This window comes from Fistularia commersonii, chromosome 3 (assembly GCF_037954325.1).
Source record: "Fistularia commersonii isolate RoL2024-O1a breed Wild chromosome 3, RoL_Fcom_v1.0, whole genome shotgun sequence".
Lineage (NCBI taxonomy): Eukaryota > Metazoa > Chordata > Actinopteri > Syngnathiformes > Fistulariidae > Fistularia > Fistularia commersonii.
This window is the reverse complement of record NC_141286.1, coordinates 14,894,702-14,964,338: the sequence shown is the minus strand read 5'-3', so window position 1 is coordinate 14,964,338 and position 69,637 is coordinate 14,894,702. Positions and strand designations below refer to the sequence as shown.

General features: G+C 42.1%; 7 protein-coding genes across 8 annotated transcripts; 2 read left to right on the top strand and 5 right to left on the bottom strand.

Annotated features, from left to right (window-relative positions):
• Positions 1 to 426: 426 nt before the first annotated feature.
• LOC147235642 (chymotrypsin A-like) lies at positions 427 to 2,006 on the bottom strand. Its single transcript, XM_086139464.1, has 7 exons — positions 1,955 to 2,006; positions 1,771 to 1,874; positions 1,599 to 1,678; positions 1,405 to 1,483; positions 1,155 to 1,335; positions 928 to 1,061; positions 427 to 650 (listed from the first exon to the last, which is right to left on the bottom strand). The coding sequence occupies exons 1-7, from the start codon at positions 2,004 to 2,006 to the stop codon at positions 489 to 491; spliced, it is 792 nt and encodes a 263-aa protein (XP_085995590.1). The 3' UTR covers positions 427 to 488.
• Positions 2,007 to 3,597: 1,591 nt separating this feature from the next.
• Positions 3,598 to 6,234, bottom strand: LOC147235641 (chymotrypsin B-like). Its single transcript, XM_086139475.1, has 7 exons — positions 6,183 to 6,234; positions 5,033 to 5,127; positions 4,867 to 4,946; positions 4,588 to 4,669; positions 4,137 to 4,308; positions 3,932 to 4,062; positions 3,598 to 3,823 (listed from the first exon to the last, which is right to left on the bottom strand). Exons 1-7 carry the CDS (start codon positions 6,232 to 6,234, stop codon positions 3,665 to 3,667), a joined length of 771 nt encoding a protein of 256 aa, XP_085995601.1. The 3' UTR covers positions 3,598 to 3,664.
• Positions 6,235 to 11,837: 5,603 nt separating this feature from the next.
• galr1b (galanin receptor 1b) lies at positions 11,838 to 14,317 on the top strand. The gene is made up of 3 exons (XM_086143779.1): positions 11,838 to 12,611; positions 13,173 to 13,238; positions 13,840 to 14,317. Exons 1-3 carry the CDS (start codon positions 11,940 to 11,942, stop codon positions 14,155 to 14,157), a joined length of 1,056 nt encoding a protein of 351 aa, XP_085999905.1. The 5' UTR covers positions 11,838 to 11,939; the 3' UTR covers positions 14,158 to 14,317.
• Positions 14,318 to 16,847: 2,530 nt separating this feature from the next.
• Positions 16,848 to 35,120, top strand: LOC147235639 (transient receptor potential cation channel subfamily M member 1-like). Its single transcript, XM_086143777.1, has 28 exons — positions 16,848 to 16,931; positions 18,404 to 18,480; positions 18,651 to 18,855; positions 19,540 to 19,753; positions 19,829 to 19,953; positions 20,054 to 20,225; positions 20,562 to 20,736; positions 21,127 to 21,250; positions 24,006 to 24,078; positions 24,158 to 24,258; positions 24,472 to 24,642; positions 24,726 to 24,860; positions 25,824 to 25,874; positions 25,998 to 26,138; positions 26,593 to 26,622; positions 26,698 to 26,990; positions 27,091 to 27,319; positions 27,620 to 27,751; positions 27,848 to 27,988; positions 28,771 to 28,899; positions 29,058 to 29,309; positions 30,330 to 30,504; positions 31,495 to 31,515; positions 31,649 to 31,793; positions 32,483 to 32,685; positions 32,879 to 33,011; positions 33,703 to 34,043; positions 34,120 to 35,120. Exons 1-28 carry the CDS (start codon positions 16,848 to 16,850, stop codon positions 34,692 to 34,694), a joined length of 4,647 nt encoding a protein of 1,548 aa, XP_085999903.1. The 3' UTR covers positions 34,695 to 35,120.
• A 967-nt stretch (positions 35,121 to 36,087) lies between these two features.
• Positions 36,088 to 40,537, bottom strand: tppp3 (tubulin polymerization-promoting protein family member 3). Its single transcript, XM_086143780.1, has 4 exons — positions 40,450 to 40,537; positions 38,270 to 38,468; positions 37,737 to 37,890; positions 36,088 to 37,048 (listed from the first exon to the last, which is right to left on the bottom strand). Exons 2-4 carry the CDS (start codon positions 38,455 to 38,457, stop codon positions 36,854 to 36,856), a joined length of 537 nt encoding a protein of 178 aa, XP_085999906.1. The 5' UTR covers positions 38,458 to 38,468; positions 40,450 to 40,537; the 3' UTR covers positions 36,088 to 36,853.
• A 2,913-nt stretch (positions 40,538 to 43,450) lies between these two features.
• Positions 43,451 to 51,655, bottom strand: zdhhc1 (zDHHC palmitoyltransferase 1). Of its 2 annotated transcripts, none has more exons than XM_086139443.1 (11): positions 51,185 to 51,655; positions 49,526 to 49,742; positions 49,090 to 49,265; positions 47,407 to 47,508; positions 47,193 to 47,317; positions 46,763 to 46,918; positions 46,466 to 46,578; positions 46,285 to 46,373; positions 46,026 to 46,140; positions 45,641 to 45,737; positions 43,451 to 45,552 (listed from the first exon to the last, which is right to left on the bottom strand). In XM_086139443.1, the coding sequence occupies exons 2-11, from the start codon at positions 49,739 to 49,741 to the stop codon at positions 45,077 to 45,079; spliced, it is 1,665 nt and encodes a 554-aa protein (XP_085995569.1). In that variant the 5' UTR covers position 49,742; positions 51,185 to 51,655; the 3' UTR covers positions 43,451 to 45,076. The 2 variants fall into 2 exon arrangements, with proteins under 2 accessions (XP_085995569.1, XP_085995577.1); XM_086139451.1 differs by having other exon boundaries at positions 45,641 to 45,734.
• An 8,635-nt stretch (positions 51,656 to 60,290) lies between these two features.
• Positions 60,291 to 68,271, bottom strand: hsd11b2 (hydroxysteroid (11-beta) dehydrogenase 2). Its single transcript, XM_086143776.1, has 5 exons — positions 67,842 to 68,271; positions 62,339 to 62,551; positions 61,949 to 62,134; positions 61,634 to 61,771; positions 60,291 to 61,432 (listed from the first exon to the last, which is right to left on the bottom strand). Exons 1-5 carry the CDS (start codon positions 68,125 to 68,127, stop codon positions 60,957 to 60,959), a joined length of 1,299 nt encoding a protein of 432 aa, XP_085999902.1. The 5' UTR covers positions 68,128 to 68,271; the 3' UTR covers positions 60,291 to 60,956.
• Positions 68,272 to 69,637: the final 1,366 nt, after the last annotated feature.

Sequence of the window (69,637 nt, the reverse complement as noted above, 5' to 3'; positions counted from 1 at the left end):
AGTGATATGGAAATTATTCTGATGTGTAAGTGTTTGTCAGTGTGAGTGTGTATGTGTGTATAGGTGGAAGTGGTAACCATACAGGAGCAAAGACGGAATTTTCCTTTTCAAACCGAGCATTTCATGTCATTTTACATACGTAAATTTGCTGCAAACCTTCTTCCGGTTTAAAAGAAACTGCTTGGTCACACACAACATTGTATCAAATACATTTTAAGATTATAGACTTTAAAATCGATGCTGATGATGAATAAAAAAAGACACATATTTAATCCCACATGGAAAATGTATGCCTATGCAGGTCAAAGAGTCCACAGGAAATTCACAAGGGCCCGCAACAGTCGGCCACAGCAGGGCAAAGCTCGTATCCTCATTCTAAGTTTGTTGGCTGATTGTGGAGAAAAAAAAAAAAACTAGAGGCACATGTCCAGATTCAAAGTTTAATTTTAAGTCACATAGTGCGGTGTTACAGGAGACAGAGGATGGGCTCAGTTAGCGGCGATGATCTGGTCCACCCAGGCACGGAGCTCGGTCACACGAGCATACACACCGGGGATGGTGGGAGTGCAGGTTCCGCTGCCCCAGGACACAATACCCACCAGGGTCCAAGCTCCAGCCTTCTGACACACCAGAGGGCCACCAGAGTCACCCTGAAGAATACACAAAACATAGTTATCAAACAATTTGAATCTCCCTCACACATTTCTCAGAAACAGCCACCTTAGATTTAAAATACCTGGTACCATGTGTTGATATCTCAAAGTATAGATACTGAATGAGGACAGACATTTAGGCAATGTTTGCTCATAGTTGCTCATTGTGGTTTGTTGTTTGGTTGATTTTTTTACTTTTTTTAAATTACAGAAACCACTGTGTTTTTCACTTGTCAGGTTGTGTTTGCATTTTATGTTATGCAGTGATGCCCACCATGCAGGATGAGGCTCCAGAGGCACCAGCGCAGATCATCAGGTTGCTGATCTTGTTGCCCCAGTAACGACGGCACTGCTCATTGGTGAGCAGAGGGAGAGCAGCCTGCTGCAGCAGGGCGGGGGTGTCGGGTGCTGTAGAATGACACCATCAAACTCATCGATGAGGAAACACTCATTTTCTCAATGAGTCCAAAATGATCAACCAGATTAACTGGAGCTTCTCACCGTTGTGGCGTGTCAGACCCCAGCCGGTGGTCACACACTTCATGCCACCAGCGAAGTTGTCGCTGGTCTCAGCCAGGCACACGGGTGACACCCGCATGTTCATCTGGGCAGGGCTTGCCAGTTTGATCAGAAGGATGTCATTGTTGATGGTGTAGCCGTTGTAGCGGGGGTGCTTGAACACCTGAAGGAATATTCAATAATTAACTTGCGATAAGTCCTGGCAAGGCTAAAACCAAGCAGAGGGACTCACCTTACCAACCCTCATGACCTGGATGTCTTCGGCATTAGAGGAGCGGTCATGCTCTCCGAGAATCACACGGTGAGATGTCCTGCAAGGGGGAGGGAAGGCATCAACAGCACATAAGTTGAAGAAGATCAGTCGTTTTTCCTGAGCTGTCAACTTTGTTCAGTTTGATGGGTGATTAGAACAAGGTCAAAGGTCACCTGACACTACAGTGAGCAGCTGTAACAACCCAATTTTCATTGATGAGCGAGCCACCACAGAAATGGAAGCCGGTGTAATCCTGTGACAGACAGGCAACATTTCATGACATTACAAGTGTTTTGTGTGTGTGTGTGTTTGTGTGTTTGTGTGTGTGTGTGTGCATTTGTGTACCTGCAGCGACACCTGCCAGGGCCAGGAGTGAGGCACCGCCTCCTCACCATTAACGATACGAGAGTATCCGGTGATGACAGGGGGGATGGCAGGAGTGCCACAGCCTGATGGAAAAACCATGACAATATCGTTACTGTAACATTGTCACAGTATGAAGATGCAGAGTGTTAGACATGAGACTCACCGTAGGCAGCGCCGGCGAAGGCGAGGCAAGAGAGGATCCAGAGGAAGGCCATGACTCGAACATGATGGCTTCCACTCCCGACTACTATTTATGCAGAGCACAGTGACCTGATTGGATGAGGCGAGGGGAGGGGATGCGCTGGGCGAGGCTGGTTATCAAGCAGGGTGGGAGATTGAACAGGTGGTCCTGGCTTATACTTGAGTAAAACACTGCCAATACTTTTTAACCCTTATTATTTTACTTTTGAACTGATTAGCTTTCTATATAACTTTATGGAGTCAGTTTGTTTGTGATGACAGTAACACACAAATACCACAGAGGAAGAACTTTCTCAATCAGGGCCAGCGGCAAAATGCTTTTTATTTCCTTTTTTTTAATTAACATAGAGTTAAGAGCCTTATTCTGGTGAAGAGTAAGCACAAGAGCAATGATTCACAACTATACAATATGAATATCAACATCATTAGCTGTTGTGCAATTCCAAGTGTGGGAAATGTTACACTGAACCCCATTCCAAAACATAATGTACTAAAGTTTAAGTGAATGAGCAGAATTTTATTACCAGAATCGTATTTTCAGAAGAGATAAAACACAGTTGGTTTAAAATTAGTATTCTGTTGCTATTCAATAAAAACACTTGGAGAGTTTATGGATTTTAATCTATTCCGATGTTGTTATTGTCAACTACAGTTCAACGTGAAGAGTGGCATAATTCTGTCATGTTATTTATAATTGTGAACAAGTTATAGAATTCAACTGCTGAATAGAACTGAACTGAATGGACCTTTATGTCACTGAAATCATGAAGCTGTAAGGATGAATTTGATGTTCTGAGATGTAAAAAGATATTTTTGTAATGTTCTGGAACATTTTAAAAAGACAAGATGGACAAATGATGTCTGCTTTGGTAAATCATCCCAATGGCAAGCATTGGCAGAGGTAATATAAGCCTGTTTTTGATGCTGGTGCTGGAAAAAAAAAAATGTCAAAGTGGTGCTGAACTTGAGCTATTAGAATTTTTTCCACCAAATTCCCACCAGAAAGTGATATTAAGACACAGGAAATATCGTCAGGATAAACTGGACAGTAATGTGATTACTGTGTTGTCAGCGTCTCAGAACAGCATCAAGCGGATCCGGCTCATTCACAATCCATGTGGTGAATGCAACGATGAGCTGAAGCTCTGAGCTGAAAGCTCGGTCGTTACAAAGAAATAGTGTTTTGCTCTTCGGCAACGCGCTATTTTGAATGTACTCCACTATTCCAGACTATGTAAGTGTCTATATGGTGATAATGTATATATGAATGGGGTTAGCTGTAGAAATTCCTTTAATCTTTGCAATCGCTCCACCAGTATTTGTATGATCAGGTGATATTAGCGCTGACACTTTTGATGAACTTTCGACACCGTGCTTCCACTGTGGCAATCTTTTGTAATCCAGTCAAGTGCACTCACTTTAGATGGCTATTCTTACAGGAGTGAGCCCCGGAAGAGGCAGTTTTAATCTCAAATGCAAGCAGTTCCGCATCAGGAGGTTTTGATGTGTAGAAATGTCAGTCAGTCATTCAGGACTGACTGGAATAAACGTCCGTCACAGTACACAGCAAAAGATCAGTCAAACAGTCACTAATATAGAAATTTTTATTGACATGATTTTCAAGATTTGATGATGCCAGTGCCTCAGACCCCGGGAGAGTCCAGGTCAGTATTCAGACAGCGATGGTCTTGTCTATCCAGTCACGAAATGCTGACACACGAATATACACGGCAGGTAAATTGATGGGGCAGTCATGATTTCCCCAGGAGACAATTCCAGCCAGAGTCCACTCGCTGTTCATCTGACAGACCAAAGGGCTGCCTGAGTCTCCCTAGAGTGACCATTCAGAAATCAGCATTAGTGTCTGTGTCGAATCTAAGAACAGGCATCAAAGAGAAGGAAATTAGAAATGAAAAAAACAGTAATCAAGAGGATACACCTTGCAGGCAGCAGAGCCATTTGCTCCAGCACAAATCATTGTGACGTCATAGGATGGCAAGTGGCTCCGACATCTTGGCTCATCCAACACTGGGGTGTAGGCCTGCTGCAACACATCAGGAGTAGTAGTAGCTGTCGGAAACAATGCCGTCAACAAATAAAACCTCTGCCATCACAGTGTTTAATGTAGCAAGACAGAAGCTCACCATCATGCTGGACCACACCCCAGCCAGTGGTAATGCATTCCATATTAAATGGTTGATAGTTTGTGTCAGGCAGACAGATGAGGGACACATGGGAGTTCAGGGTGGCAGGAGTGACCAGCTTGATGAGGGAAATAGCATTTTTTTTGTTTGTATTGATCATATGGATAAAGACCTGCAATGGAAGAGAGGCCTGGGGTCAGAAGCCTCATTCTGATGATTCATCCATTTGTAATCTGTACTATCCCATCTGGGGATAGTAAGGCAAAGATAAACCAGACTGGTTGCAAGTCGCTCCATTCACATTCACTCTCACTCACACCAGTGGACAATGACCCCCCCCCCCCCCCCCCCCCACACACACACACACACACACACACACACACACACACACAGAACCTAAAGAGAGCCCACATGGGAAAAAACATGCAACCTCTGTTTTGGTATTTCACACCTGCTGAGGTTGGAGAATTTGGATCTTATCCATAGAGCTCTGGCCCTTATTGTGAGCACCGACGACCACACGCGTGTCTAACCTGAAATTGTTCGGAATGATGATAGTTACACATTATAAATGTTATTACAAAGAGCAACATCTTTTTTGTTGTAGGTTAAATTTCATTTCTCAGTCAGACCTTGTCTATATTCTGTATTTTTAGTATATTCATGTCGAGTTACAAAACTCTTGAGACAAGATTCAAACAAAGAGTCCGTCTTTGGGCTCTGCTCCCACCTAACTTCACAAACAGCCGCAGTCAATACCCAGGAGGCTGCGATCAGAGATCCTCCACAGAAATGGAAACCGTTCACTCTCTGAGAAGCAAAAATTGGATGTCACTGAATAGAAGTAATGGAAACAAGTAGTAGAAGTTATCTGAGTTGGAGCTCAGGCAGCTCACCTGCAAAGACACCTGCCAGGGCCACGAGTGAGGCAAAGCCTCCTGTCCTTGGATGATGCGACTCAGCACAGGGGTAATGGCGGGCTTCCCACAACCTTACAACACATTTAGAGGAAAATTCCTGTTTTCCCTCCATGTTCTTTATTGAAAAGTTAAAAAAAAGATGATGAGAAAAATTTGAATGGATTTCTTATTGATAGATAATTAATTCAAACTCAATTATGAGTCAGTTTTTAACCCCTTACGATGAAAAACGAATATGTCAGATGAAAACTTATACGGACTTTGTGCAGGCTTTGCTGTTTTTCCTTTCTTTTTTGCCAGATGTTTGATGTTGATCGATGTTTACCGACTACGTTAATAGAGTGGGCATTACTACTCAATTTGCAGTAACAGATGCCAAAAATTAATAATTCAAAGATCCACATACATGCTTAATTGGATGATTCACAATTAATGAAGTTAAGTCACATAATCAATTTTTAATTTCAAACTAAAACAAGTTTGATGGTTGCGTTTCCCACTTCTGCCTGAAGGTGGATATCCAGGAACATTTTGGGTTTTATCAAGTTCCCAACAAGTATCAACTGGACAAGTTTGCAATTGCTATTTATAAACTTTGCCGTGCAAAAATAAAATACGTCAGTAATATCCCCTAATATGAGGAACCACAGTAGCCGATGGCCCGCTGAGCTAATGTTAGCCTCAGTTAACAATGAAAAGACAACTAGTAACCCGGCACAACCTAAGACTGACGAGTCTGTGAAAAGTTGCCATCAAAGTCCAACAGAGCCCAGGTGTTAACTCAGTCTGTGGGAGCTTTCATAGAAGAGGACTTAAGTCCTTATACCATTGTCAAGAACGGCAGATTTTACCAGCTGGTTAAGACCCTGCATCGTATAATAGAATCCGACTGACTTGTAGACTCGTGAATCGTAATCAAATCTAAGCGGGAGGGCTGTGAAGATGCAGGCATTAATAGGCATTAATAGACATTAACATTGTCCGGTTGTCTACATCGGCTATATTACCATGATGCGGATTCTTTCTGTTCAAATAAAAACGTGTAAATGGTTGAATGTTGAATTTTCCTGACCACAGTATTGCTACTAACGTCATTGTCCTGTCAGGAATAAAAGTAAAGTCTTACCATAGGTGACGCTTATGAAAGCTAGATAACAGACAATCCTGAGGAAGGCCATGATGATGCCAGTAATGATGACGAAGCAATCCTTTTATCCCCCAAACCCACCAAGCCTCAGCAAATCAAGGAAAACCGTAGCTTATCCAGACCAGTCGTCACCCTGTTGCTTTGGTGACTGGCTGTGCTCTGAGGTCACATACACCAACCTTTGGCTCCCATGGTTTCAAGTCAAACCTCGAGTAGGACACGCAGAGAAGAGTGAGAGAATCAAGATTTACAAATCAATCAATTTATCCCTCATATTATGTCAAGGGTCAATTTGACCCATTGGGTCAATGGGTGAAATGGGTCAAATTGACCCTTAACATAATATGAGGGTTAATATAAGACAAGTCTTTAAACAGTCTCTTAAAAGTGATCACTTCTGTTATGGTGTAACTGACCAGTGTCTATGAAACTTATCAATAGATAAATAGCGATAAACTGGATCAATGATCATAATGCTGTAAAATCTTTGCGTTGTATAAACTTTGAAAGTTTCAACCAATCAGCTGCAGAGTTTTTATGAGACCATGTGTGTGTCTTCACACGCAGTGGGCCCTACCCAAGGCAGTGACCTTGGCAATTTTTATACACCACTCCCCCTTCTATTTAATCTGTATCTAACTTTACCTGCTGGACAAATTACAAACAAATACCAAAAAAAATCTGAAAAATAGTATAATACCCTGACCACAAAATAATAATCTTGTGGATAAATAAATAAACAAATAATATAAACAAATAAATAAATTATCAATACAACAAGGGGGTAGCATCAATAAATGCACCCCTCACCCCATTTGGTATTTGGTATTAACATACACAGTAATAGTAATTAGGCATTGCTTTGATATTTAATCAATATGCACTTTTCCATTGTAAGAGTTAATATAATTAACTAAGTATATAACTAGTAACTAGTTGTAACATGATTATATTGAAGGTCATTTTTTTTTCCCAATTCTGTGACTCCACCTGAAGCACAGCCCCCAAAGAATTGGCTATGTTGCCTGGTCGGCCAGCCGTCTGTGTCCACACGCTGATTAGAGTTGGCTGCATAACTACTGACATGTACAAGTCCACCCACCAATTTTCTGCCTCTTATCTGAGGCCGCACTGCAAGGGCAGCAGACTAAGCAGAGAGACCCAAACTTCCTTCTCCCAGGCTTCTTCTAAGTAAAAAAATCAAGCTGTTCCCAGTCCAGCCAAGAGACACAGTCCCTCCTGCTATGTTGGGGGTCATTCCAGGAGCCTACTTCCGATGTGACATACCCGGAACACCCCATGGGAGGCACCCAGGAGACCTCCTGACCAGATGCCGAACCACCTCATTGGGCTCCTCTCGATGTGGTGGAGCAGCAGCACTTCTATGAACCCCTCCCACAGCTTCTTACCAAATCTTGAAGAGAGAGCCCAGAGACCAAGCAATGGAAAAACATTCCAACCGCTTGTATCCTTGACCTCCTTCCTATGCTCATGGCCAATAACGCATGACCATTGGTGAGGGTAGGACTGTAAATTTGATCCATAAATTGAGGGTTTCACCTTTTTGCTCAACTCCTCTTTACCACAACAGACCAATGCTGAGTCTTCATCGCACATCGCACCAATCCAGTTGAGGATCTTTCACATTCTTCCCTCACATCTGGACAAGACCCCAAGATACTTGAACTGCTCCACCTGGAGCAGGAACTCATCACCATTTCAGATTGGGCACTCTGCCTTTTTCTAGCTGAGGACCACGACCTCAGATTTTGGGACTGTAATTGTCATCCCAGCTGTTTGACACTTGGCTGCAATCTGCTCCGATGAGAGCTGAAGACCTCGGTCAGATGAGGCCAACAGAGCCACATAATCTGCAAAAAACAGAGACCCAATCCTGAGGCCAACAAAACTGGGTCCCCTCAACACCCTGGCTGCGACTAGAAATTATGTCAGTTAAGGTTATGAAGAGAATCAATCACAAAGGTAACAAAAGGCAGCCCTGGTGGAATCCAACCCTCACTGGAAACGCAGACCAAGTTCTAACACAGGTTGCACAGGGATCTAACAACCAGGGGAGCATCTCCAACAAGACAGCCCAAAGGTCACAGTGGAATGCTTCTTCGGGGTCTACAAAGTACATATAGACTGGGTTGACAAACTCCCATGCACCCTACAGGGCGCTGCTGAGTGCGTGGAACTGGTCCACTATTCCGCAACCAGGACAAAACCACACCGCTTCTCCTGAATCTGATGTTCGACAATCGTAAAGACACTACTCTCCAGGACCTCCAAATATACATTACCCAAAAGGTTGAAAAGTGTGATCCCCCTGTAGTTGGAACACACCCTACAGTTCCCCATTTTAAAGAGGGATACAGTCATTCCAGTCTTCAAGTCCAGAGGCGGTGTCCCTGATGTCCATGGATTGTTACAGGGGCATGTTAGCCTCAACAGTCTCACACTGAAAAAGCTCCCCCTTGATACAGAGGTTTTGGTTAACTATAGACTCATTTCTAACCTCCCATTTCTCTCAAGATTCTAGATAGTGATTGCAAATAGATCTTTTTTTTTTCTTAATAGCAATAGGCTAATAGAAGTTTACCTGTCAGGCTTTGAAATGCATCATAGCACTGAGAGACACCATTGGTTGAAATTACAAATGACAGTTTACTTGCTTCAAGATGGAAAGAGTACTTTGAAGAGCTGATGAATGTAGAAAATGAAAGAGAGGTAAGAGTAGAAGAGGTGACCACAAAGTAGCACAGATTAGTAAAAGTGAAGTGAGGAAGGTGTTGAAAAGGATGAAGAGTGGAAAGGCAGTTGGTCCTGATGATATACCTGTGGAGGTGTGGAAGTGGCTAGGAGGGGAAGCAGTAAAGTTTCTGACTAGATTATTCAACAGGATCTCAGAGAGTGAGAAGATGCCTGAAGAATGGAGACAAAGTCTGATGGTGCTGATTTCTAAGAATAAGGAGGATGTGCAGAATTGCGGCAATGATAGAGGGATAAAGTAAATGAGCCACAAAATGAAGTTATGGGAAAGAGTAGTGGCAACTAGACTGAGAGCAGAAGTCAGCATTTGTGAACACCAGTATGGCTTCATGCCTAGAAAGAGTACTACAGATGCAGTATTTGCTTTGAGAATGCTAATAGAGAAGTACAGAGAAAGAAAGCGGGAGCTGCAATGTGTTTTAGTAGACCTAGAAAAAGCATGTGACATGGTGCCAAGAAAGGAGCTCTGGTATTGTATGAGGAAATCTGGAGTGGCAGAGAAGTATGTTAGACTGGTGCAGGATATGTATGCTAGCTGTGAGACATTGGTTCGGTATGCTGTAGGGGTAACAGAGAAGTTAAAGGTGGAGGTGGGACCCCATCGGGGATCAGCTCTGAGCCCCTTCTTGTTTGCAATGTGATGGACAGGCTGACAGATGAGGTTAGACGGGAATCGCTATTGACCATGCAGAAGACATTGTGAACTGTAGTGAGCAGAGAACAGTTTGAAGGAAAATCTAGAGAGGTGGAGGTATGTGCTGGAGAGGAGAGGAATGAAAGCTACTCGCAGCAAGACAGAGTATATGTGTGTGAATGAGAGGAACTCAGGTGGTATGATGAAGCTACAGGGAGTGGTGATCAAGAAGTTGGAGGATTTCACAGACTTGGGGTCAACAGTCCAGAGCAACGTAGAGTGTAGAAAAGAGGTGAAGAGATGGGCTCAAGCAGGTTGGAATGGGTGAAGAAAAATGTCAGGGGTACTATGTGATAGAAGACTATCAGCCAGAATGACAGGAAAGGTGTACAAGTGAGTAGTTACACCAGCAATGCTGTATGGTCTAGAAACAGTCACAATGACGAAAAGACAGCAGGCAGAGCTAGAGGTTGCAGAGATGAAGATGTTGAGGTTCTCTTTGGGAATGACCAGGATGGATAGGATCAGAAATGAATCTATCAGAGGAATAGCACATGTTAGATTTTTTGTAGAGAAGGTCAGGGAAGCCAAACTGAGAAGGTTCAGTCATGTACAGAGGAGGGATCGTGAATATATTGGTAGACGGATGCTGGAATTGGAGGTCTTGAGGAAGACCAAAGAGAAGATTTATGGATGGAGAGAGAGAGAGAGAGAATATGAAGGTAGTTGGTGAGAGAGAGGAGAATATAGAGAATAGGGGTAAGTGGAGAAGGTTGATTCGCTGTGGTGACCCCTGAAGGAAAGAGCCGAAAGGAGAAGAAGTTGAGGGACTTTTCACTGTGGAGACTTGTCCATTTCTTCTCAGTGCTGCATTTCATACCATCCCCTATCAAATGTTTTTAAAAGGGTTGGCCTCTCATCTTTTTCAGTGAGAGAACTTGCACAATTGCTGGCTGACCACTGCAAATACCTTTTTACCCCACTGACCATAAATGCACCGCACGAAGCAATGGTGTTCCTCAAGGTTCTGTGTTTGGACCAACACATTTTACCCTACATTTGCTTCCTTTGGATACTATTGTCAGGGGACACTCCTTAAAGGTTCTCCTCTTTGTATATGAAACCAAGTTGTACCTGGCATTGAAGTCAGAAGAAAATAACGGGTTAACTAAGTCTGAGACAGGTCCTGAGGGAATATATACATATGTACAGTAAATATACAGACATATATATATATATATATATATATATATATATATATATATATATATATACATGGATGAATACTGATTTTTGTTACTTAACTGCCAAATGGAAGTCATCATTCTGCGCTTTAACAGCATAGGAACACCTTAACAATGATATAGCTACTCTGGATGGTGTCACATTGGCCTCCAGCACCATCAGTTGCTGTGATCTTGCGATCTTGCTAGGCATCCACCATTGTTATTTCTTTTGTGAATATTAAATTTGTTAAAGTATCTGTCACCATTACTGTTATTTGTAGTCAAGGAGCATTTGTACCTGTCCTTTCCAACCTCTCCTACCCCCATTTCTCCATTTCTCACCTCCGTTTGTTTCACACTGTTGATATCGATCACTCTGACCTTCTCTCTCCCTCTTTCACTCTTGCTCTTTTTTATTTCACCCCGACTAGTCGAGACAGAAGGCCGCCCACATTCACTTCTGTTCTAGCTAGTGTTTCTGCACCGGTAAAAGACCGCATTTCCTCGTAACTGTCGTCAGAGTGCTTGTTCGTGGAAGTGTTGGGTTTCTGTAAATGATTTTAGAGCGCCATGAGATAAGTTCATTGTGCTTTGGCACTATAGATAAAATCTGATTTGATCTTACTTTGACAGTTGCAGAATACTCAGAGGACACTTCAGACCCTAAATTCACCTCGAAATCAAATCGCTGAACCTCAGACAAAAGAAAACTATCACTGTGTAAAATGAGATATGCAAGGGACAGATCACATCTATATTTTGAGGAGCAGAAACGTGTTTCATCAATTAAGGGAGGCTATTTTGTTGGAGGAAGATATGTTTCTACTATTAATACAGGAATTTCTTCTTTTCACCCAGAAAGCAGAAAATCTGGTCTGATGAAAGCATAGATGGGCAGACAGACACACGGACGCGCAAACAGACAGACAGTGCTTTTACTTTGAAATGCGTTGGCAGGAAGCTATATTTTGTATCCCGCCTAACTTTTCTCGCCTCAGGCACTTTAAGGAGCTGTACTCTGCTCCTTGGCGGTTTGATGTATGCCATGGTGCGCCGGTGTGCGCGCCCCGGTTCTCCCTGTTAAATCCCTCACACCGTCCCGACATGCTGCCGCCGGGAAACGAGTCTGACCTCCCGGGCTCTGACCGATCCAACGCGATCGACGCCGGTGCCGGTCCAGAGGCCGTGATCGTGCCAGTGGTGTTCGGGGTGATCTTTGTCGTCGGTCTGGTGGGAAACAGTCTGGTGATGGTGGTGGTCGGGAGGGTGAGGTACAGTGGCGCGGGGGTCGGCAGGAGGAGGCGCGCCGGCAGCCCCACTAACATCTTCATCCTGAACCTGAGCGTGGCGGACCTCAGCTTCATCCTGGTTTGCGTGCCGCTTCACGCAACCGTCTACTCGCTGCCGGACTGGGTGTTCGGCAGCTTCCTCTGCACCTTCGGACACTTCTTCACCTCCGTCAGCATGCTGGTCAGTGTGTTCACCCTGGTCGCCCTGTCCGTTGACCGCTACGTCGCCGTCGTGCGCTCCGGCGCGTCTCCGGCCATCCGGAGCCGCAAGAACGCGCTGGCCGGGCTCGTCGCCATCTGGCTACTGGCGGTGGCGTGCTCGTCGCCGGTGGCCCGACATCAGGTTCTGGTCAGCCACCCGTCAGCCCCCAACTCCACCTTCTGCTGGGAGCAGTGGTCCGGGGCCTCCAGACGGGCTTACAGGTTGACCATCCTGCTGGCCGGGTACCTGGTGCCCCTGCTGCTTATCAGCTGCTGCTACACCCAGGTTGGTTCTCCACGCCCCACCCACCCCAAAGGTTAATCGTAAAGGTGTAATTTTAAGAACCTTAAAGTATGAAGTTTGAATTAAGACATGAAAACAAACAAAACAAAAAAAAAACATGAAGCATGACAATAAAAATGCGCTCAACACATCCTGTAAATGTCTAAGTAGAATATTTTGCCCTTGAATCGATTTGATCTCCCACCCTGCTCACACGCTGCATCGAACCCAGACTGGTTTGAAAGTCTTCATTTGGCAAGAGTATGTGCTGAAATTGTAAAATAGGGAATAATAACCAACTATCAGCAGGATCAAAGTCCAAAAGACATTCCACCGTCATAAACGATTCGGACTTCCTGGAGTTCTGTCGATGTGTGAGCGAGGTGGATGGAAAATTTAAAACCACAAAGCCTTAATCTGTTTCTTTTCGGTTGCCCAAAAATCAGTTGCATCAACTCATCCTGCTTAAAAATCATTAACGGCGCATTCGTTCAAGAATCCATACGCCACAAAAAACATGGAAAGCAAATGATGTGTTCAAAATTGTTGTTGCTTCTTTCTCAGGTTTTATTTCACCTCCATAAGAAGCTGAAGAAAAGCTGCAAAAGGTCAGAGCGCTCCAAAAAAAAGGTACTTTTTTTTTTTTTTTTTTTTTAATCCAATACGGTCATTTTCTCAGTCTGCTTTTTTATATTTGTATTTTTTGTTTTTTAAATGTGATTTAAGGGATTTTACACTAGAACGTAAAATAATAGTGGATGCGCATTGTTCAGGGGTCAAAACTCAAAGCCTGAAAATGGACATTTCATAAAATTCTCAAATGTCCTGAGCTTCCAAACCGCAAGTGTGCCGTGATATATTAAAGTGACACCTACCGATTGGGAGGAAGTGGCGTGCGTCCAGGAGACGCTGGAATAGCAGTGGGGGTCTCTCTATCTAAATATTTACCCAGCAGCCTTTGCTCCCAATCCTTAGTTGTAAAGTTCTGCTGTCACTGCTTCTCTGTTCTCCATCAGCCATGGACAGCGGTGGACGCTGAAGTGTCTCACACCCTGTCACACAGCCACCCTCAAAGAAGGAAGCGAGTCCCCCCCCCACCCCACCCCCTTTGTGTTTTAATAATGGTCTGGATTCTGTTTCACGAGCCACTTTGACCAGAGCCATTACCAGACAGCATAATAGCCTCCTTCGTACCTGCTGTCATATGCATGTTCCTCTGTGTTCCCCTTAGACGTCTCAGACTGTTCTCTTGGTCGTCGCTGCCTTCGCAATCTGCTGGATTCCACACCACATCATCGCCTTGTGGGTTGAGTTCGGCTCCTTTCCCCTGAATGATGCATCTTTCGCCTTCCGAATCATCGCGCACTGCCTCTCTTATGGAAACTCTTGTGTCAATCCTGTCCTCTATGCCTTCCTGTCCAAAAACTTCCGCGAGGCCTGCCGCCAGGTCTTCAGCTCCAGCTGCCTCTTCCAACCGCCACGTGAAGGCCCAGTGAAGTTCCTCCGCACGGAGACCGCCTCTACCACACACTCCACCACCAACATCTGAGGGGCTTCCTGTCCACTTGCTGTCAGAGCCTCCAGATCAGAAGTGGGGTCAAAAAAAAAAAAAAAACAGGACGCTACAATTCGATCACGTTTGTCAATAATAGCCTCCTGCTGTTCCCGTCATGGTTTTAAAATATACAAATGAAGACAATGTGTGGATCCTTTTCCCAATGTTAGCCAGGCTGCTAGCATGCTTATAAATGAAATATTGATATCCCTCTGGAAAACAGTTATAACGCCATTTTCTTCACCTTTTTTTTTTTTTTTAATAAAATAGTATTTTTCTATATAACAAGAATAAAAGATGCATTCTTTCTCCTGATAAATAATGTTAACGTGTTTGAATATATTAACGTACAGCTTGAACTGAAGAGTCTGATTGCAAATAATATCAAGTGGAGAGTTAAGGGAAATTTTTCCTCATAGCCAGATGTTATGTTATTCAAACTGTTCCAAGAACTTCCTGCAGTTTTACACCTGTGTAAAGCTGCAGGAAGTTCTTGGAACAGTTTGACTGAAACACATGTGTGTGTGTGTGTGTGTGTGTTTGTGTGTAGTAGCAAGAAGGACATTGTCTAAGCGAAAGTAGGAGGATATCAGTGATGATGACAGCCAGTTTGGCATCATCTAGTGGTGATTTTTGAGACAAAAATTAAGGTATTTGTCCAGGCCGTGATGGATTATGTCAATGAAGTGTGTGTGTGTGTGTGTGTGTGTGTGTGTGTGTGTGTGTGTGTAATCCTACAGGTTCATGAATCCATACCTGTAACATTTAATCACATTTAAATAGCAATCCATCAGAGAGAAAGAGAAAGTGATCAACAGGAAGTCAATAATTCAAGCGCTCTACCACATTAAATAAAATGAGAATGGATGTTTTGCAGTTTTTAAATTTGTAGGTACTCATTCCCCATAATCCTGCAATCCACCTGAAAACCTGTGATGTCCTTGTTTTTTTAACTTTATTTTATCCATCCTTGTTTATATAAAAACATGTTGCGAAAATGTTTTTTCAAGAAATGACAACAATCTTCTAATGTGCATTTTAAAAATTCAATCAACTGAATGATGACTTACGTTTGAATCTTGTGATTCTCTGTGAAGGTTCTCAGTCAAATTCTGAAATCTTGTCAAAATCTTCTTGTCTTGGCAACTGGACTTGAATTTCTTAACTTGACAACATTTCACCTCTCAGCCAAAGGCTTCTTCAGTACTGATGACCTATGGGGAGTTTCCGAATATAACTGCTATAGCAAATCCGACTCAAGGTCTCAACAGCACTCTCCAGTGCCACACCATCCCTATCCAATCTGACATCTGGAGAGATGACAGAGCTCTCCTCACTCCAGAAAGACAAGAGCATCACCATCCACCCAGCCGACAAAGGTAGATGTACAGTGGTTCTGGATAAAAAGGATTACCAAGCAAAGATAGACACTCTCCCCGAGGACACAACAACATATGAAACCCTGAAACGGGACCCAACCAACGCACACAAGAGAAGTGGTCAGTTGTCTACAACATCTAGAAAAGGATGCGGCCATAGACACTATATTATCGCCTGTACTCAGGAGAAACCATGTCTTGCATCCACGGAATCCCGAAGATTCACAAAGAGGGAGCTCCTCTCAGACCCATTGTCAGTATCATCAACTCCGCCACATACAACATCGCCAAATATGTGGCAAAGATTTTGTCACCTTTGGTTTGCGACACCACACACCATATCCAGACTTCATAGGACTTTGCCAGTAAGGTCAAGCAGATCAGGCTGGACCCACATGAAACCATGGTGTCGTACAATGTAAGCTCACTATTCACACGTATCGCCACATTGGATGCGATCACAGCAGTGAGGAAACGCCTCTCTAAGGACAACACATTAATAAAAAGGACAAAACTCTCCAAGGATCACATGGAACAGTCCCTACTGGACCTGTGTCTACCGACCATCTACTTCCTGTTCAACAGCTGTGCCAAACAGCTTCCATTTATAAAACAAACCAGCAAAACCTAGATCAATATTTCTTTTTTTTTTTTTGAACATTTATTGGAACAGGTTCCTTAACAGAGTCATACACATTCTTACAAAACCTCATAACAAGATATACATTACACAATAATCTTTATAGGTCACTTATTTCCTCAATAGCAAGTGAAAAATAAAATAAAAGTAAAAAAAAAACAAAAAAAAAACACAAACACAAAAAAACATCTATCTCAGTCAAATAGAGATAAATAGAGATCAATATTTCAACAAGAATTCACCATGGCCTGGATGACTCAGAACCTCCACATATATGATGTATTACTGTATTAAAACACACTATGTTCTCTCTAATGTACATGTTAACCTATATAATTCTATTGTAATGAGTCATGTGACCCACAGAAACAAATCAAATCTCAGCTGCAAGTTTACAGGCATTTTGGTCCTAAAGTAGATTTACCTTCAATCACAATTTATTAAATCTCTGTCCATTAAAGAGGACCCTCCTCTGCTGTGTCCACTAATCCTGATTATAGAGGCAAAGAGCAGGGCGAGAGCAACAAACCGCCCAGAGATGCCAGAACATGAAATGCTCTCGGGTTTGAAACCCTTAACATCCTGACAGGACAGAAGAACAGAAAGAGTCGGAGATCAGCTGTAGGACAGGCAATGGACCTCAAGTACAGCTAAAGCATCTTGTGATGGAGAGCAGAGGGAGGAGAGGGACGAACGGGTCATTCAAATGCTCGTCCATCAAGCGCAGCGCTTCATCCGGATCGCAGAGGGTAAGCCTGGCCCTCGTCTTCTGAGCAGAACCAACTATGACAACTTCACTGTGTGGTCCCCGGTGGCTCTGAATCAAATCAAATAAATGTGAGTTTTATGTAAGAAGGATTAACAGTTTCCAAAAGATGCAGCGTTTATGTCTTTCATGGTTTCCCACCAAATGATATTTTCAATCTTTTTGTCACAAGATTTGCTACTATTTGATTCAAAGCTACCTTAGTTTGATATTTTGGCTGTGCATGTTTACATAGATTGCAAAAAGGGGTGTCCGATATGGAGGGGTTGAATTTAATACAGGAATTGCTTCTATAATTGATCATGACACTAGCTGGTGAGCACGTGTTTTTTTTATTCTTTGTCTTTGACTTTACGCTGACCTGGTCACCGACGATGACCCTCTACCTGCCCAGCCTGCATTTAAAAATAATGTCAGGTGCCATTTTATGAGCTACTGGCTAAATTTAAGCCCTGGAAGCGACTTTGCCAAGTTTTGTTACGATATCAACTAATTATTGCTCAGAGCTATCTGTTTTGATGTCACTGCTGTCCTTTCAGTGCTTTGAATGAACAACGACAGTGGCAAAGATGAAGTGAATCAATGTGGTAGAGTTTTCTGTCTTTTTTGCCCAGCTGTGGTAAACTTGTTTTTTTTTTTGTTGTTTTCATGCCACTGTGCTGCAAAATGGAATAATCTAGGAATCTAGAATCTTGCAGGAATCTAGAATCTTGCAAAAAATCTAGGTCACCAATAAATGTGATTTAGACCGTGATGATATGGTTCATAATGATTCCGCTTATGTCATCAATTATTCACCACCCTAAGCACCCATCTCCATGTTATCATAACACTACTTTTGGTGGAGGGAGGGCATACCTGATAAAAAGTTCTCAGAACCATTAGTCCACACCCTAATTAACAAGATGATAGTCATGTGATCCAGCATGTTAAAGATGATGATGATGATGATGATGATGATGATGATGATGATGATGATGATGATGATGATGATGATGATGATGATGATGAAATGAGGATGAAATGAGGATCATGTGACTTTAATCCTCCATCATGACAAAGTGCTGAACACAATAGCGGTGACATTAGTGACATCAGAGATTTAAAGAGCTCTGCTACGCGCAAATGTGTGTGTGTGGTTGTGTGTGTGTGTGTACGTGCGTGTGTGTGTGTGTGTGTCTGTGTGTGTGTGTGTGTGTGCTTGTGTGGATTAGTTCAAATAAGAGGATTGGAGGCAGAAAGAAGGCAGAGCCACACTCTCCAGTAATTAGACAGATTCCCTCAGGTTACAACACAGATATTTTACACAACAAATGGAACCCACCAGCACTTAGTGTGCTGCCAGGGTCCCGGCATGAAAATTCTAAATAACAATATGATATTATTGATCCATTGATTACATCAGATGTTTCATCATTTGTCATGACAACAGATGTTTTCCATGCTGTATTTCAGATTCAGAGAGTGTGGATTGAGAAGACCTTCCAGAAGAGAGAATGTATCCATATCATTCCAGGAAAAGACCCCAGCAGGTTGACCATCAATTGAGCAGTGATAAATAATCATTTTCAACCATTCAAACAAGAATCAATACTTAATTGAATTGGTTCTGTTTGTTTCTTGGTTTTTGTTTATTTTTCACCTTTTTTCTTGAAATCCTGCTCCCTGCTGACATCACATTTGATCCTTATTTCCTGCTCAGGTGCAGCTGTGGCCAGTTGGTGTCACAGCACTCAGCAATCCCCCCGGGGGCCCCGGAGGACACAGGAAGGACAGGGGCCCTGCTGGTTCATCTGGAGGGCACTCCTCCAGAGCGCTGGATGCCCCTGAAACACACCCAGGCTACACCGACTGATGCATACGGTGTAATAGAGTTTCAGGAAGGAGGACACATCAACAAGGCCATGGTACATGGACATACACACACCACATACAAATGCACGCCATTTTCAGAGACCGACTCGACCTGCTTAATTTAAATAACATTACGTTATATTTATTTGGCAGACGCCTTTATCCAAAGCGATTTTCAAAAAGTTCAAATCGGTCACCAAAGATCCGACGTACCAGCAGTCGAAAGTCAGAAGTGACCACTTAACCAAATAGCCATCTCAGAACCATAGATTTCATTCAACAAGCAATAAGATAAGATAAGATAAGATAAGATAAGATAAGATAAGATAAGATAAGATAAGATAAGATAAGATAAGATAAGATAAGAGCAACTTTATTTATCCTGAAGGAAATTGTTGATTCTTAACTAGATTGTTACTAAAGCAAGAAGAAGTAAATAGAAAAATAGAAGTAGAGAATAATGGAAAAAGAGACACTAAGGTGAGGAGAAACTCTGGCAGGCAGCTGCCCGAGACAGTGCCGGAAGACGGAAGAAACCAGCAGTTTATTGATCCGCCTCTTATTTACTAACGGTGGATAATGGTGTTACAATATAATTATACATTTGCTTATTCTTTAAAAGAGGATTGACTTTGTTTAAAGGCAACAATGCACCCAAATAGGTCATGTGACATCACAACATATTTGAAATGGTCAAACTGACACTGAACGATCTTCTAAATTCCGCCTTTCTCCAGTATCTCCGCCTCTCTTTTGATGCCCGCCCAGAGACCATACTCCACCTCCTAACAAAGGACTGGCAGCTGGAGCTCCCAACGCTCCTCATCTCCGTCCACGGGGGTTTGCAGAACTTTGACCTGCCGCCAAAACTCAAGCAGGTTTTCGGACGGGGCCTCATCAAAGCTGCCGTCACTACCGGCGCCTGGATCTTCACAGGAGGAGTCAGCACCGGTACGAGGCCCAATCGGGGTTGTCAGAATTGATCCAGATTGGATCTCCACCTCTGGTAAAGTGTGTTTTTTTTAGGTGTCATCCGACATGTTGGTGATGCCCTGAAAGATCACTCGTCCAAGTCCAGAGGGAAGGTGTGTGCCATCGGGATCGCCCCCTGGGGGATCATTGAGAACAAAGAGGACCTGATAGGCAGAGATGTAAGTCGGAACCAGCTAGAGCATAAATCCAAAAACCCAAACAAGACAAAACGACGCTGAACCCGTTTGTGTTGATATGAACCGATGCTGTGGCCTTCAGGTGACACGTCCTTACCAGACCATGTCAAACCCACTCAGCAAGCTGTCAGTTCTGAACAGCAGCCACTCCCATTTCATCCTGGCTGATAACGGGACGCACGGCAAGTATGGTGCCGAGGTTCGGCTCCGCCGTCAGCTGGAAAAGCACATCGCGCTGCAGAAGATCAACACGCGTGAGTTCCCGTTGCCTGTCATCGTAACCAATCAGTAAACAGTTCCCCAAAACCATCTCGTTTGTTTGATCCATCATGTGACCCGTGGGTTTCCCTTTGTCATCCTCTGCCTGGAGCATCTATAAGGCAGGGACTGCAAAGGGTGGCTCAGCCGTCATCGCTCACATCCACTGATAAATGTCAATTTTCTTTTGTTCATAAGATTAAAAAAAATGAATGAAAAACATGTGAATCACCTTAAATGTCTTGTTCAAATTTTGGTGTTGTATTCCGAATTGAGTGAAACGTTGTTTTTCATTGTTGTTTCCTTTGCGTGCTGGTTTTTGTGGGAGACAGGTTTGGGTCAGGGGGTACCTGTGGTGTGCCTGATCCTTGAGGGGGGTCCGAACGTGATCTCTATTGTCTTAGAGAGTCTGAGGGAGGAACCCCCCGTCCCCGTCGTGGTCTGCGACGGTAGCGGCCGAGCCTCAGACATCATTTCCTTTGCGCACAGATACTGCGAGGAGGACGGGTGAGGATTTCTGTCTGTGCCTTATTTGAAAGCTCACGCCGGGATTACCCACCAACTTTGACCTCTGAGGATCACGGTCTTTTACAGATGAACAATCCAAATCCATTGCTTGTGTGTGCTGGTTGTCTAAAAATATTTTTCCATTATTTTAAAAACCTTCAGCTGGTCTCATCTAATAACTGCATTGAAAAAATATCACCTGAAAATTCAATTTTATGAGGACAATGTCACAAAATACCACAAAATTGAAGACAAAGGGCCTCATAACAAGCTATACTGATATCATTTTAGAAAATCAGTTTGCATGCAGGTTATTTTCATTAATTCATCTGTCATGTTTCATGTCTTTCGGTTGTACACAGCTGAGCTGTCCCATCTGTCTTTGTCCAGGTTGCTCAGTGACGCTGTCAAAGATCAGTTACTTGTCACTATCCAGAAGACCTTTAACTACAGCCGCAGCCAAGCACAGCAGATCTTCCTCATGGTGATGGAATGCATGAAGAAGAGAGCACTGGTAGGTCAGGGTCTCAGAAAAGTGCCAACGTGGCCGCCTGGAACAAAAAAAATGTGCATGACATGGGCTGACTCTGATTTAAGTCAGTTCTTCAACAATTCTTCTTATTCCAGTGCTTTGTAGTTTTGGTTGATAACTTATTGTATAATTATGTAACTTGTGGATTTATGCCAATTTATCAATATGGCATGATTCATTTTGAAACCAAAGATTGAAATTATTTCGAGAACACATGCTCTCATCAGACAATTGGACATACTTGAGGTGGTCTGCCAAAAAAGGACTCACTGGCAAATTAATGAAGAATTGAAAAAAATCAATCTCTTTCTGGCTCACAGGACATACTCCACCTTTATCATCACAAATATGACAAATCTAAAAAACTGTAATAAAACATTTTTTTTTGAAGGTAAAACCAAGGCAACACTGAAAAGCTGGTCAAAATCTTTCAATTTCAGTCAGTTAGATGTTTACAGTTCTTTAATATTGCGATTTTTTTAAGTCTGTATTAAATATCTTAATATTACTTTAATCAAATTGTGTATGCTTTGGATTTGCATTGACTCATATATGAATCAGAATCAGAGAAATTTTATTTGCCCCCAAGGGGCAATTGGAGGGCACAAGGGTCGGCATACCGACCCAGAGCAGATCCATCCATCCATCCATTGTCTGCTGCTTATCCTGCAATCAACCATTCAATCATTCGAGACCATTTTTTTCCTATGCATGTTCCCGGATTGTGTTTGGATTGGATGGTTTGGATGTTTTTGGATGACTTGGATTTTGGAAACCAGAGAACCCAGAACCACACAGAACTCCACACAGAACCAGGGTCCTTTGTGCCGAGAGGCCGAAGCGCTAACTGTGCTGCCCCTAGAACAGAGCCAACATCTATAAATATATTAATTAAGAATATGTCAACAAAGGTAATATAAAATAAAATGAAAATAAGATAAAGTGTAAATAAAGTGAAAAATAGAGTCAAGTGACTCCAACATCTGTAAATTAACTGTACATCTGAAGCCAGTTGCAGTTCCCAGCTTTCTCAGTTTCATAGACATTAATAATTATACCGGGAAAGTGCAGGATGGATCAGAAACAAGAATCAAATCATGGGATTTTCGTTTTTAGTTTTTTTCTAGTAATACATATACATATACAGTTCAAGTCACTTCCATGGCCACAGATGTATAAAATCAAGCACCTAGGCGCCCAGGCTGTTTTTACAATCATTTGTGAAAGAATGGGTTGCTCTCAGGAGCTCAGTGAATTGGAACTGTGATAGGATGCCACATGTCCAACCAATCCAGTCATGAAATTTCCTCGCTCCTAAATATTCCACAGTAAACTGTCATCCATGTGTTTATGGACCTTGCTTTGTACACTGGTGCACAGTCATGTTAGAAAAGGAAAGGGCCAGCTCCAAACTGCTCCCACAAAGTTAGGAGCATGGAATTGCCCAAAATGTCTTGGTATGCTAACGCTTTCAGAGTTCCTTTCACTGTCAGACCAGTACCATTTTCCTGGCAACCGCCAAACCCAAAGTCGTCCATCAGATTACCAGATGGAGAAGCGCGATTTGTCACACCAGAGAATGCATCTCCACTGCTCTGGAGTTCAGTGGCAGCGTGCGTTACACCACTGCATCCAATGTTTTGCATTGCACTCGGTAATGTGTTGCTTGGATGCAGCTGCTCAGCCATGGAAACCCATTCTACAAAACTCTTTGTGCACTGTTGTTGAGCTAATCTGAAGGTTGCATTAAGTTTGGAGGTCTGTAGCATTTGACACTGCAGAAAGTTGCTGACCTTTTTACCACTATGTACCTCAGCATCAGCTGAGTTGCTGTCATTCTCAAACAATTCCATGTTCTTATAATACAGCTGACAGTTGACTGTGGAATATTTAGGAGCGAGGAAATTTCATGGTTGGATTTGTTACACATGTGGCATCCTATCACAGCGAATATTTTTTGGGCAGATGGTATATGAAAGGAGGCAGACAGACAATTTGGAATCATTTAATAAGTATTCATGGACAAAATATAATTAAAAGCAGTCTGTGATTCAGATATTTTTAGGCCAGCAGGGAAGGCCTTGAAGGCCCTGAAGGCCCACCACTGATAGATAGATAGATAGATAGATAGATAGATAGATAGATAGATAGATAGATAGATAGATAGATAGATAGATAGATAGATAGATAGATAGATAGATAGATAGATAGATAGATAGATAGATAGATAGATAGATAGATAGATAGATAGATAGATAGATAGATAGATAGATAGATAGATATGTTTACTTTGATATGTGCCTTCAAAGCAGCCAATTATATTTTTGTCCAAATCCAGAAGCTCTTCAAAAGCTTCAGAAAGTAACATATTGTAGATCATTATGTTCTATTTTGGTTCAATTTAATCTGAATATATCTGTGTCATCATTTTCAATCAGCAAAGTGTCTGCCTCACAGCAAAACAGTTTGATTCCGACAGGGATGGCCTTTTCATGTGGCATTTGCTTGTTCTCCCAGTGTCTGCATGGGTTTCCTCCAGGTTCTCTGGGTGCCTCCTACAGTCCAAAAACATGTAGCATTCGAGACCCTAAATTGCTCAGATGTGTGAATGAGAGGATAAAATGTTATATGTCTCTACATATGAACCCTGCCTCTCGCCCAATCACATGACTGTTGGCGCAGGATAAGCGGTGTGGATGATGAATTCATTAATTTATAGAAAGATCACTGTTTCCAGATCACTGTCTTCAGAATGGGCTCAGAGGGACAGCAGGACATTGAAATGTCCATTCTGACAGCTTTGCTCAAAGGTGAGCTCACACCCCTCCTTCCCCCGAAGCGTTCGCCCTTCCGATGCTCTCCACTTAACCGGCCTTGCTCACGTTTCAGGCACAAATGCATCGGCGTCTGATCAGCTGAGTTTGGCTCTGGCCTGGAATCGAGTGGACATCGCTCGGAGTCAGATCTTCGTGCATGGACACCACTGGCCCGTGAGTTCACGCCCTGATTCCTCATTGCTCAAGTCTCTCGAATAATAAGTGTCATTCAGGGATGGTTTATATTCATTTTGAGAGAATATGAAATAGTCATGGTATATTGTTGATAGGTGGTTGGTTCTCGTCATTTAAAGGTTACAGCGTTGCCCTCCTTGCACGGCAGAGGTCCTCGGGTGACACCTTGTGTGTGTTTGTGTTTCTCGGCAGCCGGCCAGCGTCTCACTGGCCGACAGACCTAAGAGCCCAGTGGTGACCCAGCGAGCCACAGCGGGAGGCGGAGGGAAAGGAAAGGCCCGAGCCAAGAAGGGTAAAGGAGGAAAAACCAAACAAGAACCACCTGAGGAGACTGACCCGAGGAAACTGGAGATACTGAACTGGGTACACGACTAAAAGGGCTGAGGATGATGATGATGGTGACAGTGATGATGATGATGATGATGTTGATAATGATGACCTTGCAGGTCCACTCTTTGGAACAGGCCATGATGGACGCTCTGGTTCTGGACCGGGTCGACTTTGTCAAGCTTCTGATCGAGAACGGGGTCAACATTCATCACTTTCTGACCATCCCTCGTCTCGAGGAGCTGTACAACACAGTGAGGCTGAAAAAGACAGAACTGGCATATACACATAATTTAAAAAAAATATCATGTCTTGAAAAAGTAATTTGACTCTGAAACTGTCTTTTGTAATGACATGATTATTTACTGACAAGAGTGTTTGTTTAGCTAAACCACGGCTTCACAGGATTATGACACTAATCTAATGTAATCTAACCTAATCTGGTGTAATCTAATGCAAATGTATCATTAATGTAATATAATCCAATTCAAATCTAATCTAATCCAAATCTTATGAAGTAATTGTATAATAACGTCAATCTAATTTGACAAACTCACAACTTAATTACTCTTAATTTGAAGGTGTTTCATCTCTTATCCAAAAGGGTTTATCAGTTTGAATGGACTGCGGGTAGTTTTCCGGATAAAACCGCCAAATTTGGAGGCTGGTCTAAGTTGCAATGTGACAAATCCCGTCCTTAAGAGAAGAAACTCAATACGAGTCACCATGAGAAGATTTTGTTCGCTATTATTAATTTATATTGAGTGAATACACTGTATAATCATGTTGGTTTTCACTAAATGACTCTTTCACAAATATTCGAATGAGACAAGAAAAGGACATTCCAGTCATTCCAGTCTGTCCAGTTTATGGAAAGATGATTTCATAGCAAACGCTTTTGTGTTTTAATCCCAATCGTGTCGTTTTCACGAGGAGCTTAACTTCCATCAGTGATCTTCTTCGCGCCCACTTACAACTCTAATCTTCATCCGGGTTTCATGCCGGCCACATTATTGTCAGATTAAAATGATGCTCTACTGCAATCTGTCTGTCTGTCTGTCCGCTGGCTTCTTCCGCAGTGAGTCGCTATATTCACGCTGGAATAATCTGCACAAACATTCAGATTAGGATTACCAGGCATGTTTTGTTGTTATCTTCATCAATTTTCTGCACATGCATTGTTCACGTGTGTGTGTATGCATGTTATTGTCCTGTAGAAACTGGGACCAGCCAACACACTCCACTTTGTGGTCAGAGATGTCAAAAAGGTGAGTGTTGTCACAACAATAAGGACAAAAGATCATCCTTGTAACTCCAAGAAAGACTTCCTCTATATTCTCCAATGCTCAAAGGATTCTGTCTGAGTTGAAAATGTGTCTCTTCGGTATCAGGGCAACCTTCCTCCAGACTACCAGATCACACTGATTGACATTGGGTTGGTGCTGGAGCTCCTGATGGGGGGAGCTTATCGCTGCAACTACACCAGGAAGAGCTTCAGGACGTTGTACAACAACCTCTACGGCCTGAAAAGAGTGAGCAAGAGTCTTGAGTGATGACAGGCCGCAGACCTCAGCGTCCAAAAATATTTTAAAAGCCACTAAACTCCAGCAGACTGCCATGCAGGATCTATGATAAATGAGTGAATCCAATTTGAAATCGTTGACAAAATCATTTTGAATATGACTTCCTAACACTGTGTGTGATGGGGAAATGTTGCATACGCACGCTGGCACCTGTTTGTTGACAAAAAATAGTCTCATGCACCAACAGGTTATGTAAAGATTAGCCCCCGAGACATCTGTGATGATTTTTCTTTAAAAAGCAGGAAAAAAAATCAAGATTGGTTAATATGAAGAAGACAATATAGAGTGTTCCTGCCATCATTTCAGGATATTTTCGTCCTGGAATACATCCTTCACAGCTTATTAAGTTATTTTCTATGCGAAAGGGTATGACTCATCTGATCTTCGATATTTTCTCTTCCAGCCGAAAGCTTTGAAACTTCTTGGAATGGAGGTACGAGTCTTCAGATCTTAAGATGAATTGTGTGTTGGTACGGAGGACGTTCTGACCTCTGATTATCCCTTACAGGACGACGAGCCCCATCCCAAAAGTAAAGGAAAGAAGAACAAGAAGAAGGAGGAGGAGGTGGACATCGACGTGGACAACCCCGAGGTAAGCCGTTTTCAGTACCCCTTCCATGAGCTGATGGTTTGGGCCGTGCTGATGAAACGGCAGAAGATGGCGCTGTTCCTGTGGCAGCGGGGCGAGGAAGCCATGGCTAAAGCCTTGGTAGCCTGTAAACTCTACAAGGCCATGGCCCATGAGTCGTCCAAGAGCGAGCTGGTTGATGACATTTACCAGGACCTGGAGAACAACTCGAAGTGAGTCAAGGGTTCGCCTCCGAATGGAGAGTCACTCACTACCTCCTTCCAATGATGAAAGATTTGGTTTCCGCTATCCTCCCCTCGTGGCTCTGCGCAGGGAGTTCGGTCAGCTGGCCTATGAGCTGCTGGATCAATCTTACAAGCATGACGAGCAGGTGGCCATGAAGCTGCTCACCTACCAGCTGAAGAACTGGAGCAACTCCACCTGCCTCAAGCTGGCCGTTGCCGCCAAGCACCGAGACTTCATCGCTCACACCTGCAGCCAGATGCTGCTGACCGACATGTGGATGGGATGTCTGAGGATGGGCAAGAGCAACAGCCTGAAGGTACAAGAGTCAGTCAGCTTCCAGTTGCATCATTCAAGTGTCATGGTTATAGTGGTTAACAAACCATTTAAAGAAACATTTTGTTATTAGCACGTGATCCAGAGTAAAATTGTTTTAGTGATCAGATTTACTTCATATCAAAGCCTATTTCTATGCATAGTTTTATATTAAATACCTTTCATCACTTATTTGTTAGTCAAATTACATACAGTATGAAAAAAAAACAAAAAAAAAACGGGTGAAATGTTTCACAAGGCTGCTATTGAATCTTCCCGCTTTGTGTCTATGTTGCGCCTCCAGGTGATTTTAGGAATCGTGTTCCCGCCCGCCATCCTCCTGCTAGAGTTTCGGATCGGAGACGAGGCTTTGTATAACGCTAACAAGGAGAATGACAATAGCAAGATGAAAGACGACGACAACAAATCCAGCAAAGTAGGCAGAGCAAGATCAGCAGCCACCACTTCCCCCCCCCCGTATTCAGGGATTTGATGTTCAGAGCATTTTGGAATGATGAGGAATTTGTTTCAGGACATGGTTTCCAACTTCGACGCCACATCAAAGAAAGGAGATGAAGAAGAGAACCAGCAAAAAGACAGAAGGAAAATCCCCATCGGACGAAAGATCTATGAGTTCTACAACACCCCTTTCACCAAGTTCTGGTTCAACACTGCAAGTGGATTTTCTCTAAACATTCTTCAGATGCCTCACAGCGCTCCATGACCTCCAGCCAAAAACTTTTTTTTTTTAATTTCTGAACATCTTGCAGTTAAAACTCTAACCATGAAATTAGAAATTGTCAAGAAAACATTAGACATTTCCTGACTAAACATTCCATAATGTTACAAGATGATTTCCTCTGGAGTAAATGACACGTTCTGATACAGAAGTTACAGGGAATGAATATAATACATTTTTCAATGTATTAGATACTAAGACACTTGACATTTTAGAGGACTGAAATAAACCAATTAACTTGTCATAGTCAGGTCTGTACATCACCTTAGGTCAGGTATGTTCCTTCAGGACACCACACTGAAACAACACCTGTAATGATGGAACATTTCATATATGTTTACAGTTTGAGCATCAATTTTCCTCTAAATCTTGAAAACCTCACATGGCGTTTAACGTCAAGTGAACATTGCGCCGTGCTCTTTTCACTACTGCCCGAATTTTCTGAGCGTTCTCAGAATGGCTGGTTATTATAGATACAATACTGGTGTTATTTAGTTCCACAAGAAAATACATAGTTCGATAATTGACACAGAGTTGTACTTCAGGGGAAAAACAACCAAAATGTCAGTTTTCAGGTCAGAGTCACTTTTGCACATTTGAGGGTGCAGAGTGCCCTCTGCTGGCTGAAGTACATCTGCATTAATTTTGTGCATACACTCATAACCTGAGAAGACAGATAGTAGCACTGTGTATTAACTACTGTGTTGGTGTGTCAGATCTCCTACCTGGTCTACCTGATGCTGTACAACTACATCATCCTGGTGAAGATGGAGCGATGGCCATCACTCCAGGAGTGGATCGTCATCTCTTACATTATCACTCTGGGGCTGGAGAAGGTCCGGCAGGTAGGTTACTACACTGGTTCCGGCGTATATGTGTTGCGGCTGTGGTTACCATGGTAACACAATCACAACAAAGTCAGACCGAAACTGAAACGTAAGATATGATGAATGGGTGTATAATTGACAGCTGGCAACTCCGTGTCTCATCTGCGCTGCCATAGATCCTGATGTCAGAGCCAGGCAAGCTGAAGCAGAAGATCAACGTGTGGTTGGAGGACTACTGGAACATCACAGATCTGGTGGCCATCTGGGTTTTCCTGCTGGGCCTTCTGTTGCGGCTACAGAATGAACCCTACATGGGCTACGGACGCGTCATCTACTGCGTTGACATCATCTTCTGGTACATCCGCGTCCTTGACATCTTCGGGGTCAACAAGTACCTCGGCCCCTACGTCATGATGATAGGCAAGATGGTAAGTGACCGAGTTTTGATTGTCAGGTGGCTACAGCAAACAATCTCCATTTTTACTGCCCACTGCTCATTTTTTGATATATACTTAAATTCAAGTCTGAAGGTGTTGAGATGTTCAAGTCGTTTCTCAATGTGCCATATACAATACAGATATTTTCTTGTATGATTTTATCTAAACGTAAGGAATCGAATTCAGAATTTCTGAACTGGCCTTCATTCTTCAACATTCATTATTGCTTTTTGATAATTGATTTTTCTCTGAAAAAAACTGTCAATGTAATTTGTTGATACACCAACCTTTCCATTTGCTTGTGTAAGTGATTACGTGAACTTAATTTTGCTTGTGTTTATACTTTTGGATTTAAATGTATTTAAAAAGATTGCATTTTTTTAATAGATTCGGCAAATATTAAGACGAGCCACTTTAATGAAAATAACATGAGAAACGGTCAAAGAGCAGCAATAGCAGCTAAAGTAGCGACGTGCAATGTGCTCCACGAATAAAACAAATAGGAGCACATTGTTTCAGAAACAGGCAGTAAAACAGATGTGACCTGGCAAGGAATCCAACAAAATGTAGACAGAGCTAGTTTATAACATGGGGGGATCGCAGGCCGAGCAGGGAGCTGACTAGTCGGACGCACAAAGGAAGGGGGGGGTGACAAACACTACCAGACCAGGATGAGGGAATCCCACACACAGAAATTAACACCAGGCAAGGACATTTGCAAACAAACACAGGAATACAACAACATGGAAACAAGCACAAAAATATGAAGGAAAATCATAGTAGAAAACTGAGGAGGAATGATGATATGGAGAAGGGAGCTGGAAGCTGTTCAAAATAAACCAAAATAATCACTCTCTACATAAACCCTGAGAAAAACAGTCCCTCTCACAGTGGGTTGGTCAAGACCATCATGGTGGATCCCGACGTTGGGGTTCTCGTTCTTTTTTGGGTCAAGATCTTTCAGGGTGGGCTATCGAAAACCACTCAACTGAAAATGTTTGACGCTTTCAGATGATCGACATGCTGTACTTTGTGGTCATCATGCTGGTGGTGCTGATGAGCTTCGGCGTGGCGCGGCAGGCCATTCTCCACCCGGACGAGGAGCCGACGTGGCGTCTGGCCAGAAACATCTTCTACATGCCGTACTGGATGATCTACGGAGAGGTTTTCGCTGATTCCATAGACCGTAAGACTAGAGTTCATAGTAAGACTTCCTGTTAGTGTGTTGGTGTGTGTTTGTCTTTGTTCAGACCTCACATGCTATCAGCTCAGCCTGACGCTCCAGTGACTCCCCTGGCCGTGACCGGAAACGATGCACAGATTCGTCATCGGACTCATCGGTGCACTAATTACAGCGGCTCGGCAGGCCTTTATAAGCTCTTTACGATTACAAAAAACAGCTGTAATAATCTGCGGAGCAGAGGCGACCGGCCGCCGTCCTCAAACACTAATCGGGCTTTGCTGTAACGGAAGCTATTACCTGCTGTCCGACCAGCATTTCCCTTTGTCAGCTGGGAGGATTATTTCGCTCCCAGCTGACAGAAAGAAGCTGCAGCAGCATCTCTGTCTTGAGCTGGATGGGCGATGTTAAATGGATGCGCTGAAAAACACTGCTTGCCGATGGGGACCGTGATGAACAGTCTGAATGAAGCACATCTTCTGATGGGCTCCGGCTGAGTCAGACTTCACAGTAGCAGAGCACCTCTTCAAGTGATATGTGCATGATTATTTACACAAAAAATAAGCTGTAAATTAGTCAATATCCGAGGAAGTCCAGATACCAACGCTGATATGAGCTGATATCATGTGCGAGACTGTACTAAAAATGTGTCTGTGCATGTCATTGTAACATCGTGTGTCTGATTGTTGTTTTGCGAGTGGCTTGTGTTTTTTTATTGCTCTTTTTCTGGCTGAATTACAATAAAAAATATTTAATTTTTCTTAATGGTTAAAATGTGAAACCTCCCGATTCCCTGACCCTGAGGTGAAAAATGTGCAAATATAACAAATAAATGATCATTTCTCTCCGTTTTAATTTTTTTTCCATAATCTAAAAATAGATTTGGTACACTTTTAGAAACTTCCCTTGTTGGTTATATTCAGATATTTTCAAAATATCTAAAAGACTGATTTTAATCAGATTCTCTATATTTTTCTTCTATTTCTTTCCTGACAGTTTATGCCATGGAGATCAACCGTGAGTTACATCAGGAATGTATTGATCTACACCCACCTCTTATCAACAACAATAACAACTGATCGAATAAATGCGTGTGTGTGTGTGTGTGTGTGTGTGTGTGTGTGTGTGCGTGTGTGTGTTTGCATTACAGCACCATGTGGCGACAACATGTATGACGAAGACGGAAAAAAGCTTCCTCCCTGCATCCCCGGAGCCTGGTTGACCCCGGCTATCATGGCATGTTACCTGCTGGTGGCGAACATCCTTCTGGTCAACTTGCTGATAGCTGTCTTCAAGTCTGTTTCCTGAGCACTCACACACACTCACAGGCACACACACGCACATCTCGGAACAATGGAGCATTTCTTAATCTTTCGCTGAAGACATGAGTCATTTCATCTGGAAAATATGTGATTATTCACTGATTTAGGACTGATGTCTACATATATGAGGATTAAAAAAACTCCATATACTGTAATATCATATTTTGTTTTGAGCATTTTGTATGACCTTATTGTATAACCATTTTATATGACCTGTGTTTTCAGTGTATTTTTGTTATTTGTGTATTCAGAGCAATACCTCTGTTTTTTGCAGGTGGGATTGTCTCATCATTTTGTATTAAGTGCTAGAATTGAGTTGAAATAAGAAAAAATATTTTTGCCACATAATGCAAGAACTCAAAGAAACTGTATCACAGCAACAAAAGTAATGGTTTGTCAAACATTCTAAAATTCATCAAATAAATCAAATTCCTACCAGGCCATTTTGTTCTGCCATTAACCCTTTAAAATCAACAGTATTTGACCATTTTCTATCTGCAGTTGTCTCACATCCCAAGATATAAATATAACACAGCAATCAGACACAGAGCTTTGGTTTGGGTTATTTTAAGCTTTTAAAGAGTTAATATTGAATTCCCAAAGGAATGTCAAAGAGATACATTTCTTCAGAAAGTCACCTCCTCTGTCTCTCCTCTCCACAGCAACACCTTCTTTGAGGTCAAGTCCATCTCCAACCAGGTGTGGAAGTTCCAGCGTTACCAGCTGATCATGACCTTCCACGACCGCCCCATTCTGCCTCCCCCCCTCATCGTCTTCCCACACATCTATATCGTCCTAAAGCGACTGTGCTGCTGCTGCCACCGTATGGCTGATGGCGACCAGGACGACCGACAGAGACGCCTCCGTAAGTCTGTCTCCACCAGCCAACTGTTGGTTATTTTAGTCCCATAGAAATTACGTGACAAGAACGACAAACTGTATTTCATTTGAAATTTTAAAAAGCCCAGCATTCATCAAGCATGTATTCAACTTTGTGTGTGTGTGTGCATGCATGCACGTGTATGTGCATGCACACGCATACACATGCCTGTCCTCAGAGCTCCTCCTGAGCGTTGAAGAGCTGAAATCTCTGCACGAGTTTGAAGAACAGTGCGTCGAGGAATACTTCAGAGAAAAAGAGGATGAGAAACAATCGTCCAACAATGAGAGAATTCGCGTAACATCAGAAAGGTCAGAGGTTCCTGTCACGCTCTCAAACTCCATAGGATTTGTTGACATGTTATTTTGAGTGAGAAACTTTCTTTTTGGCCTTTTCTTCCTGCCAAATGACTCTAACGTTGCAAACAAACAAACAAGTGCCAACTAACCTAGCGGTACTTTTACTATATACACTGCTCAAAAAAATAAAGGGAACACTTAAAAAACACATCCTAGATCTAAATGAATGAAATATTCTTATGAAATACTTTGCTCTTTACACAGTTGAATGTGCTGACAACAAAATCACACAAAAATGATCAATGGAAATCAATTGTATCAACCATGGAGGTCTGGATAAGAATCACACTCAAAATTAAAGTGTAAAAATAAACTCCAGGCTGATCCAACTTTGATATAATGTCCTTAAAACAAGTCAAAATGAATCTGTGTTGCTTCCTGAGTGAACACTATGATTTCACAGAAGTGTGATTGACTTGGAGTTACATTGTGTTGTTCAAGTGTTCCCTTTATTTTTTTGAGCAGTATAGAACTCCGTAATGACTTTTCACGAGTTATTGTATCCAAATTCTCGAAATGTTTTTTACCTCCGTGAAAAATTTAAAGGTGACGAAACAGTATGAGTGTGTGCAAACTAGAATTGCACAAGCAGCGAAACTCTCCGGAGATCGGGGTGGAGAAAATGTTGCGCTTGGGTTTTCAGGGTGGAAAACATGGCCATGCGCCTGGAGGAGGTGAACGAGCGGGAGCACTCCATGAAGGCCTCGCTGCAGACCGTGGATATCCGTCTGGCCCAGTTGGAGGAGTTCTCCAGCCGGATGATGACCGCCCTTGAGAAGCTGGCGGGGATCGACCACGCCGAGCTCGCACGCTCCCGCTCCCGGGGATCGTCCGTGTGCGAGCCCTCGATGCTGCTGCGTCACAGCAGTATCAATAGCGCAGACGGATATAGTCTGTACCGATTCCAGCTGGAGCACGACGATGCGGAGGGTGACAGGAAGGTCCAGGTCAGCCCGGAAAGGCGTGCAGCCGACCGGGAGGCGGGTAAGAACAGCAACTCGCAACCTTCTCACGTGTACCCTCAACACACATAAATAATCATGTGACTTTAATTGAACAGGGGATCTTCTGATGAAGGAGTTCGGTTCCACTCTCTCCGTTGGAGGACTGAAGTCCAGGACTCAGTCTCTGTCCAACGTCGACATCCGGATCTCACCCTGCGACCTCTCAGCTGACTCAGGCGCCACGGAGACCGCTCAGGGACATGTGGAGAAAATGAGACTGGAGGCTGCGGTGTCCTTCCCACTCGACAGGTCAAAGGTCACGCAGTATCTGACTTCCATGAGTAGCCCAACCCATCAGCCGCCTGCTACACCTCCCGCTTGGACTCCCTATGATCAAGACACCAGCATCAACGATGACGAGCGGACGGAAAGCAATCACAAGGCTCAAGGAGAGGAAGGAGAGGAGGAGGTGGGGACAGCGGAGGACAGGACATACCCCACGCTGCGCTCCAAGAGCCTCAACATCAACCCAAGGAAGCCCCGGAAATCAGTGACACCACTCACCACCGGCAGTGAATCCAACTTGGTGTCGGCATTTGACGGGTTGGAAGAGAAGGTGGTGCAAAGGTCAACAGCTCAGTCAGACTCTGGATCCAGGTTTAGATCTGGATCAGAACCACCTGGTTGTTGACAGGGAACTGAAGACGGTCCCGTTTGGACCTTTGGTCTTCCCCCTTGGTCATATGGTATTTACATAAATTGGATTCTCGACTAATGCTGAGCTTCAGCAGTACTGGAGAAGAACCTTAATCTGTTATGTTCTAAAAATGTTCTGAGATTGTTACCGTGTAACATAGTAACAATGTTTCCAGAGGAAAGGAAGGATGAGGCGCTACAAAAAAATATTTCCAAGACACATGTATAATAACATTGTCATGATAGTATGACCCAACAATTCCCATTTTGATTATTGTTTTATAGATGTTCTTAAAGATCAGCACTTTGTATCTCGATTACACAATCTAACAATCATATGCACTCACATATATACGCACACACACCACTTATCCTAATGCAGTCTAGTCTATTACACACAAACACACACAGCTCTTAGTACCTTAATAATGCAGTGGGACAATTTCACACACGCACACACACTTGAAGAGAACATGTTAAATCAAGAAAGGCGCCTTCAAATAAAATACGTTACAAATACGGGAGCTTGATAACCATCACTGAACTGTAAGTTCTATTGTTAGAAATTCCTTTTTAATCAGACGTTGAAATAGATGTTTATAATTTTTAATCATTTCATACAGAATTGAGCATTTGAGGATAATTGTGTTTGGTCCTTTTTAAAACATCATTACCTCATATGTATAGTCCCAAATGAAATCTTGGTGGATTCTGGATTCTGTTTAGATTTGCATCACAAACTAAAACTTGTAATTAAATGTCTTCCATATGAGGTTTGTATATGAATGGATACAACCCTGCATCAAATATCACTTTAGGTGAGAAAAAAATTGTGCACTCTTGAGTTGAAGTGGAAAACAGATTAGAGGCAGATTTAAGAAAATTTTTCCTTCGAAGCAGTTTGTCTTTTTGAAATATTACTTACGTTTTCATTGAGTGTCAGCCCCATTCTTCAGTGTGTTAGTCTGTGAATCCTTTATTTCATTATCCTTGTAGCTTAAAATAAACATTTCTATTGAAACTGCTATGTTTTACTCTAAATAATAAAATACATTTTTTTTATCAATTGTTTTATGTAAATACACATACACACACACACACATACAATCATCTTTTGCCTTCTGCTTAGTAAACACGGCAAAACATCTTAATCTAACCCTATTCTGTGCATCTTACCTCAAAGCAATTGTTCTCTTTGACTCCATCCATAAATCTAAGTTCTCTCTCTCTCTCTCACACAAACACACACACACACACATACACACACACATATACAAAATCCCTGTAGGTGAGTGGTTGGGTAGGTAAAGAGAGAGAGAGAGAAAGAGAGAGAAAGAGAGAGAGAGAGAGGTGGTTTCATCACCACTATCAATAACAATAATCAAAAAAACTTTATAATTGTTTTTATTGAAACAACCAAGTCTCTCCATCTTCACTCTGTAGGATTAGTGCAGAGCCTGTTTCACAAAGAAAGAATTTCTTTTTTTTGAATTTATTACTGCTGCTTACTAGTGATTTCCTAAAAAGGAAAATGTTTTTTTCTCTTTATTTGATGGCAGTTATTTGGAGCTGATCCCCTCTTACATTTAGTGTTAAGAGCATTGCTCTTAACACTTAATGCTTATCAAAAACACTTAAGATAGAGCATATTAAAGGAGACTTGGCGTAAATATAAAAAAAAAGCAATATCAAGCGACAGATGTTCAGAGCACTACATATAAACCTGGATGGATTTTTAAAGATAAAAATAAATTATTTCCAAAACATTTAATATCTAGAGCAGGCTTTGTAACTGACAAAACACCATGGCACAATCTTCTTAAAAAGTATAATATGTTCTTGTCTCACCTCAGCCTGTAGGAGTACATATACTGATAAATTGAGATTTAAAATGAATACGGGCTCTGACAAATAACCAGTCAAACCCTTTAGGAAATATGATGATGCAGGCCATCCTAGGCCTCTTGAGAAGGGGTTGGGATGCATTTCTGAAATTATTTCTTGATGTATATGAAAGTTACAGTAAAGAATTTATTTTGTTTTCTTTAGTTTTCATTAATTGACCTTTTCGAAGATACTTATTTTCCCCAGAATATTAGATGTGATATCAAACATTACAACAATTTGACACCAAACAGAAGCCACACGATGAGGCTATTTCTCTGTTTTCATCTTGGAATCGTAGGTCCCGGCATGCTTGTAGGCGCCTACGTAGCCTGTGTTCTCCACAAGCTCCTCACGGCCCTCGCGACCTTTGCCCTTGCCACTTTCATCGAAGCGTTCCTTGTGCGAGCCAGTGTAACGAGCCGTGTCAGTCAGCCGATCCACCGCCCCGGCCTTGGCCACTTTCTGACGCCAAGAAAGACAAAACAGTGAAAAACTGTCAAATTTAAAAGTTGAACATAATGTAGGGCATGCCTTGATCATCATAACAATATGGAGGTGAAGACGGTATCACGTGACCAACAACAACTTCACATGACCAACTTTAAAAGCTGTCCTATTCTTCCCATAAGGCAGTTGCTAAAGAGCTGAAAAGTCTGAAGCCAAGGTTTCAAAGCAATATTGTGATGTTAAAATATCATATTTTCCAGACTATTGAGCACACCTGAATATAAGGCACTCCATGTAAAAATAAACAATATATGTGTGCATATAGGTTATATGTCTATAAGCCACAGGAGTCCACTTTGTAAGCATGAGATATTTACACAGAAATATTAAAGTCGTCCTCTTCAGAGTCGGAATTGAGCGGCCTCAGAATTTCACAGTAATTTCATTGGTCCAATTTGACAAGGCTAAATATTATGGCAGCATGAAGTTCGGTCGCCCCCCCAAAAATCCATACATTAGCCACATCTTTGTTTAAGCCGCAATGTTCAAAGCCTATGAAAAAAGTAGTATAGCATAGTATAGTCCGGAAATTACGTTGACTCCAGCCTCAGGGAGATGCAATGATCTGCCCATTTTACTTTTCGAGATGATACTCCCATCTCTGCTCTCTGATTGGCTGATCTGGTATATTGGACACACTCACCGTCACTCCCACGTTGGCGGGTTCTCCGGTCTCCACCAACTTGAAGATGGATGACACGGCGTCCTGAGGGGTCTGACCTTTGAACTTCTTTGGAGCCAAGCTCTCCAAAGCTTTCTGGAACTCCTCAAAGGTGATGACCCTTGACGTCTTCTGCCTTCAAGTTGACACATAAGTAATTTATCCTTTATCACTGAGATAACAGAGTCATTAACATGTCAAAACTAAGGTGAGTAAGTAATTAGCCTGTTACTTCAAAAATAATGGCGCTATGACAGATTACAACTCACATACAACAAAGTAAAGAGATCCTTAAAATAACAGAATTATCAATTTGTAAATAATAAGTACAAAGTACAGCAATTTTCAGGATATTTTTAACTTCCATTATGAAATGTCATTTCTCAGTAGATCAGATTAATGACACATACACACACACATGACCAACACACAAGCGAATGTTCAGGACCCTGCCTCCCAGGACCCATTATATTGTATATTGTATTATATTGTTCTTAGGAGGGTTGAGGACTCACTTGACTTTGGAGAAGACAATGTCGACATCGGTGGCGCTCACGTTCTTTCCATCCGTGATCTTGCAGTCCTTACATAGCTTGGCCCAGTTCTTGCCGTTCATCTCTTTCCCGCTGGCCTTCACGTCTCCATGGATGGCAAACTTTTTGAAAGACGCCCGCAGCTGCTCGATGTCTGAGCTCTCCGCCATGACAGCAGGGTCTGCAGTGACAGGGAGGAGAGAGTGCAACGCCGCCCTTTATCGAATTATGAAAAAAAGGCAGTTTTGCAGCTGTAATTTTTTTGCATGACGTAGAGGTTCTACGTCAAGAAAAAAAAATGATGTAATTTTATTTCAAATATATTTTATCTCTGTGTTGACCGGTCGGTCAGCTCGAGGGATCAGTCCCCTCGTTATGTGTGTGTGTGTGTGTGTGTGTGTGTGTGCGTGTTTGTGAGGATGGGGGAGTGAGACGATGACCTCACCCTGCTCTCACACACAAACTTGGGTTGTCTGGGTTACAATTACCACACCTACATGTGATGTCAGTCTCCCAATCAGAGCTGTTGGGAGTCCATGTTGTCAGTGCTCAGAGACATTACTATGGTTACTGGTGTTTGTAAGGATTATAAAATGTGTGTGTGTGTGTTTCAATTGAAAGAACAGCAAAAGTTGAACCAGATGTTGGATGCATCAGTGACATCACAGTTGTGAAAAAGGAAATAAGGAGGACATCAAAAACTCATTCTCAAAAAATGAATAAAAAAAAGAATAAATAAAAACACGTGTCTATTAAACTTGATGAATGAGAAATATGTGTATTTTCCAGAATATCCATTTACATATTTGCAGCGGTTCTCTTTCCTGCTATATGATTATTAATATTTTTTTATTTTATTCTTCCTAATAATATGAATATTTTTAGCATAGCACAGAGAACCAACAATCATGTAATCTAGAGATTTCTGCAACCAGGTGAAAACCTCATAAAACCATTTACAAGAACGCGGGGACAGTCAGTTTAATGTGCAACCAGCGTTCACAGACCACAGAAAAAAACAAGGGGGCGGTGGCTGCTGCACACCAGAAAACAGTCCAATGGCGCAGCGTTGTGTTCTGTCAAATCAGTGGCGGCTATAAATATTGTCTCAGAATTGTCCAGTTTGACTGGTGCAGCAGAGTCGGGGAAGGGGAAGCCGTTGGGTGGGGGAAGTCCATCAAATCAGAAACAAGCATCGCAATGATGGAATGAAAGGGAGCAATTTCCATCCAATCCCAAACGGAGCAGGGATGAGGCGATGGCTGCGGATTGGACATACTAATCTCAATAGCTCCCTGTTCATTACTGAAATCATCTGACACTTTAATTTTATACTGAGCTTGAAACAGAGGAGCTTACTGTCTTAGAATGTGGGAAATATATTCATGTCATAATATAAACAGGATCTGTGTGGGATGGTTCATTCAGGATAACTGAATGCTTTGGGAAAATGATTGATCACTCATATTGGACTGATCAAAACTGGTTGCTGCTGTTGCTGTTTATCTTGTCTCCATGACGACATAGTGCCCAACTTCCAGATTCCCCCACTATTGTATATGCTCGCCGTTTTTTGACATCACAGCCCAACATAACTCAGCTTCCCCTGTTAGACGTCACAAGGCATTTCACAGCTCCCCCTGTGTGACATCACAGTTTAAATTACTCAGCTTCCCCTGTGTGATATCACAGCCCACAGCTTCCCCCTCACGCACCTTCACAAAGGTGAAGACCCCTGCAACTTCCTCTCAAATGATACAAACACATTAATATTGTTTTTTGAGTTTCAAATGCATTCAGAAATAATCATCTATGAATATGGGTAAATGCAATCAATAACTGGCTGCAGGTTACACTTATCAATATCCGATCAGTTATATGTTGAGATTGAAAACATTTGACTGATTCCTTATTTTTTAATTCATTTCAAATCAATTTGTGAGAGTACCTACACAGTGTGTTTGTGCATGTATATGCTTGTGTCTGGTTGGCTACCGTGAAATAATAAGCTTGTAATAACCCAGAATGGAGTAATATCGTAAAGATAACAAAGTGGCTCTACATATAAAATTACATTTTCAGATTGCACATTATGACACAATCACACACACAAACACACACACACACCCACAAACACACACATATAAATATTCATGTCTTACCTGCTGGTCCTTATCCCGAACCCGTTCTCTCTTTACAGAGTTCAAATGAACTCTGAGCTGCTGCAGCTTGTTGTCGTCTGTTTATCCCGTCGCCACGGTGACGTCCTGCCCAACATCAGGGGAGGGCCTTAAAAACAGGGAGTAGGGAGGGAGTGGGGCTTTGGAGGAGGTGAAGGTCAGAGGTCAAACATGGACAAACGAATTGAAGTAAAATAAATATATAGGACGATATGGATAAATTTGACTTTTTTAAATTTATGACTATGTGAATGCTAGATAGTTTAATTGCATGTAACATAAATAAACATTCCTGCCTCTGAAACTAGATTACATTCAAGGTGTGGCTGTCACTAATGAAAGAATGCGAACAGGTGACAGCCATAGTGAATTTGCAGGATCCAAGGAACGGATAACCTGCATGTTAAATCTTTATCTGAGACTGTGATTCTGTCCAAACCTGGATTTGGATCAAACCAATAGCTTTTTCTGGGTCTTTGTTGGAAAAGAAGGACACAATCTAGAGCGAAGAGAGCAGGATAGTCATGATTGTGAGCAAATATCGAACTCTAACATCTGTGAAGATTTGGTGTCAAATGTCACCTTGGCTTCTGTGGTGCATCATCAAGGCCCATTTTCAGGGACGTGATTAGATTTCAACCAAATAATATCAATGTTACTGAAGATGGAGCATATCTTCAATGGTCCAGAAAAGTACAGGGCACAAAACCCTCATCCCTGGCAACTGAAGACTTAATACCCATATACACACAGACAGACAGACAGACAGACACACACACACACACACACACACACAGATTACATAATTGTTTTGTGTGTGTATGTGTGTGTGTGTGTGTGTGTGTGTGTGTGTGTGTGTGTGCGCACCCCTACATATATATATGTATATATATATGGATGGATACATTAGTTGGCAGGATGACATGGGTGAAGACAGGGAAAAGCCAAGAAATAAAATGCAAAGGGTGCTACCTAAACCTAAATAAAACTGGGCATAGACTCATTATATAAAACAACCACATTGATAAATGCAGTCGACATTCCAGGAAGCTGAGGTAACTCAATCACATAATTGAAAAATTCCAAATGAAGTCATGAAGGTTTTAGATATGATGAAATAATATATTTGGCCTGATCTATATTAAGGGCAAGGATATTGGGCAATTTGTTTCTTGCGGTGATTGGTTTGATTGTTTATTGTAATTTGATGATTTCTTGCTCATTCATAGGCGATTTCTCATCAGTTAATAACCGATGCCTTGTTTAAATATTAATAGAATAGAAATCAACATACAAGTCAGTTAGCAACAATAAAGTGGTGCTTGATTCTGAAGCCTGGAGTGTATCCTGTAGAATGTTTCTGTTTCACTTCACTGTCTCCATGACGATAGATGAGTACAATCAGGCTGACCACTGTGTTTGTGTTGTTACTGTTCACAATAAGCAGCACAAATACACTCGCCAGCAGGAAGTGACCTCATGGCAGAGGTCGTTCCAGCAGGAAACAGCTGTCTCCATAATGACATCATGGTTTAGTGCTTCAACAAACCCCCGAATACATGCGTACATGCTTATATGGATACAGGCATACACACACACTTAACATTATTCTTCGTCATTAAGGCATTAGTACATCTGAGTATTCTGAATGTTATCATACATTTAGTGACTGAGATCTTTCTTATGGCAAATAAATTAATTCTAAGGGTTTTAATACATTAAAGCCAAGAGGACATTTTTAAATTCTTATATTACATGTTAAAATTGTAAAGTACAGACTATTGCTTGAATCACTGTATTTTGATGAAACACTCCGAACCCATATGAACCCAATGAGCTCCATACAATCACAGGAAATGTGATCGATGGAGATGACGGCTTAAGAAATGTAAAATGATTCTCCTCATCTTTCTTAGTTTATACAGCGGTCATTATTCATGGTTGCGTAATAGCCTCTCTCCACTTCTGTTCTCCCTCACTGTTGTCAGTCTATTTTCTTTTCATTTATCACCGCCATCCTCTGTCATCCCCCCATCCTTATTATACTGAAACTCCTTTATGGAGGGCAGACGTCTTAAACTAAATATACAGCCCCTGAATAGGTTGGACTGTTCTTCCATCTGCCTGTATCTGCTATAGACTCCCCTCTGGCACGGATATTCATATGTTGATTCTGAATGTCAATTTTGAATCTGTCTCCTATTTCCTTCCCAGTGATGTCCAAATTAAATAAAACCTGCAAAAAAGTGAGATATTTGCTTTTATTGAACCAATAATCCTTGATATTCTTTGTGAGATTTCTCTAGCTTGTAAGTGTGTAAATGCCTCAGCTACAGTAGTATTTGAAAAGATACATTTGAATCTGTATTTTGCTCATGAAACACTGAACTCCCCTTATGCCGAGTATAGCCATAGCTGGTACTGTTGTCCATTCGAATATGGCCATCACCAGAGAGACTTATACAAATCATTGATTTTTTTTACCTTTGAAAATGCAGTTTTCAACCAAAGAAGTACGAAATTAATGAACTATTTTTTTCTACAAAAGAAATATTCTCTTCATCATTTGCTCAAGCCCACTCAGGAGAAGCCGGGATGTGGATATGGTTACAAGAGCATGTGAACGGCGCTAGTGTGGAGAGCAGCTGTTCACAGGAAACCAGCTGGAGGTGGCAGGATGGACGCCAGAGTGTGTGTCCATGTGTGTTTGAATATTGGTGTGGGTGACACATACTTCACACCGCCGCACCCTTTGACTGACACTGTTATGTTGTTGTAGTACGTTGTTGCCTGGGTGATAATTATTTACACATACACACACATTCACACAGAGTTCATGAAGTGCCACTCTAAGACCTTTGAGGTCAGTGTGGCATCATACTGACCACCTCATGATGTCATCAATGGTACTAACATGGTTTGGATCTATATGTCACCACCCACATACACATACAATCATGCGCCATAATTACAAATTGATCATTCCTTCATTTATTGACAAACAGGACAATCGGCTGAAGCAGTCACACTTTCGATTTCCGACCACTCTGACATTACAATGATACCATGATTCAATTATGTCATGATGCAAGAGAAGGAACAAGGAAGCAAGAATCAATTAACTTTGCTTAAAAAGATCAACAAGTCTGAATGAAACCAGAGGGGCGTATGCATGTGTGATTGACAGCTGCTTTGATTGAGGGAGCTGAGGAGCTCAATTGTTGGTAATAAACAGCTTGGGGTGTGAAAGTGGTGGCTTTGTGCGACAGTGAATCCTAAATAAACCATGCAGCGCCACGGTGTGAAATTAGACTAAAAGAAAATGTCACCCCTGCCACCTGATGCTTGAATTTTGAGTTAATTTTGTTCCAAGCTGCAGAAGCATTGATCTGAAGTTCAGAATTATTGGAACAGCCTGCAGTTTCTCCTGGTAATCTCAAAGTGAAATCAGGGCTGGTCACTGAGTTAAACAAGACTTCCGTCATTAGCTTCACATCAAGAGGAAACAGTTCCATATAAAACCGCTTTTTTCCCCTCCATTCAAGTTCAGTTAGCTTTCAAAAGCATTAATAACGTTATAAAATGAGGATCTCAAAGCTGATAGCTGAACAGTTTGAGCTCACAACAGCCCACATGCAGGGAGTTGTCACTAAGGAGTGCATGAGGGTGGAGGCATGGGGGAGTAGATGCTAGAGATGCTCGCTGTTTGTTCATGCTAAGCTATGTTTTTGCATGTTCCTTCACCATGCTACCAGGTACAGGGGGAGGTGTAGAAACAGTGGACAGGGTTTAGGGTCACTAACTAACAAGCATGTATATGGTTAAGAAGTGCAGTTACATCAATAATTTCATGTGTACATGAGTAACAACCGTGATCGACCAGTGACACCATCCATGATTCATCATTCATCAATGACTGTTCGCTATCCCTTCATCTTTGTCAAATAACAAAATTTAGTGTAAAAACAAGATTGTGGTGAAAGAAGTCAGAACGAGAAAGAAAAGGGTGGGGATGGCAAAAACGATAATAAACCTGTGTACCAACTTGCTTTTTTTCCTCCACTTTCCCTCCTTTTCTATATTTTAATAAAATAAATAAATTAAATATTGGTTGTGATGTAAAATATTCACCTTTTTATTCTTCATGTAAAAAAATCTTTTTAAAAACCATCTAGGGTTGAAAACTTAAGGTGATCTGAACATAGATTTCCATACAATTATGACTTTCCATATTTTACTTTTGATTTCAGAACAAACAACTGAAATCAGTTTGTCAGGTATTTTATGTTTAGTTACCTGATAATAAACCGGTAATATATCTGATTGATTAAGTTTCTGACTAGACAACACAGTATGAATTAAAGGCTGATTTTGTTACCTAAGAATCAGTGTAAGTGATCTGAATGAGTGAAAGAAGTGTCTGATGCATGCTGAGTGATGATTTAAGTACAGGGCTGTGATGACCAAACAAATTGGAAGTGAAGGCAGGACTACCGTAACCATTGAGATCATTGAGGAGGGTTGTCACCCTTGACCCCTACAAATAACACATATATATTTTTTAAAAAACATCAACAAATATATAAAAAAAAACTAAAGCCAGCTGATGTCATCGGTACGTCCAGGACACCTGCGGGCTGGCGGCCCTCGAGCCAGGAACCAGTCCTGTTCTTGGGACAGATTCCAGGTTATGCCCGACACCAGGCCCCCGAGCTGTGTCCCTGCTGGCCCAGCTGACGAACATGGCGGGTTGCTGCGACGACACCATCTCAAACTGCAGTGCACCAACGCCCTTACTGCTGCGGGATGACGCGGCCTTCCTCTTAGTCCTGGGCCGGGGGGAGGGCTGTGGTACCTCAGACGCGGATTTGTGTGAGGACAAAGAAGTGTCTCTGCCGGCAGCTGAAGACGAGGATCCCAGTCGGGCCAGCGCCACGGGGATCTCATCCAGGGACTCCGCTGAGTCTGAATGGTACTCGTCAGGAGGCGCAGCGGCGAGGACAGGGCCCGTAGCAGCAGCTAGAGGGGGCAAGGAGGCCCGGTGAGGGAATTGCGGGAAAGAGAGTCGCTGGGCGGTGGGGTCCACTGGTGGAATGAAAGATAGTGGCAGGTCAAGACTGAAACAAGCATTAGAACACATGCCAATGATGTGTGAGAGAGAGTGCGCGAGTACCAGGGGGAGGGGCTAAGCTCTGAGACTGGGATCCACTCGAACAGCGACTCTCTCTACTGACATCTGCCAGAACTTTACGGACGTTCTTCCTCTTCTTCTGTCAAATGAAAATAATCTAATCAGAACAGAAGAAGCTCAAAGAAAATCTGAAATGATCAATAGCCATGGTCTTCCAAAGTGATTACTGACAGGCAGCTGTCACATGATTTAGTATGAAGTCACATTTTGACCATGTGAAGGAGAACAAGAGCTGCCCCCTCTTGATCGGACTCACAATAACACTGATCCAGATTATTCTGAAGAACAATGTATTTTATAATCTGAGGTTGAATAATAACATCAAATCTCTGGATTATGAATTATAATCCAGGCAGGTGGTGATCACCTGTGAGTGCCTGTGTGTGTGTTCTGCATTGTTCAGCTCTGGGGGGATGGCGGGTGGCACTTCCTCCTCCATGACAGGACTGGATGCACATCTCACTCTGCCATTGGCATGAAACCTGAGAGACACACACACACACACACACACACATACGCACAGTGCATGCAAATGCATATGACAGACAGTAAGGAATTTACTTCATTCCTTCCAGAGAAAAGTCATTCAAAAACAGAAAAGTTGGAAAAGGAGCAAAAAAATTTACTCTGCCTCCCCAGGTGCAGCAGCAGTTGCAGGTGCCTCAATTTCCAGCTGAGGGTTAGTGAAGCCTAGGGTCACAGGATAGTCCACATCCTGAATGGGGAGCGGCAGAGAGAGGCTTGTCATTTGACTTTTTTCACCAGAGAGGTTTTATCGTGTTTACTATGTGATATCAGTCAAGTGACCTTAATGAAGTCTATGGACGGAGCGGTTGACCCCTTCATTGCAGCTGGTTTCCTGCTGTCCTGGCGGTGGCGCTGCCTGACAATGTACTCGTATGTGCTCAACCTGTTCCACACTGAGCATGCATGCACGCACACACATGCACATACGCAGATGCAGAGAGAGAGAGAGAGAGAGAAGAGAGAGAGAGAGAGAGAGAGAGAGAGAGAGAGAGAGAGAGAGAGAGAGAGAGAGCCTGTGTTTAAATTGTCAGCTTAATACTTGTACAGCCCACAGAAGACAGCAGAGATGCATCTCACTCAGATAGACGTGGAAACATAGAAGGTGACTCAGCAGGACAGATGTCAGCAGACTGAGACTGATTGTCACGGCTCCGACCACTGGGATAACGGCAGCTGCTGCTCTGACAGGCGCCACCGGCAGAAAGACGTACCACACACCTGTTTCGTTCCTTACTGCGCACACACACAGACACAGTCATACGACAACAGTAACATTTGGAAAAACAAAAAAAAACCCGATTTTCAAGCCCAAACCTTTCAAAACATCCTTTCTTATTTGCCTTTTTAAAGCAAATTTCCAGCTCTTTTTCTTTTCACTTTCTTAATATTATTATATTAATATTATTGAAAACAAACAAACAACAAATCCAAAAAATGTACAGAAAAATTATTTTGCTGCAGAGCGAGTGACTGACCTTCTCTGATAGGGTACAAAGAAAAATCTTACCCAGGAAGTATTTGTCAGTGCGGAGTTTTGACGGGTCCAGAAAGAATTCGACAAAGACGTAGGAGGTGACGATCAGAACTAGGCCGACGCCCAGCAGAGCAGAAACCACACTGTGCAGGAATAGCCTGCAGGAAACACGGTTCATCAATATCACCATGCCCATAATCAGATGAGCCATATTTATCTTACTAAGAAAGAATAAAAAGCCACTCACTTGTAGTTTCTGCTGCCAACACAGTTGTTGAGCCACCGACAGTGATGATCGAAGTTGGCAACACACTTGTTACAGGCACTACAGTGCTTTGATTTAGGGCCTCTAGAACACACACACACACACACACACACACACACACACACACACACACACACACACACACACACACAAAATGTCAATATACAATACATTGAATAGCAGTTTCTCGATGAGCCACAGGTAGTTAACATGCAGGACATTTTACATGTATTTCTAATGGTGAGCGGAGCTTCACATGAGCATCCCATCAAAGCAGCAGGTAGCAATTGTTAGTTGTTGCTATCGTTTGTCTCTGCCTTTTGAATTTTAGTTGTTTCTGCGTTTCACTTTTGAAAAACATTATGTTTTATGTTTGAGCTGATCTGGAGTTGTTATTTTCAAATGTGTAATTTTTCTAACTTTGAAATGAGTTTCTGTTTTTCTGTATTAATCCCTTGTTTCCGTGAGTTTCTAAAGTCAATCACAAATTTTTGTTTGAGTTGACTAAAATTTTTCTGCCTGATATTTGGTAGTGTTATGTGTTTAAATTGTTTCTACATTTTTTATTTTTACTTTGTCTTTGTTTCTTTATCTTACTGATGTGATTGTGTTTTATAATGTTCAGCCTTGTCACTTAATTTCATCTCACACTGCATCTGTTTTTCCTGTCCTGACCGAGATTTTGCAGCCTCTCCTGAGATGTGGCAGCTCACTGACCTGCTTTCTGCCAGACAGCGAGACTCGTGCTGCTGCTCCACTAAACATGTACATTATTTATACTACCGTGAGGAGCATAAAAGGAGCGGCACCCAGCAAACCCTAACCAGAAGCTAGAATGAGCTTTTAGGTGGAAAGTGAAATGCAAGCAAATACTCGGCTGCTAAGAATTATTCAGATTAAATGAAGGTCAAGTATTAACATGAAAAGTGGAATATGATTCAAACTGGTTTAAAAGCTACATTACGTTCTCCACTGGGAAAAAAAAAAGCTTTCCTATCGTTCTCTATGTGAGGATGACAAGTAGCTATAGTTTTATAAACAACATGATGACAATTGACATGACATCTCACATTTTACAATGCACCAGTTTTATTTTTGGTTCGTTCACTCACAGTGCCATCAGACTCTGCATGAAGAAAAGGGAGACCTTGCAGACATGGAATGAAGTGCTGTCGTATTTTTGCTACGAATCAATACAATGTCATCATCCTTTCCTGTTTCTCTACGACTACCTTAAGTGAACTGTGTTTACCAGCAAAGGGACAGTCTTATGAGTCTCTCCTCATAATAAAAGTCCAGTTCACATCTCTGATCACCTCAACTCCTACTCAGTTTTTTTTTTTTTTTTCCATTTTCTTTTCATTATTTTTCACTGCCTTAAGCACTAAGTCTGCCTTGCTGCCAGTCACAAACCAATTTCTCCATGGCATTCGAATGTTGACCTGAGCGGATATTTCCATTATGGAAATGGATCACGGATGAAGTAGAAAATGAAATAGGAAGTAGGAAATGAAATGAGCCGGAATAAAAGCATCAACCTTACATGTAATACTTTTACAAATCAGTCACACTGGGAGATAAAGAAATTATTAAAATTGACTTACTTTCTAGAATAGGTCAGAAATTAGAGATATAAAAATATGACACCTGAAGCGAAGTACTCACACGTCAACCTGACAGAGGTAACAGTGGCAGTTCTCGATGACGTGGGCATGTTTGGAGCGGTCGAACACGGGAACTGGCCCCTTATGGCTTCTGGTTCTAACGTTGAGGTCAGCGGGGTCAACTGACACAGCCATAATGTGGACGCACAGGTGACCGGCGAAGGCGATGCCGGTACACTGACACTGTGTTCAGGAGTTCAAGATGCATTTGTGTGACACGTCCTTTGGCTGCAGATTAATTTGACAGACTCTTTGGAAAAAATAATAAATCAGGCATATCGAAAAGGAGAATTCTGAACGCAGCAATGACAAGTCGACAACCTCATAAAATGTTATTAATGTTTTACATTTTTGATTGTTTAACAAGAAAAATAGTTCTAGTTAGAAATGAACAACATTAATAAAGAAATAAATATGATAATCCCAATACAGGATACAATATAGCCGGCAGGGATCCAGTGTGCAGGCAGCAGGGGGACAAATACTCCCAGGCCAGTGACTGCGAAGTAGACATAAAGCAGCCAGGCGAGCAGCTGGAAGGGGTGGGGGGGCCAACTCCAGCCATTGGTCCGAGAGCATAGCGGCACATCAGCCCGCGGCCCATCCTCACCCACCGGTGCCGTACGGTTTGGGTTTTTGCTGCACAGGTCCATCCTACAGAGACAGCGTGGAAAAATCACCTTACTTCTCCAGGCATTTGTTCCAATATGAATGAATACAGAAAAGCATTGGGCGAGTTGGATTTTCAAGGATATAAGTCATCAGGTACAATATAATATAAGTCCCTGACTCTCAATTTGTCATTGGTACATAATAACAAAGCTATCAATGCAGACTTGACTACAATAGCCTTAAGCTTGGGTCTGTACCAGGAGTAGTGGGACCACCTCAGGTACCTGAGCGTGGAAGAAATGGTAACAGAATCTGTAAACATACAGCTAGGTTTTTTACTTTAAAATTAAATGTACAAAATTTGGGGGAAAAAAATCTGATTGTGATTACCTTACTCCTTTCGTTTGCAACAGGATATATGGTCTTCTTTTCGTTACAGCTTTTCTCTTCACCGGTCACCACAGCAAATAAACTGTTCTCCATTCCATTACTACACTGTATCCTCTTCTCTCACACCAACTAGCTTCATGTTCTCTTTGTACTTTTTAAGACCTTCAAACAATTGATAGCCTTAACTTTGACACGTTATATTTTATTGTATTTCTTATTCTCCCTCCTTCCTACTATTATCTATTATTGTTATGTTTTGCTTGAATCTCTGGCACAACAATTTTCTTCGGGATAAATAAAGTTGTTCTTATCTTATCTTATCTTATCTTATCTCATCTTATCTTGCACTACGCTCTGACGCCTCTCCTTGCGTGCCCCTTGTTCCTGTGACTCCTGATGCCTCTCCTTGCCAGCCCTTGGTTCCTGTCAGCCCTGGCCAGCTCCTAGTTCCTAAGACCCCCATGACCTTCCCAAGGAGACAACCCTGCCCCAGCACAGCTCTCCGTTCACTTTCTTCGCCAATATATCCCTTAAGACACCCTACGTGACCTTGCGATTGGGTCAGGCACACCTTCCTCAAACATGACACTGGACAATTGTGAAAATCTATGTAACTATTAAGTAATATATGTATATATTAAATATAAAAACTGCCAAGAGCATTACTGTTACATAAATACCCGTTGCTAAATTGACTAAAACAAAACCAGTATTTTTCTTTAACAACAACAGATAAGAGAAATATACAAAACACATATGAGAGAATACACAACCTTTTGATATTATTAGCTTTGACTTCAACTTTATCATGAACTTCATCATTACTTAGCTTAAGTAATGATGGAGAAACTTGGGAGAATATGGCATAGAATTATGCCTGAGACCAAGCTGATACATGGAATGGGGGATGGAAGAGAATCATGGCATACATTACATTAACACCACTACTGTGAAATAAAAAATTAAAAACTAAAGGAGAGCAGTGAATATGTACATGTCTGAATGTAAGTGTCTAGGAAACTATATGGCCAATGTGCTACGAAATGTAATAATATTACATTAATAATGGTTATAAAAAATAATGTAAATGTTACCTGTTTAGCACCGAAGCTTCAGCTTGCTCGGCCCTCCGTCCCGCAGCATCTTTTCTCAGCTCAGGTCCCAGCGGTGATGTGCAGGAACACCGGTGGCAAGCGGCCCTCGGGCGGCGGCCAGTAGAGCTCGTCCGGAGCTCGCTGTTAGCTCACATCCATCTCAGCGGCGGAGCTAACTCGCAGGTTACCGGCGTCAGAGGCCCCGCTCTGGGCGCGGAAGTCCTCCAATCATCCGGTGACACGGAGGCTGTAGAGCTAAAACCCTAGCCGTGTTAGCTAGTGTGCTCATGCGATGCTAACAGGTAACGACAAAACATGTGGAACGGATACATCAGAAACCCGATAGAATCCTTGCATCGATTTTACTTTTTACTTTCGCAGTTAAAATGTTTTTCTTCCGGACATTCTCCATCGCGCGGCGGAATCGATTATTAACCTGCTAGCCTGCTACCTCAGCTTCTTCATGGCCTATACGCTGTTTCCTTGGTAACGATTGTGCTTCGTCTCTATTGGTCAGCGAACCTCATGCCGCCCGAAATGGTAGCCAATCGAAAATTAATATAGCTGGCGTCTCAGTGACTGACAGCTGTAATGGACCAGTAAAACCACCAGGGGGCGACAGTGACACAATCATCACTGACATGGAGGCGAAATAATCGAAAACATCCGTCCGATTTACTGTTGTATTTTTTCGTCATTACAGCAGAGACCACCGTGGAGAAAACCCCATCGGACTTTTTATTTTAAAAACTCAGTCTGTTCATCGGCTTATGAGAGTATAAATTATGTTGTGGAACAAATTGCCATTAGCCCTAAAATAAATTAGATAATTGTGGCCGTAAATTCAAATGTCAGTATTCAAATATTTGTAAATAAACTGTTTAAATGCTTGCCTTGAAAAGCTGATTTTTCTCAGTGAATCTTCCTGGCATGGCAGCATTTTGACTTCGCAGCCTTGACAAACGCAGACTGCCACTTGCTCACCTTTAACATTTCAGATGTACCTTTTGGCCATCTGATGCAACTCTGATGAAAAAAATAATAAATGGAAAATTATCAATAAAGGCGATATTGAAATTATTCATTTACTGTATTCTCGTCGATAACCATACACAAATCAGAATGACTTCTTTCGGCTTTTCCAATATTGGAATTATACATTTACTGTCAATGTCCATACACAAATCAGATTGACTGTTACAGTCTAATTGAACAACTAATAATTTTTATCATTTATGTCATAATATAATGAATAATTTTTTTTTAACAGCAGCAGAAAATTATTCATTGTACCCCCCAAAAAAATGATTTTACTTTAGCATCTCTTTATTTTTAGGATGTAAAAATGTTTAGAAATGTCTGTAGAGGTTCTCATCCAGGTCATGTGAAATTGTTTCAAAATCTTCTTGTCATTGCAACTGGACTTGACTCTTCAGTTCAGAAGAAGCCGCTTGGATGAGGGATGAAACGTCTTCAAGTGAAGAAATTCAGTTGCCACGAGAAGAAATGTTTTGATTTATTTATTTTTGTCCAGGATGCTTCTTTGGTTTGAATGGCGAAGGCATTAAAATGTGAAGAATTGAAATTAAGCTCTTCATGGTGCTGTGATGGAATAAGGTCAGGGGTTACCTCTTCTCCTTGGTGTAAAACCTCCCAGCTGACCATCACAGTTTCAGTCATCTGTTTTGTGAATCTTCACAGTGAGAAGCCGAGCGTCCTGCTGCTCCTGAATCAGAACCAGATGTCACCCCTGTTACATAACAAAACCTCTTATCAAGGAGAGACAGCACTTTGTTGATTTAGATAAATATGTTTGCCTAACTGGGTAGTTATTGATGTAAGCAAGTAAATATGGAAATTACATAGCTTACCTTATTCTTTGTACTAATCATTAATCAAATTATCTATCAGTTATTTGCTCACTTCTGAAATGTTGTATCTCAATTCCGTTTATAGATTGTTGATGCAACTGAGATGCATTCCTAATGATTACAGTCCAGTATCAATTTCTCCTAGACCAAGTTGCCACCATTAATTGTTCAGCTCTCCAACACCTCATTTCAGATTTTCGGATTGCATTAACAGCGACCACAGATGAAACAGTGCAGCTGACAGTCGGCCAGACCCATAACCAAGGGAACAATAAATGAGTGGAGGGTGGAACATCCCTCTACGTTTCATCTCAATGAAACTTGTATGTTTGTTTCTCCTCTTCTGTTCAAAGTAAATAAACTGTGCATCTCCGCTGCAGCTTCTTTTTGTTCTCTAAAGTCTTGTAATTCCAATTGGGCCCTCCACCAGCCCGAGATGGACTTGTGATTGGATGAGGAAGTGATGGGCAGTTTTGGTATTAGGATAGGAACGTAGACAGATGATGGTACACTTTGCAAAAAGGATGGAAATGGCTAAAGAGAAAACTTTTTTCCAGAAAAGACAGGAACATAGGGTTACTTATAAGAGCGGATGTAGGTGCACGCAGGTAGACTACATCTTGCATAGATATCTTGTTTAGTAATCTAAAAGAGATTGGTGACTGCAAAGTAGCAGTGGGTGAGAGTGAAGCCAGATAGCATTGGATGGTGGTTTGTAGGATGACAGGTGGCGCAGAAGAGGAAAAATGCAGAGCAGAGGATAAAGTGATGGAAGCTGAAAAGGTAGGAGTGTTGTATGGTTTTCAGGGAGGAGTTCAGAAAGGCTCTGAATGGTCACGGAGAGCTTCCACATGATTGGACAACAACAGCCAGTGTTATCAAGGAGACAGGTAGGAAAGTACTTGGTGTGTCACCCGAAAAGAAAGTAGATAAGGAGACTAGGTGGTGGAATGAGGAAGTGCAGGAGTATATACAGAGAAAGCGGTAAGCAAAGAAGAAGTGGGACACTGAGGGAACTGAAAAGAACAGACCGGAGTACAGGTAGATACAGTATAAGTTAAGGATAGAGGTAGCAAAGGCAAAACAAAGGGCATACGATGACCTGTATGCTCAGTTGAACAGTAAAGGGGTAGAGAATGATTTATACAGGTTGGCAAAATAGAGAGATAGAGATGGAAAGCATGTACAGCAGGAAATTTATTGACTGATGCTAGAAGAGTGATTGGAAAGAGTAGAAGAGGTGACTCTTGCAGACCACAAAGTAGCAGAGAATAGTAAAAGTAAAATGAGAAAGCCATTGAAGAGGATGAAGATTGGAAAGGCAGTTGGTCCTGATGATGGAGGTATGGAAATATGGAAGTCTGGAGGTATGGAAGTGTCTACGAGATGCAGCAGTAGAGTTTCTGGCTAGATTATTCAACAGGATCCTAGAGAGTGAGAAGACGCATGAGGAATGGATGTGTGATTGTGCCCATTTTTAAGAATGAGGAAGATGTGCAGAATTGTGGAAACTACAGAGGGATAAAGTCAGTGAGCCATACAATGAAGTTATGGGAAAGAGAAGCGGAAACTAGAACTGAGAGCAGAAGTCAGTATTTGTGAGCAGCAGTATGGCTTCATGTCCAGAAACAGTACTAAGGATGCAGTATTTGTTTTGAAAATGCCAATAGAAGGTCAGTAGGAGCAGCAATGCACTTTTGTAGACCTAGAAAACGCATATGACAGGGTGCCAAGAGAGGAACTCTGGTATTGCATGAGGAAATCTGGAGTGGCAGAGCTGGTGCAGGATAAGATGAGATAAGATAAGATAAGACAAGAACAACTTTATTAATCCCGAAGGAAATTGTTGTGCCAGAGTTACAGAAAATATAACAGTAATAAATAATAAAAAGAAAAAGGCAGAATTAGAAATAAAAATAAACTATAAACTATAAAGTGTCTCAGTGAAACTATAAAGAGTCTCAACAAAACTATAAGTGTCTATAAGTAACAAGTGAGGTAAGGAGTGCACAATAGTATGATAAAAGGAAAAATTGTAGTGTAGCTGTTATGAAATGAAATATTGCACAGTTCTGAATATTGCACAGTGAAATGAAATATTGCACAGTTTTTGTTTTTTTTTACGTTAAAGATAGGTTTTTATGGTTGCTGGCGGCTGAATGGAGAGGAATTAAAAAGTCTGATCGCCTCGGGGAGGAAAGACCTCCTGTGGCGTTCAGTGGAGCTCCTCAGTGGTATCAGTAGGATATGTATGCTAGCAGTGAGACAGTGGTGCAGTGTGCTGTAGGGCTAACAGAAAAGTTCAAGTTAGAGGCGGGACTCCATCAGGGATCAGCTCTGAGCCCCTTCTTGTTTCCAGTAGTGATAGACAAGCTGAGAGATGAGGTTAGACAGGAATCTGCATGGACCATCATGTTTGTAGATGACATTATAATCTGTAGTGAAAGCAGGAGTTATGCTCTGGAAAGGATGGGAATGAAGGTTAGCCACAGCAAGACAGAATATGTGTGTGTGAATGAGAGGAACCCAGGTGGAACAGTGAGGCTACAGTGAGTGGAGATCAAGAAGTTGGTGGATTTCAAGTACTTTGGGTCAACAGTCCAGAGCAATAGAGAGTGTGGAAAAGAGGTAAAGAAACTGGTTCAAGCAGGTTGGAATGGGTGGAGAAAAGTGTCAGGGTCACTATACAATAAAAGACTGCCAGAATGAAAGGAAAGGTGTACAATACCAGCGATGCTGTATGGTCTAGAAATAGTGACAATGATGAAAAAGACAGGAGGTCGCAGAGATGAAGATGTTGAGGTTCAGTTTGTGAGTGACGAGGATGGATAGGATCATTAATGAGTCCATCAGAGGGACAGCACATATTGGAAGTTTTGGAGGGAAGGTTAGAGTAGCCAGATTCAGATGGTTCGGTCATGTACAGAGGAGGAATGGTGAATATATTGGTAGACGGATGCTGGAATTGGAGCTGCCAGGCAGAAGATCTGGAGGAAGACCAAAGAGAAGATTTATAGACGTATAGGGAAGAGAGCGGAGGATACAGAGTAGGGTGAGATGAAGAAGGTTGACTCGCTGTGGGGACCCCTGAAGGATCACATGTCTTTGCTTCTTTTACCTACATACACCACCCCAAAGAAAAAAGACCCTCCCATAACAAAAACTGAAAAGATTTGGCCTGACTGTGCCTGTCAGCAACTGCAGGACTGTTTCGAAAACACCAACCCGGACATTTTTCAAGATCTGGATCTGGAAGCATACACCTTGACTGTGTTTTGTTACATTCACACTATGTTTCAATTGTCACAGTGGACAGACAAATTTGGGTGTACCCTTACCAGAAGCTGTGGATGCAGCCTTTTTAAAAAGGGGGATCACCACTCCTGTCAGTTGGGTGGCACTGTCCCCAACATCCACGCAATGCGGCAAAGCCATGTCAGCCAGGACAGCTCTACAGCATCCAGAGCCTTGAGGAACCCAGGGAAGACCTCATCCATCCAAAAAGCTCTTAGTAGCAGAGTCCCGGGCCAGGACCCAAGAGCCAGCTTCTGCAGCCAAGGATCGGACCACCAAGGTCTCCTGCTCCGGCCACCACCCGGATCAAACTGCACCCGGCCCCCCTGGCCCTCCCTGTAAGTGGTGAACCCAGTTAAAGAATCCTTCGGGCTGTGACCAGCCAGAGAGCTCCCAGAGGATGAGAGTAGGACCTCTCCTCAGCTCTCAGCATTAGCTCCCCTCAGGGCTACGTGCTGAGCCCTCTCCTCTACTCGCTCTACACCCATGACTGCATGCCCCATTGCTCCAACAACACAATCGTCAAATTTGCAGACGACACCACCATACCATGACTCATCTCAGGAGGAGATGACACAGCTTACAGGGGTGAGGTGGGAAAACTGTCAGCATGGTGCTCCAGGAATAGCTTCATCCTCAATATCTCCAAGACAAGGGAGCTGATAGTCAATTTTAGGAGGAGGAAATCTGATATTCAGTCTATCCTCATCAATGGAGACATAGTGGAGGAGCTCACAGACTTCAGATAACTGGGCACTCATATTAAGGAGGACCTGACTTCGACAATAAACACTGTGGCACTGCTGAAAAAGGCACATCAGGGGCTGCATTTTCGAAGGATACCTAGGAGGAACAACCTCACCAAGAAGCTGCTGTGGAGTGAAAAGAACAGACAGGAGTACAGGAGTCCATCCTGAGCTGCAAAATCTCACTGTGGGTCACAGTAGCAGAAAGGAAGGAACTGCAGAGGACCTTAAACACCACCCAAAAATTATTGGTTATCCTGTCCCATCACATGAGGACATCTATAGCACATGCTGCCTCAGGAGAGCCCACAGCATCCTCAGAGATCCATCCCAGCCCGACCACCACATACTCCAACTTTTACAATCAAGTAGGCAATTTAGGACAATCAAGGCAAAAACAAACGGATTGAAAAACAGTTTTTAGAATAGAATAGTCATTTGGCAGATGCTTTCATCCAAAGCGACAAGATCTCATACATGTAAAGCATGCGCTCTACCACTGAGCTACACATTCATGAGTGTTCACCCCAGAGCTCTCATCAGACTAAATTCAGCACAACCCTGAACACTTGCACCTCACATACAGTACAGTAAACTTTTTTCCTCTTTTTGACTTTACTTTTTACTTTCCACATATGTATTTATTCTTCTAGTTGTATATTTTTTCTATCACATCTCTAACCCAGAGATGCTGCTTGTCATGTTTCGGGAAGGTGTGCCTGACCCAAACACTCAGAAGGTAGGGCGTCTTAAGGGGTTTATTTGACAAGGAAGGTAAATGGAGAGCTGTGCTGTTTCCTAGGGGGTGTCATGGTAGTCTCAGGAACTGGTGAGAAGAAGCGTCAGGAGTCACAGGAACTAGGATCTGGTGAGGCTTTAAGAGTCACAAGAACCAGCAATGACATGCAAGACAAATAATACAGGGGCTCATGAACTAGCAAGGAACAACCAAAGATGCTGGCGGCAAGCTTGTCTTATCCCCCTCTTGACAAGGCCTGATCACCCGCAGATGCATCATTCACCTGCTCAATTGGGCTCACTGGTGAAGGGGGCTGCATCCAGAGCTCTAGCCCCGGGTCTTAACATTGTTATCGTTATATTGTTGTGCTCTGTCCTGCTTTTGAGTTGTTTTTATCTGTTTTGATTCCACTGAATTTCATCGCACTCTTTGTAATGACCAATCAAATCTTGAATCCTTGAATGAATGGAAAAGCTGAAAGGAAAAGAAAAAGTGTGTGAATGTCGGTTAGCCACATGTTCAGTAGACGTGGGAGACATAAATAAAATTTATGATGATTCTTAAATGAATAACTGTGAAAAATCTGACTTACAAAACTGCAGCTTCACATTCTTCACACATTCTCCTTTAATCGGCGTGTACATGTGTGTGTGTGCGACCGCACACATGTGTTTGTAGCTGAGGTCTACTGCTTTTAAACACCTTTAATTTTATACTCCTCTGAAACCTGGCAGTTGCTGTAGCTGTCATTCTTACCACCCAGATGTTTAGCTGATCCCCTGTCAGTTTGACACAGGCTCCCTGATTTGTAACACAACCCTTTCCCATAAAACCCCTGGCAGAAACTGTGCGTAACTGACAGACACACAGCCTGCTTGTTTTTCAGTTTTTAACATTTGTTTATTGGAATTGAAATGACAGTGAGAGTGTATACAAATGTCAGAAGAAAAAGTAGTGCAAAATGTGCAAACACAGACAGACCGAACCTCATCTCACCAACAACAAAAGGACGAAAGACACTGAAAACAGTAAAGGAGCCCAGCACACACAGAGAGGTGGTTACAAAAGGGTTACATACAATGAAACACTGTGATGGTTTGTCACTAGATATGATGATTTCCGTAAAACATACAACCCTGTTATGTAACAGATATTTGTCAGTGAAATTCACCTGAGTTTTTGTGATTGACAGATGTCACCCTCAATCCCAAGCAGAGGTGCTCAGAGGGGCTGACTTTGAAAGGTGGAGGCAATGTACCTCCATAAACTGTACAAGGCAGTGTGAGTTTTGTACATAACTCTGCTACATACTGTGCTATCAAAATGATTTTCATACAAGAGAGAAATCAACAAGGTCAAAAAATCAAAAAATCAAAAAGGTTTGAAAACCAGGAGATTATTAGATTATTTGTAGTTTTGCCTGAGGCTTGTGGTTGTGATTATAACAATTACAGTTCTATTTTTTTTGGAACACGGAGCATTAATCAGGCATAATTCCACAACATGACCAGTGAACAGACATAATGTAAAAGCACTGCCTAAGAATGTTAAAAGAATGGTTTTAAGGTGTCAAGAAAAGTTTGAATTGATTAAATGAACTCTTTGTGTCAGGCCTTGGGTTTAGCCTTAATCAGATGTGGCAGCAAAAACAAACCAGCCAGTTCGTTGCAGGAGTTTATGGAAGAATCAGGAGTAATATGGGAGGGTTAATTTTCAATATTTATTATTGAGGTTTGGATGGAACTGTTTCCTGCCCTCCTCAGCCATTTGGAGAACCCCACTGTTTTTTCTCATGACCTGCATAAGGCTTCTCCTTCTTTGCTCTTTACAGAAGACCAAAAAATAAAAATAAAAAGCAAATTTCAGACTCAAAAAAAAAAGAAAAAAAAAAAAAAATAGAACTACAGTAAAAAGCGGGAAATCACGCAATTCTACCACAATTCCAGTACATTTCAATGAGCACTGGCACAGCCTGAGCAGATTATCAGCCATAGTTATGTTTTGGAAAAACAAATCATAATGATGTGGAAAATGGAGACTGTGACAAAGCAGTGGAGGCCTGACACACAGTCCACTGCAGCCTGGATGTGCAGTCCTGCTGTAGTGAGACATGCAGGAAGAAAGTGACACACTGGAGGCAAATTTAATTTGTAAAACTGACTGGTGATAAAACAGCAACACAAAATAGTGAAAATTTGAAAAGTAATGATGGTTGATTCTAAGCATACAACAAACGAAGGAATAAATGTAAAATTTTAAACATTAAAAAGAGACACAACAAATCCGATCTTATATAAATCATGATTACAAAGGGAATTTTTCACACACGTTCACATAGTAACATAAAGAACCACGCTCACAAATACACATGCACACTCATTCATACTCACGTACAAGACGTCAAGTCCAAAGTTGTTCAAAATATGAACCATGAACATTTTACATCCTTTTTGTTCTTGTTTTTTTTTTTTTTTTTTTTTTTTATATAAAATTCACAGTTTAAGTGACAAATGTTTAGAAAGGTAAAAAGTCGGTCAAATTTAGAGAAAGGTATCACTCGGTATAGACTTCATTACAATAAATAACTTCAGTCACCGACACGCGTTCATCCGCTTAAAAATATGCTAAATATGATAATATCATTATATGCTGTACTTGAATCTCAGATAAAAGTTTGCCAATTTCCAGGAGAGGAACTTCTCTTAACTAGAAATGAATGCTGACATCATAGTTTCAATAAATCCACTCAATAGTCGATATGATCAATAACTTGATTGATATGAAAAAATTGTCAGTTTTGGTCAATGACAGATTCACCGCAGGATCCTGCTCAGACTTATGTCTGATCTTGGTTTCAGGAGGGACGAGTCATCATGAGACCCTTTGACCTTGTCCAAGTCCCTGCTGCTTATTAAAAAAGGCATACGATGGTAGAGTAACAGTCGGTGTCCTGGTCCCAACCCCTCATGTCCTGGCCCTAAGCCCTGTAGCACCGGCCCCATTGTACCTTATTCTTGCTCTGCCTTTTGTATTGGCCCCGCCCCTCACGTGCATCTGTGATCCCTTTAGGTGACAGTAAAGCTCTACATGTGCGTGTATAATGTGGCTCTCTACTTCTTCTCTTACAGTTTGCTGGTGTGTTTGTCCTTCCCCTCGTTGTTGTTGTTGTTGTTGTTGTTGTTGTTGTTGTTGTTGTTGTTGTTGTTGTTGTTGTTGTTGTTGTTGTTGTTGCTGACACTGCCACTGCTGCAGAGCCCCACTTCCTTCCTGAGCGCCCGAGGCATCAATGTTTTCTTGACGAAGAGATTCTGTAGGAAGCGGTTGCTGATACTGAAGGGACAGTAGCTGTGGATGAAGTACATCAGGCCCACACCGGGGCCAGCGAAATAACGCTCCTTCGGCTGCAGTGCTAAGAGTGCCCGCGCTATGGTGTCCACCACTGGGCTGAGGTCGGGGTTGGCGTGCTGGGCGTGACTCTGGAAAAGCTCCTTTGTCTCGGCTACATAGTCCTCACCGTAGTCATCCAGCAGCGCTGGTGACAGACTCTGTAGCAGATGCTTGTGCTGCTGCTCCCAGTAGGTGTTGTTACTGCCCAGACCTGCAGAGAGGTGGTGTTACAATGGCAACAGCATAACTCACATCACAAATAGCAATTGCTCTGTCATAGGTGATTTGTGTGTGTTATGTTTGTGTGTCTGTTGTAAGCATAGATGTATGTCTTGGTGCCAACTTGGGTGTGTTTTTCTTTGCATTTTGCATGTCTATGTACTGTATGTGTTAGTGTTTAACATGAGCATACCTGTCTTGAAGGAAGATGGCTGGATGATGGTCACCTGGACACCCCAAGGCTGCAGCTCATGTCGTAATGTGTTTATGAGCAAGTTGAGGGCAGCCTTTGAAGCTCCATACGCTGCCAGGCAGGGGAATGGTAGGTCACCTGATGACAGAAGCAGACCATCATCAATGGACTTTTGTGTTTTTATTCTCTTCATTCACATATTGATCTGCTGTAACCACTGATAGTTTTAATGAGATACATTTCATTTTTATGAAACTATGTGTTGATGCATATAATGAAAAATATTTCAAAAGTCATTTTAAAACAACTGCTCACCAGCCGGACTGGAGACCGTGACAATTCGACCTTTCCCCTGTCGCAGCAATGGCAGGAAGCTCTTGGTGACATTGAGTGTGCCGAAATAGTTCACCTCCATGCAGCCACGGAAGTTGGACATGAGGGATAGTTCAGTGTCTCCAAAGTTCACACACACACCAGCGTTGTTTACTAGACCCCATAGACCTGCACACACACACACAAACATAACAGAAGACAATGTCAGCCATGAAGATGAAGAAACTGACTTGGACTTATGGTCATGGCTTTGCCTATTGTGACCCTGATTCTGTTCTGCCCTTCACAGCTCCCTGCAAATACGCGCACACACACACACACACACAAGCGCACAAAATTGACCAGATAGTGATTCCTGCAACCCCCACATACCGCTCAGGCCCAGTTTTGCTCGGACATCCAGCAGCGCCTGCTGCACCTGCTGTGGCTGGGTGATGTCCACCTGCAGCAGGGTGAGTCGGGGTGAACACGTCCTCCGCAGCTCGCAGGCACCTTCGCCCGTCAGATCAAGCACGGTGGCGAAGACCTCAAAGCCCATTGAGTCCAGATGCTGCGCCGTCGCTTTGCCGAAGCCTGAGTCACACCCTGCAGGGATTATGTTGTTGTTAAAAACTGATTCCAGAAATAACAGTTAAGTAAATTGAATAGAACAGAATTGAAAAAGGTTAAAAAAACTGAAACCATGACTTATATGGAGAAAATCACCTTGATATCTGTTTTGTTCTTTTCAGCATCATTTGCACAAAGCAGAATAATATTTTCGGGAGTTCAGTCACAAAATGTTCCTCAGTGTTCAAATGTTGTGTTTTCACTGGGGTCATTTCCCCTCCTGGGCTTTTTAAATGAATATTATTTGCCTCTCTGAGACTTCAGACATCTTCAACTGCATATTCATTTTTGCCAACTTTCCCAGAAGTCTTTGCACCTCCAACTGATCCGTGACAGAACTCCCTGCTCTGTTTGTTCTTTTGTGGCTGGAGAAGGTGGTGGGGGTGTCCCCCACCCCCGCTGCCACTCCAGCGCATGTCCTTGGAGTCTGTTCAGAGGCTCATCCCCAGAAAAAAACCAGTGAAAACATTGACTGCAGGGAAAAGTACCAACTCTCACACTGTGTGTGTATCTCTTTGTGTGTGTCTGTACCTCACATTTGTAAAATTCTAATTGTGAGATGAATAAACAGCGAGACAGTGTTGAGAGTCTGAAATGACAAGAAGTACAGGTTGGTTTCTATCAAAGACTACCAATGTCACATAATACAAAGCCACTGGGTGTTGTGTATTATAGATTATGTGTGCCTATGCACATGTATATGTATATGTATATGTATATGTATATGTATATGTATATGTATATGTATATGTATATGTATATATTGATTTATCTCAAAAGGCTGTACAAATTAAGTATTGAAAACATTTCATTTTGAAAAGATTGCAATGAATATAACAGAAAAGAAAAACATCTGTTTGATGCTCTTTGACCTTTGACATTTGACCTTCAGGACTTCCTGTGGCGTACTGACAGAAGAATCGTTTTATGAGATTTTTAGTTTTATGGTGTTTTGAGAGTTATTGAACAAATTACCATTCGACCCTCAGTTCAGAGACTCAGTGTGCAATAAATACCTCAATCTGTCATTCAACAAAAGCAAGATGGGATGGGAATAAAACTCGATCTATTATGTAAGAATTGAATCTTTTAACTAGTGATCCAACAATTTGCTGTTCTGTCTCTTCGGACAGATCACGGCAAGAATTCAGAAGGCTAGGGACCAGATGCACACCACTTCGCCCCTCCTACCACTTCTCCCCTTGGGTGCATCCCATCTGAGGGCAACCGGAACACAGATAACCTTGTCCCAGATGTATGAGACTACTTAAAACAGAAGATCAGTGCCCATAAAACTGTCACTCTTGCACTGCAGCTGCAGCCTACAGCAACTCAGTGGGAGATGCTCCGAGGCCATGAAACGAGCCACCATTACATAATGGGTCTCATGAAGAGACAAGCCCTGATCTTCAAAGATCCAAGAGATGAGACGGATACAAGTTGAGGAAGACCAAAGAGACATTCAACAAGAGAGTTGATAGAGAAAGGGCGATGATAGATGTGAGTAGCATCCACCAAAAATCAGGATCTGGATGAAACACTGGAGGAGGACAATGAAGATGGCGAGAAGACACCTGCCACATTTTGGGTTAAAAAGGAAACCAGTGACTCTTTAAACATTATTAGATTTTTTTTTTTTTTTTTTTGGGGGGGGGGGGGTTCATAGCTTTTGTAAAAAGCTACAAAAATAATTTTGGAAAAATTAGCTTGTGACTTTCCAGACTCCTTTGAGGCAGTGAGCCAGGCCATGATTTGCCATCTCACAAGAATGTTCGCAGAATGACAGAGAAGGATCACGCAAAAGGGGAAAGGGGAGACCAGTAAGTTTTGAAGGAAAACTTAAAGGACGACTGCGTCACCATGGAGGAAAAAAAAAAAACATCAAAATAAGAGGATGTTAAAAGAAAACATGTGCATTAGGAAGAATGGAAAGATGTAGGGAAATGAAAAGAGAAGGATTAAAAGGAACTTCCAGAAGCAGGTGAAGGGCTAAGGTTTATTGGCACCTTGAAACCTTTGTACCGCAGCTCTGATTCCTGGTCTCAATCCAAACACTCACTAGGCCAGCAACTTCCTGGAAAACTCCTGAGAGTGAGAGGAAAACAGATGCCAAAAAGTATCTATCTTTAACCTAGCTTAGCATTACGTTATCAGGCAGTGTTGGGCTTCTAAAGCTTAATTCATCAGTTGCTCTCCTTGTTGGCAGTTTGAGGCCCAGTCAGTTTATCTGTCAGCAAATATGAAACTGGTTTGTCATGTGATCGTCCACTGATGAATGATGACCTGACCTGACAATTACTGACGTCCAATTAGTTTAGGTGATACCATTTACACTTGAGTTATTTTGCTTGTTATTTGGCATCTGGCGGGTAGTAACGCAGGGCTGGATTGATGCTCGGAAGAATTCATTTGACCAAACTAGGACTGAAGTAAAGCGTTTTAATCTAAATTCAAAATCAAAAATAGCAGCCAGGATGAATGCCCACCAGCATACCAGGCAGTTGTGACCAGTCAGCAAACCTTGAGACTTCTGGCATCATCCCTTCAAGAATGTGGCTCTTTGTAAAATACTTGAATGAGATTACTAAGAGGTTTAGTAGTACTTTTTCCACCTTCTGCTATTTAAAATCTGCTTTTACATGACTAGTGTGGATGTCGGGGGTGGTAGAGTATTTATTTTTACTTTTTTTAACATCCAGATGAGACTCCCAAAGCATCATTGATTACCTGGAAACAGAATCTCCCTCCACCTATGTGACTTGATCGGCAATAGAAAAACAATTAGGGGATCATTTCACTTGTAATGATTTGTTAAAGCTTTGTTAAAATTCCTTTCTTTCACTTTGCTGATATGCACTGGTCCCTGGATGTTGATCAAGATGGCGACGTGACTGTAAAGGATCTACATGAGGTCAATGGATGTGCAGTATAAGCAACTTCTCTCAGAACCTAGACCTGACACGTGGATGAGACAAACATGGAGTCGTTAAATGAAATGAAATGAAACCAAGCAGGATACGGATGTAGGCTCAACTAGGGAACTATTTTGTGTCTGCAGAAGATTTCCAGGTGTAACAGTTGCTATCCTTTGAAGGAAGGGCTTTCAGACTTGAACTCAAATTACAATTCATGTCCAGGAGATGAAAATGACTTGGTTGGTGATGAGCTTGATTCGACGCTTTATGCTGTTTACAAACTGATTTTTCCAATTTTTTATGGGGTTGGTTGACTTCCACTGCTGTTTCTGCAGATGATCATTAAGGAGAACCCTCTTCAATTATTCAAATATAAAGCTGAATTTGGCAAACTATGGTTTTGTGGCGTCAATTTTACATCACAGCATCCATTACATCATCTTGAAATGCTCTCATTGATCATGACGAAATGGACCCATGTGCTGTCCACTGCTTCACCTGGGAAAGTGTTGATGTGAAATAATGACAGAAGACGACTGTCTTTCCATTTCAACAGTTTCTGTCTCCACCCGTATTTTATAATGTTGATCATAACTGTAATCACGGTCTCATGGACAGGACAATCGGTCTGAACTTTACAAGCTGGAAGTTAACTTGTTTTTTAGTACCGCGGCCCCTGTCAAACATTTCCAGCATGCCATTGGACTCTGGACAAAGGTGACCCGGTTCCACCAGTATACTTGCTTTTCCCCAAGAGATACTCTCTTGGACAGACACACATGCAGATACATACGCACCCACACACACGGGAGCCACCAAGTTTGATCAGATGGTAAGAAATCTGGCTCATATAAAACATTCACAGTACTCCTGCAAGGACACCTATCGCCTGCGGGGGCTTTCACCTGAATGATGATAAAGTAGAAAGGGGATCAAATCCCTGGGGGTGGATTCATTCCTGCATTCATCCATCCATTTATTCATTCATTGTCCATTCTACTTATCCTGTACATAGGATTGTAGTTCCAATTCTGGATATTTTTTTTCTTGTGATATTTGAAAAGTACATTGTAGTTATTGAGAATCACTGAAATATATTATATTTTTTAAAAAGAGTTTTCAATGGAAAACAACAGAAGCAAATGAAAGACAAACATTTTGAATCTCCATAGTAACAAAAAAAGCCACTGAGTTGCATTACTGCACACTTTTATGTCATTCACTCGGTCATATTCATATCCAACCTTCATGCCATCCGCACTATGTATATAACTGCACACTATTTATATAGCTTGTCTGTCTATTTAATTTTATTTTTATTCTGTTCTTACACTGAGCTGGGAGCTCTCATTGTAAAATTACATTGTGCCATCACAATGACAATTAAAAGTCTTGATTCTCGATCCTTAAGTCAAAATTCAAGTCAGTCAAATTATGCCATAGATGGTTTATATTTTAGTCAGACATAGGTCCAAATGGTGATATTCACAAGAGCCACTCTCTAAATTCACCATATGAGTGTCAGGCATAATGAGAGAGAGCAGCGTGTCACCATGGCAAAAGCTATTTCCTGCCCTGTGAGGATCAGTTTGGGAAAGTTTCCAGGACAAGTGTCTTTATTTGCAGATTACAGGAGAGAACAGCCTGTTGTTATTAAACAGTCACATTCATCTGCAGAGCTGATTATCTCATTAACTACCAAACGCCCCGGCGGCGGGCCAGTTGTTGACCCCCCACGACACACACACCCATCTTGCAACACAAACACACTGACCTGTCGGTAAATCGTCTGTTCGTTCAGACTCAGAGGCATCACTTGGAGAAAGCATATCTATCGTAGGAATTCTTTCTATTATATGCTAGATAAAAATTAACATCATGTAAAATCACAGATCCAAAATGAAAAAAAATCTGTTTATATCTCAAGATAAGCACTTGATTGGATTTCAAAAACAAAACTTTAGAACTTGTGATTTTAATAACATACTACCTGTTTAATATAATGGTATCCTATGAACTGATCATGGAAAAATGGTCTCAGCCAGCAAATATTTATTTGTCAAATACTGATCAATGATGGTTGACCTCTGACCCTCTGACTAATGTTTCAGTATATGTGCAACTGCATCTAACAATGTTAATATCAATGAACTCACACACACACTGAAGTATTGAACTAACTTCTCAGTTCTGGTTTGAATCATCAGGCACTATCGTACTCTAAATCGTTTGAAATTGTGCCGAGAAACATTCTCTAAGAAGCCAAAAAGGGCAGAGGTCAAGGAGAGCCAAGACACTCTCCAGGACATCAGTGGTGCTACACTTGGGCAGTGGGTGGGGTTTTGTCCTACCTGTTATGAGGATGGTTTTGCCCGGAGCAGGCAAGACAGCAGGTGGTGGTCCAAGGCTGGTGACGATGGCATAGATGCAGCAGGCAAAACCCAGCAGAACCAGTAGCATTATGGCTGGCAGGCAGAACGCCCACAAACGCTCGGCCAGCACAGTGGCACCCAGCCAGGCAACGACAGTGGAGGCTGCACTCAGGTGCGATGCCAGAATTTTCTTCAGGATGCCGCCGAGTAGGATGGTGATGATGCACAGGTATATCCAGAAGGGAAGGGGAAAGTCCTCCATCATCAGAGATTAAGGATGAGTTGGACAGAGGAAAAGAAAGCTGGTCACCTAACTGACTGTCTGACTGTCTGCCTGTCGGTGGACTCACACCTTGAATTTGTGTGTGTCAGCACTAAACAGACTCTGGCCGCTTGGAAGAATCAGAGCTTGTCTGCTTCTCTCTCTGTTTATATATGTGAGCTGCAGGAGGAAGGAGGGGCCACTGACTGCATCTAATCTGCAGCACACACACAAAGACACACAAGGACATAGTCACACACAAAGACACACAAACACGCACACACACGCACACAAACACACACACACACACACCATGAAGTGAAGGAAGCTGGTTCCTTACTTTAAACAGGAACTCCATCACTCAGAAGAATAATCCCAGTAATGAACTGGTTCCAGCAAAGTGGCAGAAAAAGTTTCAAACCAGTTCCTGTTAAGAAGTAGTTTAAAATGTCCATCATAATGATCAAGCTCAGAGTTAGACCGGCCCAGTGTTGGACCGGCTCCAATTACTGGGTGTACTCCGTCTCTCGGAAAGGGTTCTGTCCCCCTACAATTCTGACTGCAGGATATGCAGTATAGATTATGAATAAGTGAATTAGGGGAGCTTTCCCCTCACAAATGGATGGATTAGATGACTTTGCAGCTAAGTCAGTTTTCAAAAGTCCATTTGCTGAAATTAATTAGTTTTAGTTACTTTATTACACTAGATGCAATAAAAAAAATTAAGTAATGATATCATATAATCTTTGTGTTTGCAGGAGATAAGACTTAACACATTCAAATACATGCATGAATAATATCCTTAACTGCCTGGTGTTAATAGTCAATGTTATTGCATGCAATCCAATCCTTGATTGAATGGCCAGTAATTTTTTAACCAGGTGCTTCCAGTGATTGTGATGTAATTGGTGGGTTTCAAATGCAATTGATTTAAATCGTTCTGGTGTTATTTGGTGCATGTGACCCAATCTTAAACATTAGTACGAGCCTATACATAGGATTTTATTAAATTTGATATCCTATTGAAATGGGATGTAATATCATAAACTATGATAGTTATATGGGTTTAATCCTATACAATTTGATGTTTACAGAGACTGTTAGAACAGTCAGGAATTATTCATAGCATGGCATTTGATCAAATATAGTCAGTTGTTTTCCTGGATTCTATCTAATAAATTTTGGCAATTCTATGGATCTTGATCTAACATGCTCCAGCATTTACACAGGATATGATCCAATCCAGACAGGTCTTTGTGCACATAGGATGTGAAAACAGTCTCTCCCGGATGTGATGTAATTCACATTCACCAGTGTAATGTGGTCAGGATTTTATAACGGCTTTGTTTGGATAATACCTTCTGTTTACATTGATGTAATTCTATAATCTTTTGTGTTTACATAAGATATGATCAGAAAAACTCTGGTGTTATAATTGATGTGATCCAATAACTGTCTGATTTTAAAGAGGATGTTTGGTAATACAAAAGGTGTTTGCCATGTTTTTTTTTTG

Bases quoted from the DNA above. Each gene is read 5' to 3' on its own strand.
- LOC147235639 (XM_086143777.1), top strand. From the start codon at position 16,848: ATGGAGAGCAGAGGGAGGAGAGGGACGAACGGGTCATTCAAATGCTCG. The intron at 24,259-24,471 runs GTGAGTTCACGC...GTTTCTCGGCAG, and splicing joins TGCATGGACACCACTGGCCC to CCGGCCAGCGTCTCACTGGC. The intron at 34,044-34,119 runs GTAAGAACAGCA...TTAATTGAACAG, and splicing joins TGCAGCCGACCGGGAGGCGG to GGGATCTTCTGATGAAGGAG.
- tppp3 (XM_086143780.1), bottom strand. From the start codon at position 38,457: ATGGCGGAGAGCTCAGACATCGAGCAGCTGCGGGCGTCTTTCAAAAAG. The intron at 37,891-38,269 runs GTGAGTCCTCAA...GTCAACTTGAAG, and splicing joins ATTGTCTTCTCCAAAGTCAA to GCAGAAGACGTCAAGGGTCA. The intron at 37,049-37,736 runs GTGAGTGTGTCC...TCTTGGCGTCAG, and splicing joins CCGCCAACGTGGGAGTGACG to AAAGTGGCCAAGGCCGGGGC.
- LOC147235641 (XM_086139475.1), bottom strand. From the start codon at position 6,234: ATGGCCTTCCTCAGGATTGTCTGTTATCTAGCTTTCATAAGCGTCACC. The intron at 4,947-5,032 runs GTGAGCTGCCTG...TTTGCTTCTCAG, and splicing joins CCTGGCAGGTGTCTTTGCAG to AGAGTGAACGGTTTCCATTT. The intron at 4,063-4,136 runs GTGAGCTTCTGT...TGTTTCCGACAG, and splicing joins GGGTGTGGTCCAGCATGATG to CTACTACTACTCCTGATGTG.
- hsd11b2 (XM_086143776.1), bottom strand. From the start codon at position 68,127: ATGATGGAGGACTTTCCCCTTCCCTTCTGGATATACCTGTGCATCATC. The intron at 62,552-67,841 runs GTAGGACAAAAC...TAATCCCTGCAG, and splicing joins CAAAACCATCCTCATAACAG to GGTGTGACTCAGGCTTCGGC. The intron at 62,135-62,338 runs GTATGTGGGGGT...GTGTGTGTGCAG, and splicing joins AGCAAAACTGGGCCTGAGCG to GTCTATGGGGTCTAGTAAAC.
- galr1b (XM_086143779.1), top strand. From the start codon at position 11,940: ATGCTGCCGCCGGGAAACGAGTCTGACCTCCCGGGCTCTGACCGATCC. The intron at 12,612-13,172 runs GTTGGTTCTCCA...CTTCTTTCTCAG, and splicing joins TCAGCTGCTGCTACACCCAG to GTTTTATTTCACCTCCATAA. The intron at 13,239-13,839 runs GTACTTTTTTTT...TGTTCCCCTTAG, and splicing joins CAGAGCGCTCCAAAAAAAAG to ACGTCTCAGACTGTTCTCTT.
- zdhhc1 (XM_086139443.1), bottom strand. From the start codon at position 49,741: ATGGACCTGTGCAGCAAAAACCCAAACCGTACGGCACCGGTGGGTGAG. The intron at 46,919-47,192 runs GTAAGATTTTTC...GTGTGTGCGCAG, and splicing joins CACTGACAAATACTTCCTGG to TAAGGAACGAAACAGGTGTG. The intron at 46,374-46,465 runs GTCACTTGACTG...CTCCCCATTCAG, and splicing joins CGTCCATAGACTTCATTAAG to GATGTGGACTATCCTGTGAC.
- LOC147235642 (XM_086139464.1), bottom strand. From the start codon at position 2,006: ATGGCCTTCCTCTGGATCCTCTCTTGCCTCGCCTTCGCCGGCGCTGCC. The intron at 1,484-1,598 runs GTGACCTTTGAC...TCCCCCTTGCAG, and splicing joins GCTGCTCACTGTAGTGTCAG to GACATCTCACCGTGTGATTC. The intron at 1,062-1,154 runs GTGAGAAGCTCC...GTCATTCTACAG, and splicing joins GGGTCTGACACGCCACAACG to CACCCGACACCCCCGCCCTG.